Source organism: Aedes aegypti, chromosome 3 (assembly GCF_002204515.2).
Source record: "Aedes aegypti strain LVP_AGWG chromosome 3, AaegL5.0 Primary Assembly, whole genome shotgun sequence".
NCBI classification, from domain to species: Eukaryota; Metazoa; Arthropoda; class Insecta; order Diptera; family Culicidae; genus Aedes; species Aedes aegypti.
In genome coordinates this window covers 77,502,722-77,574,810 of record NC_035109.1, presented here as the reverse complement: position 1 = coordinate 77,574,810, position 72,089 = coordinate 77,502,722, and positions in this window count along the sequence as shown.

The following is a 72,089-nucleotide window of genomic DNA, read 5'->3' as shown; positions in this document are numbered from 1 at the left end:
TTACGCGGTCGATACTGTGATGTTATGTTCAATCACGATTCTCAAAAAGATCCTTCAAACTCAAGTTTTGAGAACCCCCGAAGTTAGTCCCAACTCGGGAGCCTTTCATCCGTAGTCGTCGTCTATCCGCCTCCATTGCCACATTGCCACATCTTTGGAAACGTATAACCATGATGGGTGCGGAACAATTAACACTACACGATACACATATGTGAGCATCTTCTCTAGACTTCGGGGAAGGAATCGTGGCTTCTTGGGGGTGAGAGGGCAAACTAATTCTCATTCATCTTAATGTTCAACTTTTGCGACTAGGACTAGAGCCATAAATGTAAAATTTCTTAATGGGAAATTGTTGGCAAAAGTTTCGGTTTTGCTTCCGACTTGGAAATTTATTTCCCCGGGATGAGGAGCCTCCGCGTGGATGTCAGTGTGTCATAATTTTCCAGTCGGATTGGATATTGGGACTATCCCGGTTTTAAGATCCATGAGGTTTGCTCGGCAAAAAGTTGGTAACCGCAGCCAGGATTGTGAATCTCTACGGATGCAATATGTGGTGTCTGGAGCGAAAAATTAAGTTGCTCGTGACGAGCAGTAACTATGTTTTAGTTTGATTTATGATTGAGGTGGAGATAGTGAAAGTAAGTATTTGAAAATAATTATTTAGAGTACCATAAAACGGGCTAACTTTGATAGTTTTTTCGAAGAAAACTTGAATATTTATGCATGCTGTTTCAAAGAATTAGGGTAGATGTACCAATAGTGGAGGTACTAAGCACAATAGAACTTCATTTAATCGCCTAAATTCAAGAAGTGCAATTAATGTACATGTTAATGTTTTAACGGGAAGTAAAGACCATTGACGCAATGAGAAAAATGATTTCATCGCAGTAATCCGCGGCATGTCAGTGAAAAATAATACCTCCACTATTGGTACACTGTTCCTTTAGTTGCGGTATATTTTTAATTTGTGTTCCTATAGTTGCGGTATCCGTTCATTTCTCATGGGATCCTCTACTATAGGAACACTTTACCGCAACTATTGGTACAAGTACACACAGTTTTTCCAATTTTAGTATTATTTCATCAGTTTTGAAGCCATTTGAACGCTCTTTTCAACTATTCCGCGTATCAACAAGCCAATACGTCGATTGGCAGTGTCGGTTCTGTGGATAATGTAATAAAATCAGTGAAAACGGCACTACCGCAACTATAGGAACACCCACAACTAAGGGAACACTTACCCTATAATTTACATTTTTAAAACAAGTACTGGTATCCTAGCTATCGATTGCAGTTGATAGATTGCCAATAGATTTATTCTGAATGGATATATAATTTTTCATTCAATCGAAAGTCGGTTTACTGTTTTGGGGTAACTTTGATAATGAAGTACAAATCGAACAAAATTGAATAAATTACGGAACATTTATAGGGCGTTGCATACCTCTAGGCGTTTAACGCTATATGGAAATCTCTTACTTAGATTACAAAAATTGAACCAGTTTGTAAAAATAATTTCGCTAAGAGATTTGAGACCGAATTGACATTGGCGTAGCTAGGATTTTTTCCTGGAGGGGGCCTAGGGGGGGCCTAGTAAATACTTGTTTTACAGAAGTAGTGTCGGTCGCAATAGTTACGATTTTTACAAATTTCGTTGTTTTTACAGATTTGTATTGATTCAATTTATTTGTTATTTTGTTTCATGTCGCGGCACATCAGTGATATTTATAAATTTCAAATTTCGCAACGAAAAAGGTTCATTTTTTTTTGCGATCCAGTTAAGGAATGTCCTTTGTGTTTCTTCCTTGTTCTTTTCAGGTGTTCAACTATGCGCTTTGAAGAAATTCCTCTGAGAATTTCTACGGGAATTTGTCCATGAATTATGTTCGTAATTTTTAGTGCTTTCACTAAGAACTTTTTTGACAGTTTTCACTGAGTTCGTCCTAGGATTCCCACGGAAAATCATTCCAATTGACAAAGTATCCTCATGTGTTCATTAACAATTTGTTTAGGACTTTCAGAAATTTTTAAGAATTTCTCCAAAAAAATAGTACAAAATAATGTAAGAGTGTCACCAAAAATATCCTCAAAATCACTAAACAAGGATTCATTTCACGAATTCTTCAGATAATTTGCCAACAGTTTTTCCAACTTTGCTTTTGAAGTTTTTTTTTAAAGTTTGTCTACAGGATTGTTTTAAAGAAACGCAGCAAAAACTGGATAACTTTCTCAAAACATTTAATGAGTCTTCTAGGTATTACTTTAAAGATTCCTAGTAATATTCCACCAGAATTTCATGACCAATTGGTCGGTGTCCAGACAGACTGAACCAAGTGTGTTTTAATTGTTTCAGGAAAACGTACCCCAGCCCCAGGCACTCGAAATATTAACATATTTGCATTATTTGCTGTAATAATGCAACTTATCTATTCGAGGATACATCTGTATCAGAACAGTATCGAAAAATTCTGAATTGTCTTAAGTTCTTAACATATCTTTAGCTCGACAAAATATCATCTAGTCCGGTCTGTCTGAACGCCTACCAATTAAAATGAATTAAATTGGGCAAATGTTATTCATGAATCTCTCTACAAATCTATGTGTATTTTTCACAGATAATTGTTTCTTAGATTTATCTTAAATCAATCAGCAACATCTCGCATTCCTTCAAAACTATCTCGATAACAATTTATTTTTATTTTTTTAAAATGCCTTACTAAGAAATTTTTAAAGAATTCTAACATTCCTATAAATTGCCTAGTGGAATACGTTCACCTGTTTTTTTCAAAAACCCTTCCGCAAAAATACTCAAAGAATTTCCTAGTAATTTTGTCAGGGCTTTCTCAGAGGTATATTATTGTTTCCCTAAGATTCTTCCGAAAATTTTACCAATGATTCATCTGAGCATTTCCCAGAGATTTTTTTTTTTCAAACCGCACTAACGATTCTTTTGGGAAGAAACCTTTCATCAAATTTATGAAGATTATGCAGTTCATTCTTGAACTTCTCAAAAAAAATCTCCAGAGATTTCATTATGTATTATTTCAGGTTTTAGAAAAAACTTCTTTTTTTTTGCGAATTTGGTAATCTCAGAATGTTTTTACTCCAGGCATATCTCAATATATTTTAGGGATTGCTTCACAAATTCCTCTACGAATCACTAAAGAAGAGTTTGAAAGAACTTCATTGGCGATTTTTTGAATAATTGCAGCCTAAATATGATTAGAAAAAAATAACTTAACTCCTGTCGTAAAATTCAAGAATTAAACCCCTAAATTTCTGAAACTTGTTGACAATGTACCTCACAGAAAAGCTTAAGTGGTCCTTGTAGGAGGTTTTTTTTTAAATTATTGTTCTTTTTCTACTTCTTTTATAATAGAAAATGAATGGAATATTTACTGAAAGTATTTGTAACTAAAATCCGAAGTTTCATGATACTATGCTGCACATATTGATGGAGAACCCATTTTTTTCCTACCTCATGAAATTTCAAACAAACTTTTTTGAAGGCTCTATTATCGATTAAGTTGTAGTACTGTAGATGTTTAACGCAAAATTTTAAGATTTAAATAAATTTAAATCCTAATGAAAACTTTTGCATTATTCTCAAAATTTGTTGAGGAATTCCTGCTGGATTTTCAGGAATCATACACTATACATATAAGAAATCTGCATTTTTTCTCGAAATTCTTATAATTTACCTTTCTTAAGATTTTTTAAAATGTTGCTAACAAAAATCTAAAGAAAGGTAAATTAAAAGAGTTTCGAAAAAAATGCAGAGTTCTTATATGGAGTATGGAATGATTTTTGTACGAGTATGGAAAGATTTTTGTACGAAGTGCCTCAAAACGTCATGCGAAGGGAAGATAAACAACAAAATGTTGAAGCTGGTAGAACAAAAGCTGAACAATGGTACAATAAAAGATAATTTATAATCTATTCTTCAGAGGTAAATTACAGAACAGTTAGAACCTCTCTAATTAGTCAACAAATAAAACAAATATCTTCTGAAGATCCATCAGAATCTTCTTTAGAATTTATCCTTGAAATATATCCTTCCTTGACTTCTGGTTTTCTACAATTCTGAATGTCGCTCTCGTAACGCTAAAAAATTCAAACTAAGAATATGGTTAAATTTTCTTAAAAAGTGTTTTAAGGAAGATCAATACAAATTTCTTCATTAATATCTTACTAAATCTTTTCCCCACCTCAGTTATTTTGCTACATGTTTCTCTAGAGATTCCTTTACTGTTATGCTAGTTTCGGAATCAAAACTTTTCCTGGAAGTTTTTCAACAAATTTCCTCTGAAAATTTCAAGGCATTTTAAAAAAAATTTTTCTTTCCAATTCTTGAATAATCCGGGCATTTGAAGCAAAATTTCTAAAAAGAACTGAAGAATTACGCGATTTCTGAAGTATTTGGAAATATTTCTTAAGGACTTTTGCTGAACCTCGAGGAAGAATTTGTAACATTTTTGGGAAAGCTATTTAAAGAAATACACAGAATAATTTCTAATTGAACTTCCAGCGATAATCTCAAAATTAGATTTGACAGAGTCAATGATTATTGAAGGGATTGCGAAGGAAACTGATCTTTTGAAAGATTAAGTAACATTTTTCAGGTAAATCCGGGAATATTTTCTCTCGGAATCAATAGGCTAATAAAAAGTAGACATAGAAGGAATAAATGTCCACCAGGAGGAATTCGCTTTGAAAGTGTGAACTAGTCCCACAATATTGTTCGACTAATTTCGAAAAGTTTTATAAAAGCTCTGAAGCCGCCCTTAAATATTCCTCGATTTTGTTACATTATTCATACCAGGTTATATCTCTGTTACTCATCTGAAAAAAAACTTTGCTATGCAGAAGTTCCTTGAATGTTTTTATTTGAAAGTTTTAATTTTCGACAAAAATTCCCGCTTCGTATTGTCTGAGGAATTCCTTTAGTAATTTTGTCTATTTTTTCAATTATTTTTCTCGGACATTATACAAGTGTCAATGTATGGATTTCTTTAGTAAATTCTCAGAATGGAAATCATCAGCATCATCACACACTTCGAGAAGGGTATCCTCCAAAAACATTAGACATCAGAATGCTGCTTTATGCTAAAACAGCATCATTTGGATCATTCAGAAAAAAAAACGAATTTTTGGAATCAAACTTCCCCTTCTTGTACCACGGTATTTTTCGCAACGGAGTGTCGAAAAATTTCGCTTATCGCATACAACAAGAAACTAGTTCTAACAGTAATCAATGGATCGACAGCCGGACGGTTAAGCTTTCGGTTGTCGCGCGATTCACTGAACTCAGAACCGCCACGCTAATGCTGTATGAAACAAGCGAGGTTTTCTCACTATGGTGTTGTAAAACATAAAATAACGTAACTACTGAAGAATTGTTCGTCTATAACAAGAGTCATGTACATTGATTCAGTAAATTTTGCTTCATATTAAATTGTTTTTTTTTATTATCATCAAAAATTCTGGGGGGGGCCTGGATGATTCTGGAGGGGGCCAGGCCCCCCTGGCCCCCCCTGTTCCTACGCCAATGCGAATTGATGTTCTATAACAACTAAGCTATCAAGAATAAGTGACAAACTCATTATGACTTCATCAAATAATGATCGTAGAACGATTGTTTGTGAGCGTTTCAAAAATGCTAAAATCTTATAAGTTTTTAATATTCGCATATAAATCCTGCGGTACTTCGAACACCGCTAGCGCATGAAGGCTCACCAAAGTAGCATGTCCGGAAGAACTTAAAACTATTGAGATTCAGAGCTATAGGTTCAAAGCTCTTGACAAAGGTGAATGGCTATGACTAGAGGAACATTTCCCGGGAATTGAGATTTTCTGGGATTCCCTTTTCCCGGGAAATGATTTTCTGTTTCCCGGGATTCCCGTATTTCCCTGGATTTTAATATTTCCCGGGAAGCTTTATAAAAAAAAGAAATAACTATCTATTTTCAAACAAAAACCATCGCACCATTTACTTATCATATAATTCTAACCAATGAACTCACTACATCACTAATTATATTTCGATGCTGATTTTTTGTGTTTTGTAATGATATAGTTGTTCATAAAATAGTTATCGTTTTTTACGTAATCTATTTCATAAATTTTGCTATACGAAACAAACGGATTTTCAAGTGTTCTTTTCTATGAATTCAGTAGGTTTATAATGTTTTGTAACAGTCACAATTTTTAATATAAAGACTCTAGTTGGATCAAGAATAAACTCCACGAGGACTTTTGCTTAATGCTATAAACTTTGTTGTTCTGAAGCCTAGCGTTTGGAAGACAAAAGCTATCATCTTTTTAGAGAAACATGAATAAATTACTCACACAGCAGAGAAATAACCAACAAATTTACTGGTATAAAATCTATATAGGGTCGATGAAGCCGCATGACTGAGAACAAATATTCGAAACCAGCGAAAAATAAAGCCAGGCATTGTTTTTACGTCTTAGAGGTCACTGTTCTGTAAAAAAACACAAAATATACGAAAACAAAATTTTTTGTGTTTATTGTCGGTTGTGCTACCCAGTGAACCACGTATCGTATAAGAATGTGCATCCAAAATCACATATTCGTACGTCAGAAATCAGAATCGCACAAGATGCCAAATTAAGCGGTATCAATGTTAACACAAGTTGTATATAAATCCCCAATACGATTCATAAACGACAATCAACAAAACATGTCGTAAATGTGCAACATAGAATCGCGTTATGTTGTATGAACTGACAGATCATATATCAATCCAGAAAGCATCGTATGAAATCGCAAAAACTTAGCAAAAATTGCCACCCAAATTTGGTATCTGCTGACGATGGGCCTCAAAGAACAACATAGCAAGTGTCGCTGTACATGAAGCATGTATTAATATTGGCAAATAATCGCACGGCTGATATGTAGCCCTTGGTGGTACAGTGGTAAGGTATTCAATTCCTAATCCAAAGGTCTTGCGTTCGAGGCTTGCTGGGAACTTTTTTTTATTTTCATCCAAATTTTGTGGCATCGTATATCTGATCGCAGAAAGTCTGACAAAGTCGTACCAAGTACGCATATAGCCTCCACTTTGGTAAGTATATAGGCTTTTCATGCATTCTATACGATTGAATTGATTCATATAGAATGATGTATAACAAAAGTTATACCAACCAACATGTTGACTGGGTACTATAGCCTATAATACAAAGTAAAGTATAACTCAAACCGTGTTTTTACAAAACTTTTAAATTTTTGCTTTAAAAAGTGAATCAAATGCTTTTGATTGATATAAAAAATTTAATTAATTATTTTGTTTTATGAAAAATATTTTTTTCTTAGTAGTGCTACTACAGTACTTAAGTAAATGGTTCCTGAACTTCATGTTAAAAATGTTTTGCAACGATTCGTAGCAAAACGGCCGTAAAAAAGTAACTAGTGCGACTATAGGGGGCTGGCTACTAAGGAAACACCGACCCTACACGAAATACGAATAATTTGAAAAATAAAATTCCACCAAATTTGCTTTATTTTCACGTTTTTCAGAATTTCCCGGGATCCCGGGATTTCCCAGGAAATGGTAATTTTATTTCCCGTTTCCCGGGAAATCAAATCCCGGGAAATTTGAAAACTCTAGCTATGACCAGGGATGCCAAGTTAATTTTTAAAAATCTGGAAGATTTTGAAAATTTGTCTGGAAAAGTCTGGATCGCTCATGCTTATTCTCCATATACGAGAACTTTACAAATTATTTACAAAACCCTAGAAATTCACTTCAAATTCTATCTGGATCTTTCAGATTTTTGTATATTGGGGCCTCAAATATTTGGAATATTCCAGACAAAGCTGGAAGGTTGGCAACGTTGCGTTCAAGTGTAAAATGATATATTTATTTTTTTATTTATTAACATCATCTCCAGTATACATACTGTGCAGACTGTTATTTAATGTCTAAATACCGCTTAATTAAAACAATTCACAACTTCAACAATACACAAACTGATTAAAAAGTCATCGATACAAAACATATAAAAATATAAAATATTAAATAATATATATAAAAATATGCCACAACATAAAAATATGCCTCCTCTCAGGAGGCACCAAGATTGTTCCCGAAGGGAAACCAGGGCTGTGGGCAAGAAGGACACCTTAAGATATATAGGTTCAAATCATGGTTGATTAGCACAATTTTTGAAGATTATTCCAGTGTACGGGCAAGCTCACCTCTTGTTCTAAATTATGTTATCGATAGATTTCAAAAATATAAGATTTACATGATGATTTGAGATTTTTGAAAATGTCCCTTCTTATGAGGTTTTTCAACGAGGCACGGGGCAAGAGTGCCACTCGTATGGGGCAAGAAGACCACCAGAGCAAAATGCCACAAATTTTGTATATTATTATTTCCCCACCTAATGATAAATTCTAGAGTTAGTAAAGATAAAAACTGAGGGATAAAAGTTGACTTATAGTTAAAAAGTAATTTTACGAAATTAATTTAGTTCTCATCTTATTTGACTGTAACAATAATAGTAAAAAATTTCAGAAACCATTTTGAATGTCCAAGATGGTTTATTTTGATTTTATTTAGTAGGAAGCATTGATTTAATGCAAGAAAAATAAAAGTTCATGTGATTTTATATGAGAAAATTGCGGTGTCCCTCTTGCCCCATAAGACATATTGTTTTTATATATGTAAAACTTAGTGTCAAAAGAACTTTTTCGAAAAAAATTCCTCACAGCTATATTAAACAATTGAAAATCATTAATACTATGTGTAAAAACAAATATGTTTTGTATTTATTGGGAGTCAAACCTTATTCTCCAGTCTTACATTCTTATAATATTTCGCATTTTTTGCGTTGGTGAGTTAAATACATTTTTCTAATTTTTTGTACTAAACATTTTTAACTATAATATTTACACAACCCTCAATTAGTACTCAATTTATTCTTATCCTGCGTTAAACATCAAAAAATTGATTTGAACTACGTTAAATTAGAGGTGGCACTTTTGCCCCGGGTGTCCTTCTTGCCCCATGTCCCCCTACTTCTCCTAGATCGTTGCTATCCGCCTTATCCGAAGCAATCACCGTGGATTTTAGAATGTATGAACTATTATTTGTTCTGATTCTGCTTCCAATACATTTCGAATAAACTAAATTAACTTGCAACTAATTTGTTACGCTACACAATAAACAATAAACGGGGGACAATAAACGAAAACTATAGAGCGGTTCCATTTGAATTCGAATGTCGGTTTACTTTTGTATTTTTTGATTTGGCTGAAATTTGGCATATGCTTTCTTTATACCCAAAAATGCCTAGTTGCATCATCGGTTCGCCATTTTTACCCTAGCGTTACTTTTGAGAAGGGCCTAAGAAAAAAAGCCTTAACAATTTTCAAAACATTAAAACTCAGAAACTATTTGTCCGATCAGTTTGGTGTCTTCCGCAATGTTTTAGGTTATTGTTGGGACTATCTGGAAAAAAAATATACATTGTAAAAAAAATGTTGTGATTTTTTATACAGTGGGATTCCGTTTTTGGCAACAAAGTTGAAATTTTCAGTTGCCGAAAACGGAACCGTGCCAAAATCGGAACCCATATTTCAAATTTTATTTTTCAACTATTGGTTTTGAAAACATCATTACAATGTTAATATATCATTTTTATGGAATCATAAGGCGTTGAGACTTCAAAAAGGTTCACGAAGCACTGGTTCGGAAAAAGAAGGGTTATACTGTGCTATGAATCTATAGCCCCGTAATGTTAAATCTGGCAAACGTTTTTCTGGTGACGTTTTTACGCCTCAACGTCTTCAGTTATTTTTTAGAAGCTTTAAGTATAATTTTTGTATAATAGGGCCTTGTAAAACCAATAATCGCGTAAGTGACCTTTATTCAAGAACTGGACATTTTCTTAAAACTACGAGAGAAAATGAATTTTTTTATTGTTTTCTTATAAAGACGTATTTATGAATCAAAAGCGCTGGGTATTGCAAAGCGGTATTAGCTCTTTTCTAATTGTATGATCATTTAAAATAGTTTAACTTTTGGACTTAAGCGTAAATTTGAAAAATTCGGGCGGTTTAGAATTGCTCCTTCAATTTATGCTTCTGATAAAGTAAAGGATTTTATAATGAAAGGTTGACTGCAATCAAAAGGGCATATATAAACATGAGTTGATGCATAAACGTGACTTGTAATTTTGTAGAATTTATTTTTTACTTGAAATAATTTTAAATTGAGCTTGATATATGTTTGACACCTACCTTATGAAATGAACTGAAATTTACAGCATCCTGTTATGAAACCTCAAGAACCTTATAGGAATCTTCAGGTTCTCATAAGGGATCTACAGAAAAAACGCTTGAGCTCTAAAGCATCTTGCCAAGCATCCGTAGGATCTCGCATAGAGTTCTCAGGATCTTGCTAAGGATTTTGCTAGGAGTTAACATCTTGGAATTCAGCTGCGATGTTGCTGAAAATTCTCAAGTCTCCGATGAAAAAAAAACATTTGAAGTTTAGTATAATTAGGCTACCACTAGCGCACCTCAAATTCCTCTGGGAACCTTTTCCACTCCCCAAGATTTTGACATAAATTTTAAAAATACTACTGGAAATTCACATTAGCCTACTTAAAATTTACAGGACGCCCTAGAGTTTATTAAGAATTGCCAGACTTTGTATAAATTCTTGGATCCCTCAAGAAGCCCTCAGTGTCCACTTGGAATCTTCAGATATCCTCATGATTTCGATAAAATTTCTGAAAAGTCCCACAAGAACCAAGAATTCCTTAAGGATTCTCCAGGGTACAGTTAGGAAACTCATAGACTCAGCTCGTAAGGAACATTTCGTATTAACAATCTTGTACAGAATTCTGGATCGTCTCTTAACAAATCTAGCGCCTTACAGAGCCTATAGAAAAGAGGGAACGTAGCTTTGAATAGTTGACGCAGAAAGATCAACATACACACCAATATCAGTAGTTATCGCACGCTTCAATGATATTATTGAGAATAAATTGTAGTTTGGACCGTATTCGCATTTGTCATGTTATTTAATAAAATTTATTCAAAGTTATGATACACGACATTTTGCTGTACATATTTGTATCTATTATTGCGGTGTGTTTTTACATGCGCAATGTATGTAAATGCATAATAATAAAGACAGTGAGCCAAGAAGATGAGACAAAATTTATAATTGTAACTCTGTGTGAGTCATAGATTTTTTGTTGCTCTTATGTCGTTGCTGGTGCATTGTTCGAACAAGCTGTTCCAATTCTGAAGAAAAGTTTTTTTTAATATATCACCTACTGGCAGACTCAAGTGGGCTGGTCACTCGATATGAATGCCTAAGAAAAAATACACTGGTGGAGATTGGTCTTATGAAACGTTGTCAATGTACGACCAATGACCATTCTGAAGTAAATAAGCGCGTACCCGAGTCCTTAGTAGTTGGTGAGATTTGGGAAAATATCGACGAAATGGAGCTCTGGAATGTAATTGGTGTGGAGTTGACATGCTATTCAAATGACTAAAGCAACAGACACGATAATATTTACAAAAAACTACAAATTTTGATGGTATTGAAAAGTGTTGCCAAAAACGGATCCATTTTGTTGCCAAAATCGGGGGGTGCCAAAATCGGAGCATGCCAAAAACGGAGCATGCCAAAAACGGAATCCCACTGTATATCGAAAATAAAGCTTAAAAATCAATTTTCTCAAAAATCGTATTTTTGATTTTTTTAATTTTTTTATATGTTAAAGTAGACAAAAAATGAAGTCTTTTGCACAGTGGGTCAAGATGGAGAAATCATGGACAAAAAAATATGATTTTTTGAAAAAAGGTGAATTTTTGAAAATGGTCATAATAAACTTTTTAAATATTTTTAATTTCGATTTTATGAAAGTACGCAAAATTTACAACAAAAAAGGTATACGGAAAAATCAGGCTAACTATTACCGTTTTATAGATACAGCGATTTTAATACAAAATTATGATATAATTTTCAATTTTCGGTCATTATAATATAACTTAGAAACGGTTTGTCCGATCAGTTTGGTGTCTTCCGCAAAGTTTTAGGTTATTGTTGGGACTATCTGGAAAAAAATGTACACTGTAAAAAAAAAAAATGTAATTTTTTATATATCGAAAATAAAATTAAAAATCAATTTTCTCAAAAATCGTATATATGATTTTTTTTTTTATGTGTTAAAGTAGACAAAAAATGAAGTCTTTTGCACAGTAGGTCAAGATGGAGAAACCATGGACAAAAAAGTTAGGATTTTTTTAAAAAAAGGTGAATTTGTTAAAAATGGTCATAATAAACTTTTCAAATGTTTCGGTAGCAATTAGCGAAATTTTCTCACATACCTTTTTTGTTGAAAATTTTGCGTACTTTCATAAAATCGGGTCGAAAAGCATTCAAAAAGTTTATTTAGACCATATTGAAAAACCAACCTTTTTTTTTTAAAAAAATCATAACTTTTTTGTCCATGATTTCTCCATCTTGACCCATTGTGCAAAAGACTTCATTTTTTGTCTACTTTAACATATAAAAAAAAAAAAATCATATATACGATTTTTGAGAAAATTGATTTTTAAGCATTATTCTCGATGTATAAAAAAATTACAATTTTTTTACAGTGTATATTTTTTTTCCAGATAGTCCCAACAATAACCTAAAACATTGCGGAAGACACCAAACTGATCGGACAAACCGTTTCTAAGTTATAATTTTTTGAAAATTATTAAGGATTTTTTTCTTAGGCTCTTCTCAAAAATAAGGCTAGAGTCAAAATGGCGAGCCGATGATGCAAAAAGGCATTTTTGGGCATAAAGAAAGCATGTGCAAAATTTCATCCAAATCAAAAAATATAAAAATGAAATTTGGGAAAAAAGTCGTCATTTTCTGTGGAACCGCTCTATATTTACTTCCTGAGTTAGACGCAAAGCCCGTGTGGAAACGTCGGGCAAATGAGCACCTCGTTTTATCTTAACAAAGACTGCATTGCCGGAAAATTAAGATTAAACCATACAGTCGATACTTTATTTATTTCTTTATTTGGAGCAGGGAAAAGCCCGTTTGAGTTGAGCACCTCAGCTCTATCTCAAATGGTCACAACACCTCCTCATCTTTCAAAACCAACAGAAAAACATAGTGCCAGAAGGGGCCTAGGAAGGGGGGCCTGTAAATACTTGTTTTACAGAAGTAATGTCGGGCACAACAATCAAGATTTTCAAAAATTCCGTAGTTTTAACAGATTTGTATTGATTTTATTTATTAGTTATTTGAACTCTTTTCGCGGCACATCAGTGTATTTGTAAATTTAAATTTTCGCTACGAAAAAGATTAACTGTTTGTGTAATACAATCGAAAATTCTCCAAGAATTCTAGCAAAAAAAAAAATACAGAGAATTTCTTGTGATTCTTCCACGAACTTTTCGGGTATTCAACTATGTGCTTTGAAGAGATTCCTCTGAGAATTCCTACGGGAATTTCTTCATGAATTATTTTCGTACTTTTCAGTGCTTTCTTCAAGAACCCATTTACCAGATTTTACTGAGTGCATCTTGGGTTTCAGATGAAAATTCATTTCCACACTTTTTGATCACTCCAGAAAATTTCTCGAAGAACATCTATCGAATTGCTTAAAACATCTTTTGAAAAATTCCAGCAGAGAATGCATTAGAGTATTTTTAATCATTTATTCTGGAAGGTCCTCTATGTACTTATTAAATATAAATACCAATTGTAAGTTTAAAGTTGATCATTTACAACATGTTCAGGATTTTCAGAAATTACTGAGGATTTCTTTTAAAAAAATAGTACAGAAAATCTAAGAGTCTCACTAAAAATGTTTTCAAGATTACTAACCAAGGTTTCATTCCACGAATTCTTCAGAGTGTTCGCCAGCACTTCAGAGTGTTCGCCAGCAGCGTCGTGTGATTGTGATATAGTTCTTACGTTGCACAAAACTCAAAATAATGAGTTTGACTTTTTGAGCTTTTGAAGTTCTTCCTAAAGTTTCTCTACAGGATTATTTGAAAAATGGAGCAAAAATTATCTACAAAAAAATGAATGATTCTTCCAAGTGTTACTCTGAAGATTCCTCGCAATATTCCACAAGGATTTCATGAGCAAATAAGAACAATTCAATTGGGAAAATGTAAAGCATGATTTCTCCGTACATCTTTCTGCATATTTCTTATTAGATGATTTTTTTTTATTACTCTAAAATCCAGGAGCAACATCCCGCAATTCTTCAAAACTCTCTTAATTATTTGTTCAGGAATTTCTTGTAGTATTATATTATTGTTTACCTAAGATTCAAAAATAAATATTTTAAAGTATTTTTTTAGAGATTTTTTAAACCGCAATAAAGATTATTTTGGAATTTTTTCGAAAAACATTTGCATCATATTTACTAAGATTTTGCAATCCATTCTTGAACCTCTTAAAAATGTAGTCAGTATTCTTTCTGGTTCTAGAAATAACTAAAATGGCTGGAATTTTTACTGAAAGTATTTGTAACTAAAATCATGGATAATATTTTGTATGAACTCCGAAGTTTCATGATACTGTGAACATATTGATGTGGAACTTTTATTTTTCCTACATTCAGAAATTCCAAACAAACTTTTTTGAAGGTTTTTTTGTCGATTGTTTGTGAGCAATTCTCGCTGAATCCTGGCCGCCATCGGCACTCATCGTTAGAATTCCAATTTTATGTCACTGATCGCTAGTTTTCGATAAAACTTAAGGGTGGTCCTTTCTGTTTTCTCAAATTGGTGGACCCCTCGTACGCCAGCTAGCTGAACAGTTTGCGAAAAAGCCCATTTTTTGATAAATCTTGGGTATTTCTTCACGGGATATGTCTCATATTTCGCATAACAAACTTAGTGGCATCGTATGGGGCGATCCATTAATTACGTAAGACAATTTTCGGGGTTCTTCAACCCCCCCTCCCCCCATGGTAAGATTTTTTGTATGAAAATTAAAAATAAATTGTATGGCGCGTAAGAAATCTCAAACCCCCCCTCCCCCCATAAACCCTTACATAATTAATGGACAGCCCCTATAGAGAAAATATATAGCTTTCATTTAAACTTGAAAAAAATTTGGCGACCATATTGAATTTGGCCGCCATTTTGAATTTTGTTAGAAAAATCGATTTTTCACCATTAGCGCACCGCTAGTTTTGAATTCCGAGATCACCATCAGCAAGCTGAGAAAAAATTGCGTAAGATAGGCTACAAAACTAGGTGAGCAAAGGTATTTACCCTATGATATGAACGATTTTCTAAATCATGTTCTACTATTTTGACGTATTTAGCGAGTGCAATCAATGCAAACATAATTTTTTGTACAACAAAGAAACAAGTTTTCAATCGTAGGTGTATTATTTGAGACAGATGAAGAATAGGAGTATAAATTTGAGTGAAAAAATCTGACGGCCATCTTGGATTTTGACGCCATCTTGGTTTTAAGTAGTAGAATGAGTTTTCACCTTGTTAGCACTCAACATGTTGAATTTCAATGCTACCGTTACACTTATTCTTCTTCTTGTTCTTCTTTTTCCTCACGTTACGTCCCTACTGGAATAGAGCCAGCCCTTCAGCTAAACTAGTTTTAAAAACAAATTATCAAATAGGATTTTTTAACGCTTATTTGCTACCTGAAGGATTCTTCTGCATATCTTCGAGTTGTAAAATAGCATTATTTCATTCATTTATTTGGTCTAAAACCATTGATACAAATGGACAATCAGTTGGACAGCTGAGATAAGATAAGAAAAATAGAATCTGATTGTTTTTTTTTTAACGGAGGCCTTATAATTCAACATGATGAGCACTGAGATGGTAAAATATCATGCAACTGCTAATAACCAAGATGGCATCGGAAGCCAAGATGTCCGCCAGTTTTTCTAACCTCGAAATTATACACCTGCCTTTCGGCATTACGTCCACATTAGAACAAAACCTGCTTCTCATCATTCAATTTCGCTATTTTTCACATGCATGTTGGGCGGTACTAAAAACGATACTTTATGACTTAGAAAATCAAGGATGTTTTTTGGTTCAAAATTTAAGACTTTCATTATAAATTAATGCAATTTTGTCAATGTTTTACGTTAGAACTACAGATATTACCACAAGGCTTCCTAATGTCCCGACACGAAATCTCTATATTTCATACAATGAACAACAATGCATAGGGTAAAACATGTTTGTTTGTTTGTTTGACGGTTTTCATTTATTGAATTTATTTATTCATTATTACTGAATTCAAAGATATGTCGAAGATTTATTCTGTTGTCAGAAATCGGAAAAAAAAGAAAATTCCTGTTTAATAACCTGGATTTATAACTAATAAAGCTGAGTATCAGACTCGGTTCCAGTAGGGACGTAACGTCAGTAAAATGAAGAGTAATAATAAGAAGAGTATATGTAACCTTTTTTTATTGGTAGCCTCTAAATTCGACATGCTGACTGCTATCAAGGTGAAAAATTAATTCTACTACCTAAAATCAAGATGGCGTCAAAATCCAAGATGGCCGCCAGATTTTATCATCAAAAATAATATTCTTATTCTTTACTTGACTCAAATAAAACACCAAAGGTTGAAAACTTGTTTCTTTGTTGTACAAAAAATAATGTTTGCATTGATTGCACTCGCCATATACGTCCAAATCGTAGAACATGATTTAGAAAATCGTTCATTTGATAGGGTTAATACCATTGCTCACCTAGTTTCTGTAGCCTATCTTACGCAATTTTTCCTCAGCTTTCTGATGGTGATCTCAGAATTCAAAACTAGCGGTGCGCTAATAGTGAAAAATCGATTTTTCTAACAAAATTCAAAATGGCGGCCAAATTCAATATGGTCGCCAAAATTTTTTCAAGTTTAAATGAAAGCTATATATTTTCTCTATACGATGCCACTAAGTTTGCTATGTGTTCCAAGCGGAATATGAGACATATCCCGTGAAGAAATACCCAAGATTTATCAAAAAATGGGCTTTTTCGCAAACTGTTCAGCTAGCTGGCGTACGAGGGGTCCACCAATTTGAGAAAACAGAAAGGACCACCCTTAAGTTTTATCGAAAACTAGCGATCAGTGACATAAAATTGGAATTCTAACGACGGGTGCCGATGGCGGCCTGGTTTCAGCGAGAATTGCTCTGTAGTACTGTAGAAGTTTAACGCGAAAATATTGCCGATATTTTTAAGAACATTACCGAAGTTGTAATGTGAACTTAGATCTTAGGGGAAACTTTTGCATTACTTTGAAAACATGTTGAAGAAGTCCTGATGGACTTTCGGAAATCGTATGGTTATAAGAATTCTGCAATTTTTCAAAACTCTCACTCCTCATTAACATATTTTTTAGATTCCTCAAAATGTTGCTTCTTGAAGTATGGAAAGTTTTTTTACGAGGTGCCTCATGCACTTTGAGGAAGGAGAAACCATGAAAAGTTGTAGCAGAGAATACAATGAATGATAAGGGTAATTGCAGGAGAGTGAAAACCTCTCCAATGAATTTACAAATAAAACAAATTTCTCAAGAAGTTCCATCACAATCTATTTAAGAAATAGTCGATAGATAGATTTCGTTCCTTGTCTTCTGGTTTTTATAGAATTCTGCCAGAAAGCCTCTAGAAATTACGATCTCGTATCGCACAAAAATTCAAACCAAGAATGTAGATTCTGCCAATAGTTAGTAAAATTATTTCTAAAAAAGTGTTTTAAGGTGAAGATGAATCGAAGCCAAACCTAAAATTTTCAAGAGCACGGATCTGGAGAACCAAACATCCGATTAAGCTGAAAACTTAATCGATTGGTCACTCGCTGGTGGTGACCAATCGATTAAGTTTTCAGTTCACACGGGTGTTCGGTTCTCCAGATCCGTGCTCTTGAAAATTTGAGGTTTGGCTTCGATTCATCTTCACCTTAAAGAAGCTGAACATCATAAATTATTTCACCCTTCCATATATTTTGCTACATGTTTCTCTACAAATTCCTTTTCCGTTATGTTGATTTTGGAAGCAAAAGTTTCTGGGTTTTTTCAACAAATTTCTTCTGTAGAAAGCTAGAGACATTTCAAAAACAAGTTTCTTTACAATTTTTGAATAATCCGGAGATTTGAAGCAGTTTCTAGAAAAAAAAAGAAGAATTTTTGACGCAATTTGTGATGTATTTTGGAAATATGGAAGAATTCATAATTTTTTTTGGGAAAAATATTTAAATAAAATTACGGAAGAATTTCTAGTAGAATTTGCAGCGAAATATCTCAGTATTAGGTTAGACAGAATGAATGATTTTTTAGAGGAATTGCGAGAGAAAACTGAACTCTTGAAAGATTAAGTAATATTTTTTAGGCAAATCCGGGAACATATTCCGGAATCAATAAGCTAATAAAGAAACTTAGCAGGAATGGATGTCCACCAGGAGGAATTCGCTTTGAAAGTATGAACAAGTCCAAAAGTATTATTTGACTAATTTCCATGAGATTGCCGAAATCTGAAGCCACTCTTGAATATTTTTTGAGTAATTTTATTATACTGATATTCTTTAAAGAATACCTAGAAAAAATTTTAAAAATATGCCAAATCTGTTGAATATTAATCAAATAGTTTATCAAATAATAAGTTATATTCTTCAAGAAGTTTAAGCAATAATTTTATTCATGTTAAAATACTCAAACAATTGATTCAAAATCAAAGAGAGAATTTATTGCTGAAATAAAATACTATGGTCGTTACATTTCTCCAAATTTCTGCCAAACATAAAAAAACGAATTTACAGGATATTGACAATTTTTTGTACCACGTGATTTTTTGCAACAAGGATGTTGAAAAATTGCGCTTATCGCATACAACAAGAAGCTAGTTCTAATAGTAACCAATCGATCGTTAGCCACACGATATCTTTTGTTTGTCGCGCGATTCACCGAAATCAAAACCGTGGCAGCTGATGCAGTGTAAGACAAGCGAAGTTTTCTCATTATAGTAGTACTACAACATTAGGGGGGATGATTCTGGAGGGGGCCAGCGGGCCTACGCCAATGAGAACTGGGCCGCTGGACAATGGACCAGATGTTTACCTTGCGAATGGTTTTAGATAAATCGCGGGAGTATAACTTGCAGACTGTCCATTGATTTCAAGGCCTATCGCATCAGATAAGATTATGAAAAAAATAGTCTTAATATTGACGATGGCACAAATACCTCAATTTGTAAGCATCATGCCGGCCTTTTGAGATCTGATGCGTGATTTACAGTCATATTTGTTGTAGAACTGCCAAATTTAAGCTTCAAAATCACGGCCAAAGCACTTTCAATTAGTCTGTCTGCAGAATCACATACCTCAAAACCGATTGAACAAAAGCGACAGCGAATGTGCCTGATTCCATGGCTCATAACATGACAGCGTAAAGCATCAGCTTTATCCCAGATTCCCTGCTGCAGTAATATTATAGTACGAACCCCCCAAAAAAGGGAATGATGTCTGCTGTTGGGTAACGTCAGTTTCTGTCGCACAACAAAAGTTAATTAAAAAATTGAATTACTGCGCCAGGCTGAATCAATGGATGACAGTCGACGGCGGCACGGCGAAACACTTCGGCAGTAGGTAGACGATTGCTGCATTGCGGGCTCTGTAAAGCTGGGGCTCTTTAAAAGCTTAACAGCCCGAAAACGACTGCCATTGACTACAACGATAACAACGCCAAACGAAGATCAAACCAAGGGACGGAATGAGGATGCTCCCACATGAAATCCTTTCAGTTACTAAATAAAATCTGCCTTCTTCCGGGTGGAAAAGGGACGGCAGTCAATGCATATGTAAGACAATATCTGTATCAATGATTATGGTCGTTTAACGTCGTGCCGGAAAGTAACAGGCGAAGCTTCTGTAAAATTAAATTATCACACATGCCAACATCCGTTCCCTACCGCTAAGGCTGCATCATAGGCGTACTCAGGATGTTTATCAAGGGGGCGATTGACCCCAATGGCATTATTCACCAATTTATCACAAAACGACAATTTTCAATGCTTTCTGCATCCTTTTTGTGTGATTATTTAAAGCCTTTGTATGAAACGTCACACTATGAAGAACGTAAGCCCTTTCCCATTCTATGTTGGATGAAAAAATGTCGATAGACAAAACGTCAATTTGCAAAATTTAGAATGCCAGAACGTCAAAATGACAAAACGTCGAAGGGACAACATTTAGTAAGAGGAGAATATGAAGAAAATGGAAACTTTCAGGAAAGATTCAAAAATTCATTATTTTACGTTCACCTGGGTGGGGCAATTCCCCCTATCTCCCTCAGACTACACCCATTTGCCAAGGATCAACAGATGATCTCACTCGGCAGTAAAAGAGGGCGCAAACAACAAGAACCCACAGTATACAGGTCGGTACTGTGGCACGAAAGCTACCAGCCCGAGTAACAGTCGTAAATTGTGTAATGGATTTCACTTTTTACACACATCTGCAGTCATTTCTCGAGCGGGTAAGATTTGAATGGGGATTTTCTGCCGTTGTTGCCGCGTGCTGTTGCCATTGGCAATAAAACCGTCTTCGCTTTAGTCACATTTAGTCGAATGAAGGCAGATTCGGAGGATTTGTGAACTGTGCGAGCCCAGGTAATGGTATCATTTGTCATGCCAAAGAGATAAAAGAATCATGTTGCATGAATCATGCATGTTTTCGTATGTTCCGAGTGCTGTAGGATTGGGTGAATCAATTGAGATATAAAACTGGCAATCAGCGCTGATTTGCTACGTATCTACATAATATATGCTAAATATCAAGCAAGAGTACTGTATTCTTCATTTTTTTGTGTTTCCGACCCAATAAAAGCTGATTCATCAGCTAGAATTCAATTGCATTGAGAGTTAATATATGTTAATATACAGTTAACTCTCCCTTACTCGATATTCCGTATCTCGATATCGAGTTAGAGAACCATAGTAAAAATTGTTTTCATGGCTAACTCGATGGTCCCTTGGAATGCAGTTGCACTGCTTTTGTGTTCTGTAACTCGATACCTCCCTAACTCGATGGTCCCTTCAATATCGAGTAAGGGAGAGATGACTGTATAAATTTGGTCGACTCTGCTGAGCTGCACTTTACGCAACAATTAATCTTTCTACTAGCAGCATCATTTTTACCTGAAAATTTTATTGAAGTCGCCATATTTTTTAATTTTTTAAGAATCTGTATCAATATTGATCATTGGGCAGCAGGGTCCGGAGATATTCCGAAATTCTTTGGAATACCGACGTGTAGCCATAACAGACTTAAATATCGTAGGATAAAGATTTTTCCCAGGTTCGATTACCTGCTTTTCGAAGGAGTACCTACCATAATGAGGACCAGTTGTGAAAAAAAGCAATTCGTTGCAACCGATTTTGTGTTATGAACATTTATGGTTCAACGATGCAGGCTTGATAACTTACCATGAATTAATTAACTACAGATGGCAGATGATAGCAGATCCCTTCATGTCACCCCTTCGTTAGCTGTTCTAATTTCCAGATTGTGCCTCCGGCTGCAAACATATGACCAACCTCGTTAGGCCCTTCTTGATGAGCTGTAGAATTGCATCCTTAAACCTTCTAAAGGTGGGAGAAGGTTGGTTTTCATTGTCCTCAATGTAATGTAGATACAGTCAAACCTCCATGAGTCGATAGTTTCCATTACTCGATTATCTCTTCAGTCCCTTTGATTTTACATGCACTTTCTCCCCCAGTAGTCGATATTTCCTTTACTCAATGCCTCCTTTGCTCGATAGTTCCACCAGATTACCATGACTGTGTTTGTTTTCTATGACTCGATGTTATTCAATATTCGATTCCTGCATCGTGAAGGTCGTGACCATAGAAATATAAGTAGTAGAACGCTAGTGGCGCTGTTATCACAAAATAGAATTATTTTATTATTACTTACTGTTGAGGTTTTCGATTGTTTGTTTGGTGCCATGTTGTAGAGAATGTTTTATTTTGGTCGAAAAAATTGAGTTGACACTTATAGATCCGGTACTCAAGCTGTCAGAGCGTGGCAAACTAGATGTTGGTCACACGAACAGTCGCGACAATAGCCTCCTACGGCTAATGCTTCTACTGTCGTGACACATTCGCTCCGAAAATGGAAAAAAAAACGTTGAGAAACGGAAAAACAAGGTGCTAACCGTTGCAGAACGGAACACTATCATTGACGAGTACGAGGCAAGTGGTGCAAAGGTAGGGGAACTGGGGGTAGGGGGCCAAATGCGCCACCCTCGATTTGGACGAACGGTGTGGAGTAGAATACATTTTTTCACCCTATGTTATAGAAAATGGATGAAAATGCTTCTCTTAATATATTTTTATGTGTTTTTTCTCAAGTAAATCGTAGAAAACGTATAAAAACGTTTTTCGCTATTTTTGTTGCAATTTTATGCGATCTTCAAAGTCATATTTTAGGTCGATAAATAACTAAATTTCTGAAACTATCACTTGTGCACTGCCATAGTTTATATAACATGCAAAATATATGTTGAATTTGTCCTTAAAAAGCTTATTGAAGGACCTAAACTTTAATCAAATCGTATGGCAAAACGCCCACCCCTATTTCATTAACACCTAAACAGCCGTTTGAAATCAAATTCTACCTAACGTAATGCCATATTGAAGTTACGAGCAATTTGGAACCTTACAAATGTACATTTTTCGTATCAGCATGTATACTATTATTGAACAACAGCATCTGAACAAACGCCCACATGTATGCAACCTATAAACATGCATGATTATGTGCGTACGTTTACAGCATGGCTAACGCCGAACTGAAGCGGGGCGTTTTACCCCGCAAAACAATACATATGCAGTTGAGCAAGCATTTTTACAAAAAGAATTTATAAAACCCAGAAAGGCTAAAATGGATAGCTGTTTCTACTATTTGATAGAAAACATGTTTGTTTATCCAACCATAATCAAAAAAAGAGTATAAACTAATGTTTTCACCTCTAAAATCGCTGTTTTCCTTAACGTGGGCAAACTATCCCCAGTCCCCCTAACAGAAATTGCGAAGAGATTCCAAGTGCCTTAAAGTACCGTTTCAACGATTCTGAAGAACAGGGAGAAATGGCGATTGAGGAAGTTTCAAAATTAAAAACTGCAGGTCAGAAGAGCGAAGGCACCGGTTGACGGGCGACTGGAACGGGCACTTCAAGTCTTTATAAGTCAAGCCAGGGAAAACATTATTCCGTTGTCGGGATTGATTATTCGTGAGAAGGCATGCCAGCTAGCGAAAAAGCTTGGAGTCCCTGAATTCCAGGGTAGCAGCGGCTGGCTCTCCAAAATTATTAAACGACATAACATATCGTATAAAAAAGTTTGTGGAGAAAGCGCTGCGGTTGACTCTACAACTGGATGACCAACGTTTTGCCAGGTTTCATTTAAGAGCAGCGTTGCCAACCTTCCAGATTTATCTGGAATATTCCAGATTTTTTAGGCCCCATTTTACAAAAATCTGGAAGATTCAGATAAAATGTGTAAGGGATTTGTAACGTTTTGTAAATAATTTGTAAGGTTCTCCATGTACGATATAGGAGATCCAGACATTTCCAGACAAATTTTTAAAATCTTCCAGATTATGGAAAAATTGACTTGGCATCCCTGTTTAAGAGTATGAGCCGAAGGACATTTATAATGCGGATGAGACCAGCTTATTCTACAAATGCCTACTGGATAGAACATACCCATTCAAGTCGGAATCGTGCCCTGGCGGAAAGTTTTCGAAGCAAAGACTCACTATTCTTTGTGCTGCTAACATGGACGGAAGTGACAAGCTTCCTCTGCTAGTTATTGGGAAAAGTCGGAAACCAAGATGCTTCAAGAATGTAAAGTCCCTACCTGTTGAATATGAAGCAAACTCAAAAGCCTGTATGACGTTATTGCTATTCAAAACATTAATGTTTAAGTTGGGTCAGCGAATGAGCGATGAGAACCGAAAAATTTTGATGTCTATGGACAACTGTACGGCGCATCCAAAGATCAGGAAAAATTGAAGTCGATCAAACTTGTATTTTTCTCTCCAAACGCAAACCTCTGGATTTGGGAATTATCAAATCATTAAAGCATTATTACAGATATGAGCTGGTTAAAGAACGAATCCATTCAATGGAAACAGATCAGGTATCAGGCTACTACATTAATTGTCAGTCAGTAATTCAAGCTGACTAACATCTTCTTCTTAGGGGACCAGATAGCCGTAGCGGTAAACGCGCAGCTATTCAGCAAGACCAAGCTGAGGGTCGTGGGTTCGAATCCCACCGGTCGAGGATCTTTTCGGGTTGGAAATTTTCTTGACTTCCCAGGGCATAGAGTATCTTCGTACCTGCCACACGATATGCGCATGCAAAAATGGTCATTGGCATAGTAAGCTCTCAGTTAATAACTGTGGAAGTGCTCATAAGAACACTAAGCTGAGAAGCAGGCTCTGTCCCAGTAGGGACGTAACGCCAGAAAGAAGAAGAACATCTTCTTCTTCTTGGTATTAACGTCCTCACTGGGGCAATAGCTGCTTCTCAGCTTAGTGTTCTTATGAGCACTTCCATAGTTGAGAGCTTTCTTTGCCAAAGTTGCCATTTTCGCATTCGTTTATCGTGTGGCAGGTACGATTCTACTCTATGCCCAGGGAAGTCAAGAAAATTTCCATTACGGAAAGATCCTGGACCGACCGGGAATCGAACCCAGACACCTTCAGCATGGCTTTGCTTTGTAGCCGTGACTCTAACCACTCGGCTAAGGAAGGCTGACTAACATAAGAAGATAATAACTCAACTGATAGTTTTGTTAAACATTGAAAATCTTTAAGCTTTGGGGATTCGTTAGCAAAATTAATATCAAATCAACTCTGAATTACTCAACGAACAATTTCCCACATGTTCTCTTGTTGTAATTTATTAGTAGTAACGTTTGAATGTGCTACGCTGGCTTCTCCACGCTCTGCGGTATTGTTCTGTCCAGGGACGAAAATACTCAATCTACCCTCGCCTGTATTGACACTTGCTGGGTAGAATCTCCGTTGATTTTTATTTGTTTTTATCCTCACCTTGACAACACAACAAAGATTGGCAAAGCGCTTGTGCAAGATTTTCAGTTTACTTTTAGCCTGCTGATACTCAACCGCTTTGTGATTATCGGAAACAAACAATGATATTCATTCTAACCAGCTTGACTTTTTTACATTCCGCTTCGGGAAGTTGTAATTTTTGCACGAAGGACACTAAAGACGCGTCAATATAATCGATTCCGTGCATCGGATCGTTCATTACCCGTATAGCAGAATATTGTTTAATTAATATGATCCTCATTGATAATCGATTTTCTAAAACTGACACTCTTCTGCTTCTGATAATCAAAAACACCAAAGACATACGGGCATCGTTGTTTGTTTTCTTCATCTACTTTTGTGCCATCTTCATTGGTACACTCATATTGGTGGTAGTGCGGTTACTTTGATGTAGGCATACATGTCAGCGAATTGAGTATAGTGAGCATGATTTTTTTCGTCCCTGGTTCTGTCCACTTTTTTTTCAGAAGTGCGATAATGACATTGACACCAAATTGAAAAATAATTGATTGAAATATCTGCATAACAAATAAATTCCCTATTTTAAATGAAAACTATGGGGCCTATCGAGCCGATTTATATGACTCGTCTGCAGTCACTGTCGAACACAGTAGGCATGCATATTTTAGAACTCACCCTTCGACTGCTTTAGTTATCCTGTCACATAGAGTGACAACTGTTGAATAATTCGAGTGACAAAGTTGGGTCGAGCAAAATGTTTGGTCGACAATGACTCCAGTCGAGTCGTTTTTGGTCGACTTGACTTATAAAATAGATCCCTATTTTTGAGCTGCAGATCTGTTCACTATGTTCGAAAACAATAATTTTATCATTTCCACATATTCTCACATTTGCTTATTTTTGATTGTTTTTACGAGCAGTTAGAGGACTAAATACAAAAGGTTTGCCTTTTCCATAGTAATTTCGTAAAAATAATCTATGAAAAAGTTAATATACTTTTCTCGTGTGAATACTTCCCATCTACAACTTTGATCTACATTTGATTGGACGTAAGGATAATTTGTTATCTTTGATAACAAAGTCTAAATCATGCTGAGATGATCATTCAATTACTTTCAGAGCAACACTGCTTTTTTGCTGTAGAACATAGTAGCCTGGATTACTTTGATCTATTCTATCCGCCAGGAGCAAACTCGGTTTTCGCGGCGCACCAGCCGTTTGTCAAATCGCTTTTTCTTTCATCTTCAAGCGAGCTCGCAACAAGCCGGTGCGCCGCGAAAAGCGAGTTTGGGAAGCGCGGCCATATAAACTTCAAATGGCGTGTGCACAACCAAATTTCTTCCAAATCACTTCAAATTTTGGGAGAATGATTTTTATCATAAAAGACAACGTTTAAGCATAAGGAAGCAGAAAATTCAAAATTTGCATCAGTCCAATATGGAATCCCAGCCACAAATAGCCTATACGATATAAGAATTAGGCATTTCACGACGAAATTCTTTCTCTTTGGCTCTTCAACAAAACTTGAAAGCAACGGAACTGGCACCATTGTTTTCAAATTTGTCATAGAAGAGAAAGAGAGCGATTTCATGATGACGTCAGCGTGCAATGGGCAATTAGGCATTTCGCGGCGAAATTCTCTCTCTTTCGCTCTTCAACAAAACTTGAAAACAATGGTGCCAGTACCTGTCAACTTTGACATGTACTGGCACCGTTGTTTTCAGATTTCCTGAATGAGGGAAAGAAAGCGTCACCGTGCAATGGGCAATAGCAAAATTAAGAAAATTGAGAATAAACGCTCTGAAGAGAATCGTCCATTTTACGAGCCGTTTTGGATCAGCTGATCGTTTATTTTATGAATGAAAATGAGCAATTCCACCGAACATGACGAATTTTTTTTTTAATTTTAAAATCGATTTTTTCCAGAAACGCAGTTTCGATTTTTTTAATTTTTGGATATGTTTTAGGGGACAACTTATGTGATTTATTGCACAATGTTTCAAAATGGAAGAATTATGGACAAAAAAGTTATGATTTTTAAAAAAAATACAGTTTTTGATAAAAAATCGAAATAGAGGAAAACAATATTTTTTTATGTTATTATTTGAAAGTACAGAAAAACTGCAATCGAAAAGTACTTAAGTAATTTTTTTCTAGGTTGCATCAATTTCTAGATATACTCATATTTATATAAAATTTTCAAATAAAAAAGTAAAATAGGCCCTTTTTAAACATATTTCGTGTTTCTCCATTCCAGAAATATTTTATTTTGATTGAGTGAATCGTAGCTGAATTTTTTATTGTTGAACAAAACCTATATACTGAAGAATTTAAAAAAGTATGCACGGTAAAAAAAAAACGAAATTTTCAAATGAAAATTTGAAATTCATAGTTCTTAAAAACCGCAAAATTGATGTTTTTAATTTTTGGATATGTTTTGCAGCATATTGTTTGTAATTTCTTGCACAATGCCTCAAAATGGAAAATTTTTGGATAAAAAATAAATTATTTAAAAAAATAAATAAAACGAATTTATGTAAAATGTATGAGTATGGGAAAAACGTGTTTGTTCATCATACCTACTAACACAGGCAAAAGTGATGAAAACCCTTGTGGAGCCTGTTAAGTAGATTGCCTGTAAATATACAAAAAGATGAGTAGTACCTACTGTTCCTTTTAATTCTACTATTGTATCCTTCGACAGATACGCGTATTTCAACCTCAACTGTAAAGCCGTCTTCAGTATTGTGTACTTGACTTGACTTGAAAAGGGCCTATTTTTCTTTTTTTATTTGAAATTTTTATAGAAGTATGAGTATATCTCGCAGCAGTATGCACCGCCGCCATCTTGACGAATCCAACATGTTCTTAGAAACCATTGGATACTCAAATGCATTTCAATGCGGATACTCTTTTGATCTTGGATACTGTCAAACCCATTAGGTGGGATTGGGGTTGCCATATACGTGATATCTCGAAATTGATGCAACCTAGAAAAAAATGACTTAAGTACTCTTCCAATGCATTTTCTGTACTATCAAATAAACACATAAAAAAATATTGTTTTCCTTTATTTCGATTTTTTTCAAAATTTGTAATATTTTATAACATTATAACTTTTCTGTCCATAATTCTTCCACTATTAAACATTGTGCAATAAATCACATCAGTTGTCCCCTAAAACATGTCCAAAAATAATAAAAATCACAGATGCATTTTCATAGAAAATCGATTTTATTTTTTTTTATTAAAAAAAATCTGTCATTATTTTTTACTGTGCATATTTTTTCCAATACTTAAGCATAAATGTTTTGATCAAACGATAAACGATTTAGCTACGATTCGCTCAATCAAAATAATTTTTTTCTGGAATGGAGAAACACGAAATATGCTTGAAAAGGGCCTATTTTTAATTTTTTTATTTGAAAATTTTATATAAATATGAGTATATCTCGAAATTGATGAAACCTAGAAAAAGTTTACTTAAGTACTTAAGCAATTTTTCTGTACTTTCAATTAATCACATAAAAAAATATTGTTTTCCTCTATTTCGATTTTTTATCAAAAACTGTAATTTTTTAAAAAATCATAACTTTTTTGTCCATAATTCTTCCATTTTTTAACATTGTGCAATAAATCACATAAGTTGTTCCCTAAAACATATCCAAAAATTAAAAAAATCGTAACTGCGTTTCTGGAGAAAATCGATTTTAAAATTTTGTTTTTGAAATAAAAAAATAATCTGTAACTTTTTTTTACCGTGCATATTTTTCTCCATATAGTCCTAAGCAATACCTACAACTTTGTAGAAGATCTCAAATCGATCGGACAAACCGTTTTCGAGTTACAGTTTTTTAAAGATTTGCCATGCATTTTCCGATACGTCCTTCTCAAAAATAAGGCGAGGTTCAAAATGGCGGTCTGAAAGTGCATAATGGCATTTTTGGTCATAAAGAATCTGTATGCAAATTTTCAGGCGATTCAAAAAATACAAAAATAATCGGGTTTGCGAAACGGCGTGGAACCGCTCAAATTTGACACGAGGCGGTTGCGTATCGTGTGAAAGTAACAACAATATCATCAGTATTGTCGTTTCGTAAAATGGACTATCGCATTGGCTCGTTATTGCGTCCCGGCGTTATACATCCCACCCAATTCAAAGTACATACCGTAAAACGGGGTAACTTTGATAATGCGGGTAACTTTGATAGTGCGAGACCCCCAACATATTAAACGAAATAACGAAGTTTCTACCAATCAGTTAAGAAAAACGAATGCAAATGTAAAGAGTATTAGAATTACACTTCATGCGGAAGCTATTTTTGTTGGAATCAAGTGCATTTGAGGATTATTATGCAAATATTAAAAAATTACAAGATTTTAGCATTTTTGAAACGCTTACAAACAATCTGTTCTACGGCCACTATTTGATAAAGTCATAATGAGTTCGTCACTTACCTATGACAGCCTACCCTAGTAGCACACATGTTATAATTGAGGCAGAATAACTCTTATATGACCAGATCTGGTCATATAAGAGTTATTCTGCCTCTATTATAACATGTGTGCTACTCGGGTAGTTATAGTAGATCATGAATTTGGTCTCAAATCTCTTAGCGAAAACCATTTTTACAAACTGGGACCATTTTTGTAATCTAAGTCAGGAATTTCCATATAGCTTTAAACGCCTAGAGGTATGCAACGCCCTATAAATGTTCCGTAATTCATTCAATCTTGTTCGATTTATACTCCATTATCAAAGTTACCCCAAAACAGAAAACCGAATTTCGATTATATGAAAAAAAAATATATAGCCATTCAGAATAAATCTTTTGGCAATGTATCAAGTGCAATCGATAGCTAGGATGTCAGTACCGTAAAATGGGGTGAAGTTGATCACTTTTGAGCGATTCTGATCTATAATTCCTTGTAGGATGTATGTATTCTCATCCAAATATTTTTAAAACATGTACTGGTTGGATGTAAATCGAATTATAGAAACAGAATTTTTACGAATTGTTATCATAATAACAAAAACAATTTTTGGAAATCAAAAAGTGGAATTTTCGATTCCGGGGTAAAGTTGATCAATTACTGTGACATGTTTCCTAAAATAGAGAGACATGCTAATTACTAAATTTGGGATCACTGATCCCGAATCAAGTCTCAAAAATCTTACAACTTGTTGATAAATCGGTCAATTTTAGAATTGAATGTTGTGAAATCCAGAATACACCAAATAAAACGCCTAAAGGTATGCAATTTTCTTTGAAATTGGCAACTCGCTCACAAAAAGAACATTTTTATCTCTGAAAATGATTTTTTATACTCAATGCAATTATAAAACTGGGTTCACCGAACATATATGGAATGTACAAAACAGTTTATTTAAATGTTATTTTTATATAGCCTTGGCAATAGTCGAATGTTTAGGGTAGAACCCTTTAACAGTTCATCGAACATTTCCTTAAAAATCCGTTTTTCCATGGTATAACTATATTGAACGACGAACCGAATTTAGAAACATCAAGAGCAGCTATCAGGTAATACGATATGACATAACTTATGATAATTGAAAACGGTTAATAGCTCTCTTGGCAGTTCATACATGTGGGTACGGGAATGATCAACTTCTCCCCACTGATCAACTACACCCCAAATTACGGTACTTGTTTTGAAAATATAAATTGTAATTCTTTGAAACAGCATGCTTAAATATAGAAGTTTTCTTCGATAAAAAAAACTATCAAAGTTACCCCGTTTTACGGTATATAACAAAACAAATGACATATACTCGCCAAACTAAACATCTCTAGAAATAAATAAAACTTGCACATCGCAAATATAAACAAACATTGATGGATTGAGCTGGACTTAAGAATGATAACAATGACTATGACCACAATCTTCTTCCATATCTTGCAATAATGGATTTATTGTCAAATTTCATAACACCGAAAATTGTAATTTATAACCAACCAATTAACTCATCCCCTCGTAACACTTCTTGTATGATTTTTTTACAATTATTTATGAGCTGTTAGGACACCCATCCACCCCCATAAACGTAATGATATTTTTAATGAACCCGAACAATTTTCGATATGAGAAGAGATTTGAATAACACACACGCAAGTTATTTTATGCCAAACGTCCATTATGCCTAACATCCATTATGCCTAATGTCTTTATGCCTGATGTCCATTATGCCTAACGTACTTATGCCTAATGGGGTATACTCCGTAAAAGCCTTCATTGTACAGCTTCTGCGACCATGTTCACTCTTTTGGTACATGTAAGTGAATAAAGCTGAAATCATGGTAATACACTAAACTCAATACATGGAGGAGAGGGGTTAAACCTCGTCAGAAGAAATGCTTTGCATGTAGAACACGAATACAAATCGAATTGCATGAATTTATGACTAACTAGTGATCCCGGCAAACTTCGTCTGTAGGCTGTTGAAAATGCTATGAAACCTATCATACAAAAAGACTTATTAGTTCTATCCCGTTTTACCAAATTTTCCGAAAACTTTCCTATTTTCTTCTGCACACGACCACGTCGGAACCCTTGAAGAAGAAAATAACGAAAGAATTGTGCAAAACGGTTGTCTCGTTCTCAATCCATTTCGTGACATACAAACACCATTCCATTTTTGTTTATATAGGTTTACCGTCTTTCATATTAATGACCGCCCTACTATGTAGTAGAGATGGTCGGGTTTGACATTTTTCAAACCCGAACCCGACCCGTGCCCGACTTATTTAATTTTTTCAAACCCGGACCCGACCCGAACCCGAAAAAAATATAGTTTCAGGAATTTGATTGCTTATCGATCTAAAAAATGACCTTGAAAATCGCACAAAATTGCAACGAAAACATCTGAAAACGTTTTTAACGATTTCCTTGAGGATAACGAATAAAAATATATTGGGAGAAGCATTTTCTATAATCTAGGGTAAAAAAAACATTCTAAAACAACATCGTTCGTTGAAAACGAGGGTGGCGTGTTTTGCCCCCTATGTGCAAATTACCCCCAGTTCTCCCAAAAACTATCACCACTGGGAGATAGAGAACGATATCTTCACCGTAGCATTTCTAAACAGCGTGTGAATCCATTCGTTTGCTCAGTAACAACAAGCTACAGACTCGGTTACCAAAGGCTTTTAGGGCGAGATCATTTGTTATGCGACAATTCAACCATAACCGTAAGCAAAATTCCTTACCTGTTTTATGTGATCCATACGTATTCAAAATACTCATTGGAGTACCATTTGAGTCGACTGCTGTGATACGTTTCTCTGGAGAAGATTCTTCTCCTTCGTCTGGTTCTTTGTTCACTTGATGAGAGTCACACTGTCTTATTGCCACGGTATGTGCCAATAGATCAGTCTCTGGAATCATGAACGAGTACCTCTCAGCGTCTTAAAACACAAAAAAAACATTAATTCAATGAATTGAACACAAATTTATGCTTTTATGCCTTGTATTAACGGTAGATTTTTATACGGAACAATATTTATATCCTAGGTGTGCCGAACATTATATTTGGCAGATTTTACTGGGATTATCTGGTGATCAGAATACTAGAATTGCCATATAAAAAATGATTTGTCATGTTTACCTAGGCTGGTTTATTTTCACATTTATTTATAAATATTTTACTTACATCAAAATGAAGTTCGCAAACAAATAAACATTCCGTTTTTCCGAGAACAGTCTTAGTGATCCACACGCTGAATCCACTGCTGCTTCAAGTCTTCCTCCTTGGGGAACTCGAAAAGGTTAAAGGTTGATGAATTTTCTGCACTCACGAGTCATAAATCATCTGGATACATCACAGCTCATATTTTCAGTTAATGTTTCCGGTAGGACAAGCCTCGATTTTACGCATATCGGTAAGGTTTGTAAACAGTCAAAACAAACAGGAAAAAGAAGATGACCGTTATTTGTTTATAGAAAATCCAACTATAGTTTTTGTACCGTGTGGGTTGTCGTATTGTTGTCGTATAATGGATTCAAATGATTTTTCGTCAGTATAGGGAGAAATTCTCTATGGCCGGACAGCCTCTATGTCCGGACAGTTTGAATTTTCCAAAAATGATTGATGATATTAAGATTTCATTATTCCAGGTTTATACCAAAAGACATTTTTCCAGTGTATACAAACTATGACGTTTTCATGTCCAAACGTAAACAAACAGTAGTTGGTAAAAGTTCCACTCTGATACAATTTACCAAAAAATGTGAAACGATAAAATTTCATACAAGTGTAGCCACAAATGTTTCTTATAATTTAAGCTGAATTGTCTCCGTACGTTGACTTCAGTAAGTTTTGCATCAATCACAATGCAAAATTTATTAGATAATGTAAAGTTTTAAAGAAAAGCAACCTCTTTTTTAAACCTTTGCAAGTCCTCTATGGCCGGACACCTCTTGTCCTCTATGACCGGACAGTGAATATGTTAACCTAATAACTGGGATCTTATTTATAATTCGCTTTTTCATAAATGTTGTGTACAAAGAACAAACAGCAACAAAAATAAAGCATAAAAAACAAAACTTTCGACTTGGAGGCCTTATAAACTGCTGTAAACATGATGCTTTTAAGGCAAATGAGCGCACGAGAAGCAGCCACAAGATATGATGTACAGTCATCTCTCCATAACTCGATAGTGAAGAGACCATCGATTTAGGGAGATATCGTGTTTCAGAATACTAAACCAGTGCCATAATGCGATTCAAGAGATCATCGAGGTAGCCATGAAAACTAAATTTTACTATGGTTCTCTAACTAGATGTTGAGATACGGAAGTCGAGTAAGGGAGAGTTGACTGTACCTAAGAGCACACTTCAACCTTCAAACTGACAAAGAAATTGTGGAGAACTATAAACGCGTTGAATTCCCGAAGACATTTTTATCTGAATACGAGCAACCGCTTACACAGCGTAACAAAAATGACATGTTTGCGTGTCTCAAGAACCAAATTATGTGTCTCTAGTAGATTTGGGGCTGCTGAATCTGATGCCGTTCTCAGAAATGTTCCAGCACGTCACAATTTTTAGCTACAGGTCGCCAAAGTTGTACAAAACACTGCTTTTATTAATGTTTACATGAAATTTAAAGTACAATTTATCATACTTTTTTGTAATCTAATCCACCAAACATGCAAAATAGAACTTGAACTTTCATTTCAGACATAATTTGATTGAAACTGCGCGATTAAATTTCGATTAAACCGATTTTTTCAACATGCTTGCAGTCTCCATATAAAATTCTTCGTTTCTTCTATATGGCAAAATACAACAATTCTCTAAACCATCAAAAAATAACTCATCCGTATCGAAAATAATACAAACTTTGATGATAAGTATTGTTATACACATAAAGTTTGAATTCAGTGGCAAATTAAACCAATATATGTATTACCTTACAAGCTGGGAAACTTGCATGCAAGTTGGCTGAAATAGTCATTTTTTGCATTTTCAACAGTCAATATCTCAAAAACTGGACGTGCTATGATATTTCTGAAAACGGCAATGGATTCAGCAACCCTTAATTAAGTGAATAGCGGCATTTTGGTGCTGGAGACAAAAACGTGTTCCGCAGTGTTATGTAACATAGACGGCGACATATGGCGCTGATCAAGAAGGGCTTTATGGAACTGACCTATGATCTCGCTAATATGCGTCATACGCTGTACATCATGCAAAGGTTGAACCCACAAAGCAGGGTGCACGACGTTAGGCATAAATACGTTAGGCATAATGGACGTTTGGCATAATGGATGTTTGGCATAATGGACATTAGGCATAATGGACGATAGGCATAATTCCCAGAAGAAAAAAAAAATGAAAAAAATGTGTGAAAAGTGAGCTGACTTTTTTGGTAATTGTGAAAGGCTTCAAAAATCAAAAGTGTGTCCTTGAATAACGATTGCCTTGCAGTCGTCCCATAGTTGTGAATCCTTTGAGGTCAATTTCTAGGACAAAACTTGATTAAATGATTAGCATGAAAATGCTGTAAATTGCCTTAATTAGATTTGTGGTAAGTTTTGTGACCATAGGTTAAAGCCATGCTGAAGGTATTTTAGTTCCGTTCCAAGTCGATCCAGGATCCTTGGTCATGAAGTATAAACTTGCTCATGTATCGTGCACAAATAAGAATGCAAAATGGCCACTTTGGTAAAACAAACATTTGGTTTATAATTATGAAAGTGCTTCTAGAACACTAAGCGATGAACTTGAGTTGGGGCGTAATGCCAAGAATATGAACGACGCTGTAACTACTGTTCATTTTTGAGGTTAATTGTACACATATTATTGACAAATGTTTCATCAGAGATTATTCCTTCTTTATATTGAAGCCTGTTCTTTATAGTTATACTGTCGACAAATTGTTGGAGTTGCTGCTTAAGCTTTAATCAGAAAATTTTTCCTCTTTTATAATTAAACTGTTCTTTCGAGACATGGTCATTCAAAAATTAATGTCACTATTGCTCCTAATACTTCCATAATACATTTCCTTTCTTTGAATCATAGGCTATTCTTTATACTTATACGGTCAATTTAAAGACTGTTAGAAAGGGACCGTCTTCCAATAATATGCTGTTTTCTGGATTCTTGATGTCCTATTAGTTATTGGAATTGGAGATTTGCTTTCAATGCTCGACAATGCTTTCATATGTGACTGATCAAAATTGTTTGAAAATCATCGAAAATTGTTGGTTGCTTTCACCACATTAAATTGATGAGCATGCTTAGAGTGGGAATGTAACGCTTTTCTTGGCGTCACACTATCAGAATATTATTGTTGAAGATGAAGTCACCTATTAGAACATACATTTTTTAATTGACTTAAGATTTTTGTCTTCAAGGTAATCATTTGCATTATAAGTACTCATTATTATATGGAAGTTTTCCCTTCTTTTGAATGAACGCAATTATGAAAGAAAAATATAACAACAAAATGTAATATACTCATCAAACAAAACACCTCTAGAAATAAATAACACTTGCACATCGCAAATATAAATGGGTTTTTACAAAAATGGATCGAACTGGCCTTCAGTATGATAATAATGATCATGATAACAATCTTCTTCCATATCTTGCGATAATGGATTCATTGTCAAATTTCTTAACACCGGTAATAGTAATTAATAACCAAATTAACCCACCCCCTCTTAATGCTTTTTGTTTGAATTTTCCACAATTTTTATGAGCTGTTACATCTTAAGGACACCCACTCACCCCCATAAACGTAATGGAATTTGTAAATGGACTCGAACGATTTTCGATATGAGAAGAGTTTTGAATGGCACACTCGCAAGTTATTTTATGCCAAACGTACATTTTATGCCTTACGTATTTTATGCCTAACATCCATTATGCCTAACGTTCATTATGCCTAACATATTTATGCCTAACGTCCTTATGCCTAACGTTTTTATGCCTAATGGGGTGTACTCCACAAAGGATGTGCTTACATACGAAGTACCCCTTGGCCTTTCTGTGGGTTTGGTGTAAACTTCGGAGATGACAAACATATGCCGTTTTCGTTTTTAGGAACTGAGTCGGTGATCAACACATAAACAAACAAACGTCAAGCAAATTGTAGTTCGGTCGAACCTGAATCGGGTTGGGGTTGAAACTGTGATTCAGAACGGGTTGCGCCAGTTCCAACCTAGGTTTAAAAACGAATTCGACAATAGTGTCCGAGGACATATTTCAGTGCACGTCATTTTTGGTACATAATGTAATCCATCATAAAAATAAATTGTAAAGGTTTATTTTTGTTCTCATGTGAGTTTTTACTTAAAATAATATGATATTTTTATACTGTACAAAAATAAACGGTAAAACTAATGTAGATTTTAAAATATTACCAAAAAACAAAAAGTGTCCGGGCATAGAGGACTTCCCCCTACTGGCACACATATCTAGTTTTTGGAAGTGGACAGAGGAACGCGGAAATATTCCTGTGGCCGGAGTTATTCCGGTGGGTCACTGAGTCAGGTCGGGTGGAATGGTCACTGTGCGTTCGTGCCCCTGGAGGTAGGCAAATCTCAAGTCACAGATAATTTCAGGAATAGGCTATAATGTGGCCATTATATGACGGAGTTTTAAGGAACATTGTATCAGTGTAAACCCTTTGAGAAACGATTGAATTGGATAACTATTAAATTTGCATTTGGTTGATCCTACAAATAACCATTTTCGGGTTCCGGGACGCCTCAAACGTACGATAAAGTGGTCAATTTGTATCTGAACATCTGTGCCAAGCTTATGGGAACGCATTTTAGTGCATAATTATGTTTGATTTCTACTTTTCGAGAATTACATCCGAATTGCCACATCCGGTATATTTTAAACGATACAAATCTCTTCATTTATAATGTTGAATATCAGATCCTAATGATTTATGCAAACTAAAATGATTGTCATTGCAAATAAATAAAGGTAACTTGGCATGTCCCAAAAAATAGCTCTTTTTTACCGGACTTGACCCAGTGACCCACCGGAATAACTCCGGTCACAAGAATATCTCTGAGTTCCTCTGGCCACTTCTAGAAACTAGATATGTGGGCCAGAAACTGACAAAAAAATCTTTTGAATCCGTTAAGAATACGCTGACCGGTGAGGGTTTTAGTATTTTTGCTTTCACTCAGACCTTACGGGTTAACATAGTCGATGGCATGAAGTCTTTAATGTGGCCCTGACAATAAAAACAGTAATAATAACAGAAATAAAATTGACGTATAATTTAGGCATAAATCTGCCGGATTGATGCTATGAAAACGGCCCAGTCATGTGAAATTTCGATATACAGGGTGTTTGGTTCCGGAGTTTAAGAATTTTGAGGGTAGATAGATCTCCACGAGTTATGAAAAAGTGCCTAAGGAACATAGGGTCGCAAGTCACTGCTAAGTGAATTAATCACAATTTAAAGTTTTTCAATTTTCTCATCTTTGACGCTCCATATCTAAATAACTATTAGTCGTACATTCAATCTCTGCGCACGAATCGAAAGCTTATGACCTCATCTTTCTTAGCTTCTTTGACATGAATTTTGTAGAAAATGGTTAACATGCATAAATAATGAAAAGTTTGCAAAAAGTGACGAAAAAATCAGCATTTTTTCAGGTATTTTCATGAAATTTAATATGATAATGAAACTTCATTTAAAAAAGTTCTTCTACAAAATATGCATTATCTTGTTAGCTGCCAAAGTTTCTTTGGGAGCAACATTGTATGTTTTGTAGATTCGTCACAATATCACTTTTAATGTTGTGCACCAAACAGTAATAAATCAATCAAATAATTGCCGGTTTACCCTATTCGTTCGTATGTTCGTTGATTGCTGCCTTCGCGTGGGAATGAAGTGGACGGTGACGACGGATGTTGGTCGTGCCGAAGCGGAAGGAAAATTAATTCGCTTTGCAATTTGCGCCATGTCATCTTCGCTGCGGCGTTTGGTTTGTAAACAGTTGCGCATACAGATTCAATGCGTGCGCCGCATGACTGTCGTAGTAGCGAATGTGTGTTTATAACACCCGACCCCTTTAAATTCTTCGCACTAGTAGCTGAGCTACGGTGCAGAGCGGATGGGGGGTGTGCGTGCGCGTGCAGCGAGAACTCAATTTGTGCATTTCTCGTGTATGACGTTGCACTTTTAATGCATTATTATGCTATTATAAGTCATTTATACTTGAATTACATGTGGGATATAGGGATTAATAATCTTGACCCATATTGTAAGCGATACATAAAGATGGGCGAGGGAGTCATACAGGGGAAGAGGTCGGTTTTTAAGGAACCATATAGGGGGAAGGGAGGTGTGGCCAATGAACACGGTACAAACAAATTCTATTTTATGTTTTTGTATAAATCACGTGATTCATGGACAACCTCTTTTCACGCACCACGCGCGTCGTTGTAATGTTGTACTTGTAATGTAACCTCGTAAACCTCGCTCGTATTACACAGCACAAGCGAGGTCGTAGGTCAATTTCTCAATGCGGTGGAAATTAGAGAAAATGTATAACCCTAAACGACCTTCAATTGGCGGGATTCAAACCCACGATCAACAGCATGGTTCGCGGAATTACCGCTACGGCATATGATATGATATGTAGGAATATTATAATCGCGTAGAACATAGTTTTGCATAATGTGCCTTGCTAGAAAAGTCTATGAAACGAATTTTTTTTCCTCTAGATAAATCTCATATTTTTTGAGAGATTTTTTTTTCTAGTGTTACGTTTCAACAGGAACCTGATCCTCAGTTAAATGCTAGTGCTTCCACTGTTATTAACCGAGTGGTTTTCTTTCCAATTGATCATTATGTGCATTTCTAAGTCGTAAAGGTTCCTTTCAAAATCACAAGCAGCATATCCAGAACTTTCAATAAAGATGGCTAACGCAATTTTCTGCTCTTTTTCACGAAGAAAATTACAAGGAATTAAACTGGAGATAACTCAAAACAACAACATAGTAATTCGTTTGTGGATTGCTTCAGGAATGATTTCAAGAATTATTCAAGGAACTGCAACGAAGGGTTTTTCAAAAATTAATCTGAGAGTTTCTTGATCTTCCAATTTTTATTTCTGGAATGCTAGAGATAGTCGGGTCTCGGGTTTCCAACCCGACGGGGTCGCTTTTTATAAAAATGAGTTCAGGTTTGGGTCGAGTATAAGAGATTTAGGTCGGGGTTCGGCTTGGAAAATGTTAGGTTTCGGTCGGGTTTGAGTCGTCTTTGGTGATCATTATGAACAGAGCAACAATCGCCAACGAACATTTCTGCTAAATAAGAATTGAAAAGAACTCTCTCAAGCGTACTCCAACGTATGTCAGAAAAGTTTAATTTACTAGTAATTTCAAACAGGGCTTTTAGAAGGATTTTCTCAAAAATTGCTTCCAGAAAATATAGGGTTTGAGATTGGACACAAATTATTATTTCGGGTTTGGGTCGGGCCCGGGTTTTAAAAAAATAAAATATGTCTGGTGGGTTTGGGTTTATAAAATGTGAATTCCGACCAAACCTACTTTCTGGAGTTTCTCCAAAAGTTACATTTGAAATACCTCCAGAAAATTTGTCTGGAAATCTTCAACAAAAAAAAATATTTCTGTAGAACACACTTTTGCATTTTCCAAGAACTTGTTTAGGTATTTCCACATTAAATGGTTCTGAAATTATTGCAAAAGTTCTATTGAGAACTTTTCAAGTTGTTCCTTTTAGAATTCATGAAGAAGTTCATGATTTCTTCAGGCATAATTTTTGGAAATTCTAGATGAGTTCTATCTGGAATGTATTCCTCCAAAAGTGTACCTTCAGGAAGTTTTGAAGAACCTCCTGATCATAGTAATCCTGGAACTCTGCATGAAAACCTTCGGATATTCCAAGTGATACTTCTGGGGTTTTATGCAATATTCTTCTTGAAATTCCTTCATGGTAATTTGATTATGAATTGATACAGAAATGCGTATAGAGATGCTCTCAGGAAACAATCCAGTAATTACTTCCAGGATTGCTTTAGAGACACCTCCTGGTGTTCCAGAAAGGATTCCTTAAAACTGTTTCTCCAGGATTTTCTAAGAAACACCCATCTTTGATTTTTCATCTGTTCTCTCAAGAACATTAAACTTATTTTCATTATTTTTTTTTACGGTTCATACACAATAATAGAGGGTACTTCAAACATTTGCAAAATGACTTGAATAACTATTTTAAAATTTTCAGTGGTTTTCAGGTATTTCCTCCAAAATTTTGCAAGTACCCTTCTGGATTAAATTTCTAATGCCTCATTGATTCAAAATATTGGTCAATTCAATGCTGAGAAAATATGACTTGTTTTTTTTTCAGTTTAGTTTTTGGCATGTATCACAAAATCAAGTATAAATTTGGTAAACAATATTCAAACAATTCCTACAAAGTAAGTTTTATTCATTCGACACGTCAACTGACCAAAAACTTATGTATGTTTTTTTCAGGTGGTGACCCTAAACTTTTGAACGCGAGTTTATATGAACTTAAACAAACTTAAACTTAAACCACAAACGTAATCATAACGAACCAAACTATGTGTCTTTAAACTATAAATTTCATCATGGAATTGATTACCACCACAATTTTGCGGGATTAATATAGTTACTACTTTGTGGTACGAAATTCCTATAGTGGTTTTCCCAGGAATGTATCACAGGCTTTTTTAGGTATTTTACTAGGAATTTATTCTAATTTTTGTTCATGAAATTTTCAAAATAATTATCCAAGAATTCTTCAAGCAATTTCCTGAAGTACCAGGACTCCTTTTGCTTTGAATCAGAACATTTTTAAACTTGCACCCCGCTAATCTGCACATTTTTCAAATTTAAAATGATTCAGACGTTATTCAACTCATTAAATGGAATAAAGCGAATGAAAAATCATGAAACAATATACAGAATCAAAACAAATAGCCAACCAGAAACAGGTGACCAGAAATTCAAATTTAAAATGAACCCTGATGGTTGGTATTAGCTTTCATTTAAATAACTGGAGGTACACAATACATCTTCATGAATTTTGTGGTGGAATTCCTGCTAAAATCCTTCAAGAATTTTTATGTGGAACCCTAAAAGGGAACCTTGGAGGTAGAGCAGGGACACTTGGAGGCATTCTAGGAGAAATCTTTCGAGTCTCCATGAGTCGATATGAGGATGAAACCATCCATTCATGGAAATATCGAATCATGGAACATAAATGCTTAGGAAGCTGATTGAGGGGACCATCATAGTAACCATTTTTGTTTTTAGTATGGTTCCATGATTCGATATCGAGTACTGGAACATCGACTCATGGAGGATTCACCGTACTGATATAGAAATTTTTGCAAGTATTTCTGACGGAGTTCATGAAGGTATTCTTGAAAAATCTCTGGAGGTATTATTCAAAGAATCCTTTGAAATATTACTGGAAAAACCCCTAATGTATTCCTGTAGAATATCTTGAAGGTATCCTTAGTGAAATGCCTAGAGATATTCCTGTGGAATACTACCAGGTTCTTATTGCTAGAGTAATCTATGGAAGAACTTCTGCAGGAATCCTAAAAGAGAAATTCCTGGAGAATGTCCCTACAAATCTCTGAATAAATGCCTTAAACAAATCTTGAAAGTTATCCAGGAGGAATTCTAAGAGAGATTGCTGTAGGAAAATTAAACGTTATTTTTGGGAAATCTAGCAGGTATTCCTGGAGGAATGCTTGAAGGTTTTCCTTGAAGAATCTTTGTAGTAAAATTTTGGAGAAATCTCATGTTCCTAGAAGAATTCCTAGAGTTGTGTTTGGTTTAATCCCTGGAAGTATTCCTGTATGAAACTTTGAAGGTACTCCTAGAGGAATCGTTAGAGGCATTTTTGTGGTATACGTGCTAATATTCTTTGATGGTATTCCTCGATAATTTCCTGATGGCATTCTTGGAGATATTTCTGAACATATTATCTGAGGTGGGAAGGGATTCTAGCAGTATTATTTAAGGCAGTGGTCACCAAACTGCGGCCCGCGGGCCGTATGCGGCTCTCAGTTTCTTCAAGACTACAAAGTTGCGACGTTCCGGTAGCTTTTGTTTTCAAAAAAGAAAGTGTTTTTTCCTAATATTTCTACTTTAGTTCCAAAATTACGCTAAAGTTTTAGTTTCACTGTGGCTAAGGATTTTTTTAGTAGTAACTGTTGAACGCAATAGGCATGCTTATTTCAGAAGTCACCTGTCGACCCCGATAGAAACCCAGTCAAATTGTGTGACAACTATCGAAAAACTCGACTGACAGAGTCGTGCAGAGCGAAATTTTTGGACGACAGAAACTCTAGTCGAGTCGTTTAGTTCGGATTTAAAAAAATAGGAGTAAAGGTATGGCCCGCTTAACCAGTTATGCTGAAGACCACTGTTCTAAATCGTCCGTGCGTGATAAAAATTCAATCAAATTTCTATTTTCTTAGTAAAAGGCACAATGTTCATCTTGCCATCCCTGTTCATTTTGCCAACACTTCCCCTATATCTCTCTACTGACTTATTGTTCTTGATTCTTGAACAACTAATGGAAATGTCCTATTTAATTATTATAATAATACATTTTTGCATTAGGCTTGAAATAACTAGAGTTTTCAAATTTCCCGGGATTTGATTTCCCGGGAAACGGGAAATAAAATAACCATTTCCCGTGGAATCCCGGGACCCCGGGAAATTCTGGAAAACGTGAAAATAAAGCAGATTTAGTGGAATTTTACTTTTCAAATTATTCGTAATTCGTGTAGGGTCGGTGTTCCCTTAGTAGACAGTCACTAGTAGTTTTTAACGGCCGTTTTGGTACAAATCGTTGCAAAATATTTTTAACATGAAGCTCAGGAACCATTTACCTAAGTACCATTCATACACAACTCGATTTTGTTAAAAAAAAATGATCGAAATTATAGTTAAGCTCCCTCGCATCTATAGGAAACCTATTGTTCCTATAGTAGCATTACTAAGAAAAACTATTTTTCATAAAACAAAATAATTAATTAAATTAGAACTTTTTTGTATCAATCAAAAGCTTTTGATCCACTTTTTAAAGCAAAAATGTAAAAGTTATGGAAAAACACGATTTTGATTTGTACTTTGCTTTGTATCATAGGCTGCTACACAAGCGACAATAAATACAAAAAAAAAAAATGTTTTCGTATTTTTTATGTTTTTTTCACAAAACCGTGATAAAAAGCTTTCAGACGTAAAAACAATGCACATTGGTCCACGGAACGAAATTAAGTGGAATAAATTAATAACTTGAAAAATATAGGAGATAGGGTTTTGGAGTCTTTTGAACATTTGTTTGTCTGGTCAAGGCGCGTTATATGCAAAAGTGTCCTAAGCGCCAAATTTCATAGCTTTCGAAATTCACTCTTAAACTTTTTTATTTTAAAAGATAGCGCTACAAAATGTTCTACAATATTGAAGATTATTGAAAATATGAAAACTTTGTAGAACATTATTTTTTTCTATATCTGATAGTTTTAGAGATATAGGTCACTTTAGAACTTTATGGTTTATGGAATCGGTTTTTCCTCAATACTAACGAAAATGTCTATTTTTCAGGCCTACTATGTTCTGAAGAGTTTTAGATATTAGCAAAATACACATTTTCTCTGAAGACGTCATACCTCTAAAATTTTCGTATGAAAAGATATAAACGTTTTTGTAGTTTTTTCACCCACTTTTCCAAGCGTAACATTTCAAAATGGCGCGAGTGAAATCAAAAACTTTTCCCGTTACTTGAATAAGCATATCTTAAAGTGCATTTTAAGAAAATTTGGTGATAGTGATTTTTGATTTTTTCTAATAAATGTGTTCTGAATTATCCCTTAATTTTACTTAGAAAACAGATTTTCTTTACTTCTTGAGATTCTTATTCAATTACAGTCGAACATTTTGTAATACATTCAAAAATAATGAATCATTCTTAGCATGAAAAGAAGTTTTTAGATATTTATCATGCCTATTTTTATTCATATCGTTAATAATTACAGAGATTTTCGTTCTTTGCCATACAATACCGTCAATGGAAGGAAAACTCGACGAATTTAAATGAAGTCCTGCCAATATAAGCTGAAGCTTTCACTAGATTGGACAATGCCAATGCAGTTGCATTCCCTTTTTTAAGTTTGTATAAGTGGTTTTTGAACTAGACAATACTTAACTATGTCAATTATATGCACTCGGCCTCCGTATGAATGAGCAATTCTCGCTGAAACCAGGCCGCCATCGGCACCCATCGTTAGAATTCCAATTTTATGTCACTGATCGCTAGTTTTTGATAAAACTTAAGGGTGGTCCTTTCTGTTTTCTCAAATTGGTGGACCCCTCGTACACCAGCTAGCTGAACAGTTTGCGAAAAAGCCCAATTTTTGATAAATCTTGGGTATTTCTTCACGGGATATGTCTCATATTTCGCTTGGAACACATAGCAAACTTAGTGGCATCGTATAGAGAAAGGATATAGCTTTAATTTAAACTTGAAAAAAAAAATGGCGGCCATTGTGAATGTGGCCGCCATCTTGAATTTTGCTAGAAAAATCGATTTTTCACCATTAGCGCACCGCTAGTTTTGAATTCTGAGATCACCTACAGAAAGCTGAGGAAAAATTGCGTAAGATAGGCTACAAAAACTAGGTGACCAAAGGTATTTACCCTATGATATGAACGATTTTCTAAATCATGTTCTACTATTTTGACGTATATGGCGAGTGCAATCAATGTAAACATAATTTTTTGTACAACAAAGAAACAAGTTTTCAATCGTGGGTGTATTATTTGAGACAGATGAAGAATAGGAATACTAATTTGAGTGAAAAAATCTGGCGGCCATCTTGGATTTTGACGCCATTTTGGTTTTAAGTAGTAGAATGAGTTTTCACCTTGTTAGCACTCAACATGTTGAATTTCAATGCTACCGTTGCACTTATTCTTCTTCTTGCGCTTTTTTTCTCTCACGTTACGTCCCTACTGGAACAGAGCCAGCCCTTCAGCTTAACTAGTTTTAAAAACAAATTATCAAATAGGATTTTTTAACGCTTATTTGCAACCTGAATGATTCTTCTGCATATCTTTGAGTTGTTAAATAGCATTATTTCTTTCATTTATTTGATCTAAAACCATTGATACAAATGAACAATCAGTTGAACAGCTGAGGTAAGATAAGAAAGATAGAATCTGATTGTTTTTTTTTTAACGGAGGCCTTATAATTCAACATGATGAGCACTGAGATGGTAAAAAATCATGCAACTATAATATTATTATAATATTCCTACATATCATATCATATGCCGTAGCGGTAATTCCGCGAACCATGCTGTTGATCGTGGGTTTGAATCCCGCCAATTGAAGGTCGTTTAGGGTTATACATTTTCTCTAATTTCCACCGCATTGAGAAATTGACCTAAGACCTCGCTTGTGCTGTGTAATACGAGCGAGGTTTACGAGGTTACATTACAAGTACAACATTACAACGACGCGCGTGGTGCGTGAAAAGAGGTTGTCCATGAATCACGTGATTTATACAAAAACATAAAATAGAATTTGTTTGTACCGTGTTCATTGGCCACACCTCCCTTCCCCCTATATGGTTCCTTAAAAACCGACCTCTTCCCCTGTATGACTCCCTCGCCCATCTTTATGTATCGCTTACAATATGGGTCAAGATTATTAATCCCTATATCCCACATGTAATTCAAGTATAAATGACTTATAATAGCATAATAATGCATTAAAAGTGCAACGTCATACACGAGAAATGCACAAATTGAGTTCTCGCTGCACGCGCACGCACACCCCCCATCCGCTCTGCACCGTAGCTCAGCTACTAGTGCGAAGAATTTAAAGGGGTCGGGCGTTATAAACACACATTCGCTACTACGACAGTCATGCGGCGCACGCATTGAATCTGTATGCGCAACTGTTTACAAACCAAACGCCGCAGCGAAGATGACATGGCGCAAATTGCAAAGCGAATTAATTTTCCTTCCGCTTCGGCACGACCAACATCCGTCGTCACCGTCCACTTCATTCCCACGCGAAGGCAGCAATCAACGAACATACGAACGAATAGGGTAAACCGGCAATTATTTGATTGATTTATTACTGTTTGGTGCACAACATTAAAAGTGATATTGTGACGAATCTACAAAACATACAATGTTGCTCCCAAAGAAACTTTGGCAGCTAACAAGATAATGCATATTTTGTAGAAGAACTTTTTTAAATGAAGTTTCATTATCATATTAAATTTCATGAAAATACCTGAAAAAATGCTGATTTTTTCGTCACTTTTTGCAAACTTTTCATTATTTATGCATGTTAACCATTTTCTACAAAATTCATGTCAAAGAAGCTAAGAAAGATGAGGTCATAAGCTTTCGATTCGTGCGCAGAGATTGAATGTACGACTAATAGTTATTTAGATATGGAGCGTCAAAGATGAGAAAATTGAAAAACTTTAAATTGTGATTAATTCACTTAGCAGTGACTTGCGACCCTATGTTCCTTAGGCACTTTTTCATAACTCGAGGAGATCTATCTACCCTCAAAATTCTTAAACTCCGGAACCAAACACCCTGTATAGAGTAAGGTGGGGCAAAAGTTCGACCTTAGTGGTATAATCAAAGTTTCCAGAAAAACAATAGCAGTTAAAACAAAGCAAATACCATACAGTGAACCTTCCACATATTGGCTATAATTTTGCTGAACAAACTTGTGTCAAAATATGTATCCATTTTTAGTTATAACAGTTTCAAAATTGATTGTCTTAAACGATCTTTTGCCCCACCGGTGGGGCAAGAGTTCGAATCTAGTGTGGAGCAAAAGTTCGCTGGCTAAAACACAAAACATCAATCCTTTTATGGCATGCAAACTTTACACCAGCCGTAAACTTGAGTTTGCCGAAAAATACATACTAAATTTTCATCAAAAAATTGCCCAAAACCGGGTTAATTGTAATATACTCAAAAATAGCAGTTTTTCGCAAAACTAAGTGGAAATGTTAAATGCTGGTGATAGTTTTCACACGATCAAACCAATTTAACTAAATTTTAAGAAAATATGTGGATTTTAGGCAATTAGAAAATTTTTCCGTGATTTTATACATGGGTCGAACTTTTGCCCCTCTAATTCGAACTTTTGCCACACTATGTGCCAAAAATTGTTTTCAACCATTTATGCAAAATCTAATACACCTCAAAGCAACCTTATGATAGGCCTAAAAACGCCCTTACATAAAAATTTGAAAAAGATTTTATGTTCAATTGGTTTCATGCAACGAAATTTTGTCCAAAAATTACAATATTTACGTTGAAAAACAACAAATAGCCATAACTTTTCCAAATCTCAATCGATTTTTATGAAGTTTGGAGTGAAAGTCTCTTACTTGAATAGCGTTCCAACCACCATGACATTTATAAGATTTGTTTTGAATTGAGATAGAAATCTTAAAAAGAAACTCTTACCCCACTCGAACCTTTGCCTCACTTTACTCTATGGTCGATCTTCGTTTCGCTTTTTCTATGACCGCATGCACAGTGTAGACCTCCATGTGCGAGTGGCTTTCTTCATAAATTTGTGGTGAATAATGGCCAGTTTTTGTCCAAGGGCGGCTTTTAGTTCCATTGAGAGCGCTACAAAGGTTTTGTTTAAGATTTGACCGAAACAACGATCACTGCAATAGATCACGCGCTCTACGGTCGATCCAGTAGTAAGCATGAATCCACCTCCTGCGGTCTTCTTCGCACCTTACTCTCATCCCACAGATAACAGGAAGCCGAGTTTGACCCAGGTAGGTACTAAAAACGGTTAGTTTGTAAGAATAGAGTTGTCTTGCGTAAAAAGCTTGATCACAAGTTAAATTTAACGTAGGAAACTGCTTCTGAAGATCGAAGCTTCCTGTTCGTACCGTCGAGTCTTCTTTTGCAAGTGCTTTGTCATTCTTCTTCTTTTAGTAGACAGCATTGGCTTCTTTCTGGTGATGTTCATTCTGCTTTTGCAATTCTACATTCCCATAATCTTTCTTGGCCAGTTTGATGCTGCCGTGAAATCTGTCGCACTCGCCTATGTGTCTAGCTTTGGCTTCCGGAATGTGAAGGTCATTGATTTAAAAATCAATCTGTAAGTATTGTAGTGTACTGGAATCCATGCGTTTTCATTGCTGCATAGGTCTCGATACAGCTCGTACATACGGGTCCATTCAAATCGAAAGTTCTCGAGTGTAGTGGCTGTAACATGCAGGAAAGCTGCGAATATGTATCTTGATATTTTTCCTATGATCTAGGTTGTCTACGTGTATTCAAGAGGGAGATGAAACGAAGCCAAAAAAAAATTTTCAAGAGCACGGATCTGGAGAACCAAGCGTCCGTTTAAGCTAAGAAAACTTAATCGATTGGTCACCAGCTGGTGGTGACCAATCGATTAGGATTCCAGCTCAAACGGATGTTTGGTTCTTGAAAATTTGAACTTTGGCTTCGATTCATCTTCACCTTAAACTTCGACGGTGATCTTCAGCAATGCCAGCACCAAGAAGACTTTTTGCCGCGAGTGATCGTAGTTTATGTCAAAAGCCGCAATGAACATTAGCTTGCAGACTTTCATCGAGCCATTTGCACCCGATAACCATTAGCGACGGGAATAATATCTTCGATAATTAACAACCTAGAAATTATTATTATTATTTATTTGCGACACTTTACCATTATTGTGGCATTCGTGTCGAAATCTACCATTCCCGTCGAAATAAAACTATTTCATTAGTATTTCAAAGTATGAAAAATCTTTTCAATAGGGTAAATGATGGCTTCGGCACCCTGAGGGTATTTTCGGCAACACTAACTTATCGTCCTTGTTAAAATTTATCTACGGAACAAGGGTTACCTTCAATGTACTCAACATGTTCCTTGAACTATAATCTTCCATATAAATCACATTCTTGACGAAAATATTATATAACATGGGTTTTATTATTAAATGAAATAAATGCTTACGAAATCATCGTCATTCGTGAGCTGCCGAACAGAACAACACAAGAACAGCTTAGGAAAAACTCACCACTTCGAAAGGTCCAATTCTCCGCTCCAATGCCAATTTTTTCACAAAATCTACGCACCGATCACTTATGCACAATTAAACTTTTGATTGGTCTATGAAGCACTCGAAAATACTTAATTTTTATGCTTCAAATCACAAGTAAAAATTAATGAACTTTGTTTTCCTCGGCAATCACTTTTTATTACTGCACCAGGTTGCCAGAAAACCATATTCAATTGCGGTGTAATTATTATTCACGATTTAAATTCACAGAAAAGATCGAACACAACTAATTAATTTATTGGAATTATGCAACAAAGCATGCATGGGTAATAATTGAGTCTTTCAATGCCTTCCTTATTTGAAGATTGTAGCGCCTAAACTTCAAAATACTGAGAAACATATAAAATATACGTCTTTTAATAGGTTAACTATTTTGGCAACACTCCTGTTGTTCTACAGGCAATCAGTGGATGATGTAATTGTGTCAAATCAAAAGTGAGTAGATTTGAAAAGGGTCTATTCTGATTTTCTCATACACTGAGAAGAATATGAACCTTAAAAATTACTGGCAAGGTTTGGATTTTGATCCGAATTAGCTGATTGAACCATATTCGGAAAGTGATATTCAAAAACAAAACAAAAATAAATCCTGGGACATCGCAATCGGATTTTTTTTAATACACCCCAACATTTTTTTACGGCCGTTATCGGGGGGTCGTAAAAAAAAATCTGGGTAATAATTATGTTTTTGAAAAATGCAACGTCTATATGCGGAAATACTGATTCGGGATATTCGGCAATGTTGAAGCCTGGGTTGAGAACTTTCCAAAATGGCCGTTCAAGTTTTCATATTTTGGTAATAGATGGCAACACTGCTCGATTGTTATCAAAAGAGCTAATTTTATGGGGGTGTGATATGCAAATACCAAAAAATTTCAAAGATGACGGTACCGAATGTTGACCAAAGTTGAAGGAAGTGTTGCGTGCTATACATTCGGCCGAATCACAAATGTTCATGTGGCTGGTAGCACTGTTCAAGAAGAATAAAGAAAAGATCAAAACCATAAAACTTGAGCGGAACAGAAAAATAGAATGCTTAGCAACATAGCAATACTCTTCAACTGTAATCCAGTTTTTCATGAAGGGTTCAAAATTTTGTCGTAGCTGGCAACACTGCTTAAGTGAAATTGCGTCACCGGCAGTACAAGTGTGCATGCAACTTTTGTTTTGCGGATATCTCAGGATCCTGACCACTTAGAAAGATGGCGTCTTTGGCAAAGTTGTTCATTAGCTCAAGGACCATCATTATTAAAGCTATGAGATTCAAAATTTTGCCACCAGGCGGCGCTAGTGAGCGTAGAATTTTTGTTTTGCGGATATTTCAGGATCCTGACCACTTAGAAAGATGGCGTCTTCGGCAAAGTTATTCAGTAGCTCAAGGACTATCATTATTCTGGCCAAGAGATTCGAGATTTGGCCACCAGGCGGCGCTAGTGAGCGTAGAATTTTTGTTTTGCGGATATTTCAGGATCCTGACCACTTAGAAAAATAACGCCCTCGGCGAAGTTGTTCAGAAGCTCAAGCGCTATCATTATAAAAGCTATGCGATTCAAAATTTTGCCAAGGGCTATCATTATTTTTGTCAAAAGATATAAGGTTTTCCCACCAGGCAGCGCTAGTAAGCACGATATTTTTTGTTTTGCGGATGTCTCAGGATCCTGGCCACTTAGAAAGATGGCGCCTTCGGCAAAGTTATTCAGAAGCTCAAGCGCTATCATTATAAAAGCTATGCGATTCAAAATTTTGCCTCCTGGCGGCGCTAGTGAGCATGAAACTTTTGTTTTGCGGGATCCTGACTACATAGACATGGCGTCTTGGGCAAAGTTGAGCTTCTCAGCAAGTTTATCGAAGCGCCATCTTTCTAGGTAGTCAGGATCCTGATATATCCGCAAAACAAAAGTTTCATGCTAACTTGTGCCACCTGGTGGCAAAATTTTGAATCTCATAGCTTTTATAATGATAGTCCTTGAGCTACTGAACAACTTTGCAGAAGGCGCCATATTTCTAAGTGGCCAGGATCCTAAGATAACCGCAAAACAAATGTTTCATGCTCGCTAGCATCACCTAGTGGTAGAATTCCGCAATACAGTGATGGTGGTGCTAGCCCTTGAACTACTGAACAATTTTGCTGAACATCATGATCCTCTATTTTGAATACTTTTTAAGATATTGGTCATTTATAAAAACGGTTGTTAATCTGAATTTCGGTCATTAAAAAGTGGTCGTAAAACGAATCGTCGGTAAAAAAAACGGTCGTAAAAAGAGGTTGGACTGTAAAACCATTCATTCTCTCGGTAATAACTTGGTGATAGAGCGTTCAAGAGCAGCAACCTTTACAGACCAAATCCATATCGAGCCATTCAGCTTGTCAGTGAATAGTTCAATTCACGGTGAAATTCTTGACATTAAAAAAATGAAAACAACTATGCAAGTACCATCGTTTAGGGTGAGATTTGGCCAAAAATGCGTAAGTTCTCATTTATTTTTAAATAACTTTCGCAATTTGACTTGATATGTTCGGTTAATATGAGAATACGTTGCAAATGCTGAACAAATAATTGAAATCTGATAATTTTCCTTTAAATAGGAATCATTTGAAAATTGGTCCAAACTCACCCCTTCGAGAAGGTGAAATTGGGCCAAACAAACTACACTCAGGAAAACGAACTATCGATAAACATTGGAACCCCATATGAAAATTCGCCACAAGAAATTGGATTGGAATTCATAAATTTACGTCATGGAACCGAAATTTGAAAACAAAAATAGTTTTCGCGGCAACCTGGAATCGAACCAAGGACCTTGCTTAGTTTTGTAACAAAAACTACCCAAAAACATGATTTTTTAAAGAAAAAATCGAATTTCTTTGGATTATTTAAGTTTTTTTTGCCGAATATCACATGTTTCATATAAAACTTATGTTTCTGAAGCATTTTGTTTGAATTACAAGTTGAATAGTGTATTTTTTTAACATGTGCAAATATATCATTGTTTCAAATTTATTTAAAAAATGTTGCCAAATAAGGAAAACCAGTTTCAGTTGTAAGAATAATGTTTAACTGATAATAATTAAAATGTTGAATAACTTGGTCAAAACAGTAGAATCCGGTGTATGCAAAGTTTGAACACAATTAAATAAGCTTCAAAACCATGCAAAAAGATTTGGAATCGGTTGAGTATGCATGAAGTTATGGTCAGACAAAGATATTTTTTCAGTAAAATAAAAAAAAATTGGAGTAAACTACTTTTTATTGAAACTAGTGTTGATTTTACACAAATTTGATGTTCTACAAAGTTTTCGAAAAAAAAACATTTTTAAGGTAATGGTGCTGAAATTACCGAAGTTATGGTGAATTCACTGAAGGCCATATTTTATAACTTGAAAATTCACCTCCAAGACGCTTGCACCTCTAAATTTTAATATTTTTGGCTCAAACTTCGAGGTTTCTCTAATATGATTCGAATTCAGAAGAGTACACGAATTTTTGGTTTTGAGAACTTTTGAAAAATAAGCCGCACCCTAAATAGACTGTAGCTCATGTGCGAGTAGCAAATAGGAGCATGCATGTAACTCATTCAAACGCAACTCTGAAATTCAAGTAATCCGATAATCGCGTTCCGTGGATTTTTCTTGCAGAGCACAATATTATGAATCAATTAACCATGACGTCACGCTGCAACTTTTAGGTTGGATTCGCACCTGCTGCAAGTTTATTACCATGACATGGCAATTTTTAAAGCCGAAATGCTGCCATAGTGAGATTGAATACAAAATTTATTCGATAAAATAAATGAAAATGAAGTTAGGCAGTGTCCATTTATGACATAACGTTAAAATGTAGAATTTTCGACCATTCCCCTCCGCAACGGTCTTTGAATGAAAAAAAAATGTGTTTGAGCCGCAACGTTTGAGCCTACTCCACCTCCCCTTATAGCGTTACGTAATATGTGGACGGCGCCTTAGTCTGCATAAATTTAGTGGCGTTGTGTATTCAATTTGAATCTCCGCTATTTTATTTCTAACTGCAATTCTTTTCTCAGTGTAGTCTGTATTTTTCTGCATTGGCCCTTTCAACGAGTAGAACATAATGAGTGACGTTTAATTTCAGGAATTGTCAACAAATACGAAATGTTACCAATACATAAACTAGTTTTTGCGCAGTTTTGGATTGCCGAAGTGAACATTTTTGTTGCCGACAATAGTAATTGCATTGCCGATAAAAGAACAAGTGCCTCGTGACTTTGGTGAGGAAAAATATAAGATTAAGAGAACAAAATAGTGTTTTATGTATAACAATCAATAAACGAAGAGTGCTCATGTGTAGTTCAGGTGTCTCCTGCTACTTGTTGTGCTCCATTGTTGCGTAAAATTGCCTTCTTAAAAGTTCAGCTGCTTAGGCTGCCGACAATACGTAAGTTCCCCTACTTGTTGTCGTGGTGTATACACAATCGTGAGAAGCAGGAACTGATTCCGGCCGAAAAAAAATCAAAAAAGTTTCAATATGTAAATTATGCGGTTGTAAAGCAATGCAAGAAAAATTTCGATTGATATATTTTTGCGATACACATCGATTTGAAAAAATATGCTTGATTTGACAGAAAACATATGCTTATATCCGGTCATAATTAAACAAGAGCAAAAATGTCTTCACATCTAAATTACTAGTTTTATTAACATGGGCAAATAATCCTCAATCTCTCTACGAAATTACACATTTACAAAATACATTCGAAATACATACGTTGATTCATAGTTTTGGGGCATTGAAAACCATACCACAGTTATGAATCAAAGATAAGAGTATTCCGAAACATACGCCAAAACGTATGCTCTCACTAGCACACCATTCGATTACCTCGCAAATAAATTGCTGTTATAGTGTCTTGATCCATAATATGAGTCCAGGCACCAGGCTATCGACATGATGGAGACACCATCTTCTAAGGTGACAGGGGGCTCGATTAGCTTGTCAGATAGATCGGGCCCAGGACATCCTGTCTACTGCAAATCGCTGCAGTTGATAAAGGACATGCCCATTGCCTGTATGAGTCAATTTGATTCATAATAGGGATCCACATCTGTGGGGACATCGCTTGAAATTTCTGTCGGAATCGACACTTTTTCGTAAATTACCGCGAATTTAGAGGTGCATTCTCAAAAACAACTATATCCTGCAGTACCAGGGAGGTATTTTTGTTTCATGCAGCGTCGCCATGTTTTTTTTTTATTTTTTTTTTGTTCTGAAAAATGACCCTTAGTTGATCCATAACTGTGGGGTGACTGTAATTGCGTTTGTAGATGCAACATTCCCCGACACAGAACTGTTAATATTTTGAGAATTGGTCAGTTGAATCAAAAAATATGTGCAAAATAGAACAACAAATTCTTCTACGTATAGCCGCTGACAGATTGCTTCGAAATTACTTATTCGTAATGAGTTTTTTAATACATTGGTTATTTGAAGATTCGACACTTTATACTCAAAGTAGCAAATTTTATACTCAAAAAAGTTACTGTCAACTGTGATTTACATCCTCACGAGGGGTCCACTGATGAAGCCTCCAACCGTGTAACCTTCCGCAACGGGCTAACTTCAACCCACTGACAACTGCCGCGAACCATGTGATTGTGACATTTACTGACGGTGCCGTCCCGCCAGGATACGCGCTTGCATACCATGCCGAAAAATGTAGTGCAAGGTTATCGGTTGACTGTAGCCCATCGAGATTCGAACCGTTTTCCCATCCAGGGTGTGCGCATGCCTTCACTCTCAGGACCTGTTCGGGTTTCGGTTCCGACCGTCCAAGTTAGCCCACAGATTCTCCCATTCAGTAATTCTGCTCTTCTGAGACTGAGGACCAGAGAGGCACACCCGTCGGTCTGCGTATGTGAGAACATCCTCAGGCCTTTGGCAAGTCGCGAGAAACCACTGTCCTGTCGATAGGAAAATGATTGTTTTGATGATTGACGCTCACTGACCAGCTCACGCTTTCATGAGGATGTTGGTCAAAAAGCGGCGTATTGAATGTCAGTATGGGGAAAGCCAATGTTGATAGAATCATTCGGTGAAAGAAACATGATTCCTGCTTCGGTTCGGTTCTGCGCTGCGACTTGAACACTGTTCCGGACTTTATGCGTGGGAAGGGAATAGAAATGTAAACAAGTCACAGAAAACAAAACGCCTCATTTCGCAAGGGCCGTATGTCTGCTGGTGCAAAACGCCGTCCGTAGGGAAAATTGCATTTTATGTGAGTGTGATCCAAATAGAGCTATAAATAATTTATGTGTTGGAAGATTTAAGGTTTATCGCTACATTGCCCGGTTGGCTTGACCGTTGAAAGTGTCCTAAAAGGAGCGACGTTATGGTCATAGAATCGCTTTATTAGAAAACAATTTGTTTGGGGATTGAGTCTTGCTCCGTCATTTGGCGTAGGATGAGGGCATTATCAAGATTTATTTTCATCTTACCTGATGTAGGAATTTTTCCACATGAGCTGTGGAAATTTTTGAAAAATTTTGCTTTCCACTGGTCATTTCTAATCAGTTATCTGTAAAAGGGCTTCCTTTGTTATCATCACATGAATTTCGTATTATACAGGTGTAGGCGTATCTGCAGTGATAGATTTCTCTTCGTTGATTTTTTCTTTGACTTACTGCTATCATGCTTCTCTTTGACTTACTGCGGGATGCTATCAAGGTATCACATGATTTAATTCATTCGTAAACGACTAAGTAACTTACCTTACCTTAGCTTAGAGGTAACATACACGACTACAAACCCAAGATATGCTAAAGATATCTGGGTTCGATTCCCGGTTGGCCAAGATTTTTTCCGCGTTGGAAATTTTCTGAATTTCCCTGGGCTGTAGAGTATTATTGTGTCTGCCACACGAAATAGGAGAGGAGAGGACAAGATCCAGCGATACGTCGAGAAAGAGTTCTGTTGGGCTGGATGCATCAATAGCGAGTGAGAGTCGTGATTCAACTGCATCCACTGCACCAGGACCGACAGCAGATGATATACAATGACAGCACGAACTAGCGCTCCAAATGAGCACAGCAATTACGCAGCTTCGTGGGACAGACCCCATGTCCCGGCATCAGATACCAAAGCTACGGTATTCCTACCGACTGATGAAGGCAGTAAGCTTCGTAAATCAGGATATTCTGCCACAGTACTTGGAAGCCGTGGAGAACCTTGAGGATCTGTGCAGTTTATCGTGTATTCAGCTGCAGTAGCTATAGTTACGATTGGGGCCTCCCTTAGCCGAGTGGTTAGAGCCACGGGCTACAAAACAAAGCCATGCTGAAGATGTCTGGGTTCGATTCCCGGGTGGTCCAGGATCTTTTCGTAATGGAAATTTCCTTGACTTCCCTGGGCATAAAGTATCATCGTACTTGCCACACGATATACGAATGCGAAAATGGCAACTTCGGCAAAGAAAGCTCTCAGTTAATAACTGTGGAAGCGCTCATAAGAACACTAAGCTGAGTAGCCGGCTCTGTCCCAGTGGGGACGTTAATGCCAAGAAGGAGAAGAAGATCTGTATTTGTGATTGTTGGTAGAAGATTCTAGACGAATATCTCTCAAGGTTTTCTGAATTTATAAGTAACGGTCGATAATTCGCTTCTGAGAAGACCATAAGCATATGTTTTTTGTTTTTCAATATAAATAGCGGCTTCCAGTGGTGATTTGTTATAGAAACCTTAATATATTTGAAAGAAAAAAGTTGTATTTTCCTTGATTTTTTGGTGAAATTTTAGGGGATACCCGTTGGAACCCTTGAAATAATACCCTTGAAAATCTTTTAGGATAATTCAAACAAAACTTTAACGAACTCTAAGATTCAACAGAGCTTTAAGATTTGTTGTTGGATTTCGGCCATACTTATTATTAGTGAACACTTCCAGAGGATCATGAAGAATTCTTGCATTATCTGAGGGGCAAGACGTATGTCATTTTTAGTGCACCTGTCAAGTATACCTGTTGATTCATTCTGAGTTCTCTGGCAGATTTTACTAATCGTGTGAAAAAAATTGTTACTAGATGTTTTAGGGTGTCCGGTGAGATCTCAGGCAGATGTCTATCATTTGTAGTTATTTCATCAAATTGAATTTAACTGACTCAATGTTTATGATATGGACAAATCCTGGGAAGAAGGAAGAATGAGGAATAAGGGATGAGGAGTGAGGAATGAGGAGTGGGAAATAAGAAATGAGGAATGATAAATGAGGAATTAGGAATGAGGAAAGCGGAGTGAAGAATAAGGAATGAGGAGTAAGATATGAGGAATGAGAGATTGGGAATAAAAAGTGAGAAATGAGGAATGAGGAGTAAGGAATGAGGAATGAGTTGTGAGGATTGAAGAGTGAGAAGGGAGGAATGAGGAATGATGAGTAAGGAATGAGGAATGAGAAATGGGAAGTGAGTAGTGAGGAATGAAGAGTGAGAATTGCGGAAAGGAATGAATGAGAAATGAAGAATGAAACATTTTTCGTTCTCTCATTACTTACTAGTAATGAGGAATGAGGAGTAAAGTATGAAGATTGAGGAATGATGAGTAAGTAACAAGGAATGAGGAATAAGGAGTGAAGAGTGAATAACGAGGAGTGAAGAACGAAGAGTAAGGAGTAAGTAATAAGGAATGAGGAGTGAAGAACGAGGAGTGAAGAATGAAAGACGAGGGATGAGAAGTGAGGAATGAAGAGTGAATAATGAGGAATGAGGAGTAAGAAATGAGGAATGAAATACGAGGGATGAGAAGTGAGGAATGAGGAGTGAGGAGTGAAAATGAGGAATAAAGAGTGAGGAATGACAAACGAGGAATAAAGAATTAAGAGTGAGGAGCGAGTAATGAGGAATGATGATGTGAAAACAAAATGTTCTAACATTTTTGGAAAATATGTATGTTATTTTTAGTATAGGAGAACTCAAGGAAAGCAAGAGATGAATGAGAGATAATATGAATTTATTTTTCCATTGAAAAATAATAGTAGAAACGATCTTATAATTATAAGAGTAGATCAAGTTCGTAATGATTTTATGAATTGTGTTCCAGAGCGTAAATGATTAATCATAGATTTAATCATGATTAAAGATTAATGATAATGATTAATAAAAAATGTGAATCATTAATCACAAAAATCAAGAGTTAATCATCAATCACTAATCATAATGCACTATTATGTTTAAATCATTAATCATTAATTAAAATCATAAAGATCGCCAACTTTATTCAGTAATCATAATCTTAACCATAAATCAAACATTTAATCAATCATCAATCAATCATTGAACAAAATTCGACAATTTTTACAATATTTCCTTCCAATGCACAGTGGTCCAGGAATCAGTTTTACGAGGAAAGACGCATTTTGAGCTTTAGAATGAAACATTAGACGAAAACGGTCTTCTACAAAGTTGTTTGTATTAGTAAGGTCGTTTGTTTGGTGTTATTGAAAATTAGGGTGGACCACTTTTTCATAGAAATTGTGTGACTAACTTTCTTATTTGTAGAAATTATATTATACATGCTTCAGCAAAGTTGTAGACCATTCAATTTCAAGCAACTTTGCTAAAAAAGTTTTTTTGTATCTCTTAAATTGATCGATTTAGAGCTATTTTCCTACGGTGACATAGGGTGGTCCGAACAAAACTGGTTTTCTGGCTCTAGAGTTTTCAATTCAAATTTCTCATCAAAGTAGTCTATGAAACACTTTTAGAGCTCTAAAAAATGCGTAATTTGGTGAGTGAAGAAACTCGCTATCTTCTTCCGTTTGGGAGTTATTGTTGTTTTTCTCTCAAAAACATGCCTGCTTTGATTGTGAATATCTCTGATTGGGGCAAACATAAAAAATATCTTTTGACGGCATTAAAAAGGCAAAATGAAATTGTATATTATATCAAAAAATTACAGATGTGTTATTTTTGTAACTCTAATAAAATGCCCTGAAAAACGAAGAATTTTAAGCAGAAAAACTTCAATAACTTTTGAACTAAAATAGATATCATCAATATTTTTGCATGAAAATTTGCGTTTTGTTAAGTTCTTAAAGTCGTTCATAGGCCGCTTTGACGAGAAATCTGAAATAAGAAAGATAGGGCTCTAAAACTATTTTGAAGATTTGCATGGTATGTATTTCTTCATAATTTTGCATTTTGAGCATGTGTTGGTGCGGGGTCCAAAAGAAAGACCTTAACGAGGCGGATGCTTAACCTGAGGCGAACGGGAAACTTTCCGAGAACGATTAGAATAAAACGCGCTTGTTGCTAATTCAATTGATACTGATTATTCTTAGTTCTTTGTATAGGCTTTTATAAGGTTGGACATGTATTCAAATAAAATAGAGAATCAGGGAGAGAGAGAGATTCTGCCGTTTTTGGGATCAGAGCTCACCTTCATATCGGCGACTACGTTTAGATCACTTTGGATCGAAGCTGATAGGGTGGTTCCCTATTCTCGCTCGAACATAATCCGCCCACCAAATTACGGGCAGTAATTTCAGTCCCATTCCTGCCTGCAACGTACTCATCGCTGTCCAAGGGAAATCGACGAAGTTTCCTGATGTCCCGGCGAAATATTCCCTTCGATGTTTTAACCGAAACCACTCTTACTAGTCCATCCGATCCAGGGAACAGTTCCAATATACGTCCGATTGGCCATTGGTGGCATTTCTGGCTGTCATCTACAAGAAGCACGAAGTCGCCTTGTTTGAGATTCGGAGATACACTATTCCATTTCAAGGACCTTTGAAGTCCTCCCACATATTCGGTCTGCCATCTCGATCTGAAGTCCTGTGAAACACGTTGCACGTAAGCCCACCTGGACAGTGAGCCAACATTCAGATCAAGATGGTTGATTTCTGGTAAAGCATCAAGAGGACGTCCAATTAAAAAATGGGCAGGAGTCAAGGGTTGCGGATCCGTTGGGTCAGTAGAGATTGCTGAAATCGGACGTGTGTTCATGCACGCAGCAACTTGCGATAAAATCGTACTTAGCTCCTCGAAAGTGTACTTGTAATTATCTCCAATCCGACTTAACAATCTTTTAGCAACCTTAATAGCTGCCTCCCACAATCCTCCTTGATGCGGTGATCGAGCCGGAATAAACAACCACTCCACTCCTTTATCGGCCAAATAATCGCTTACTTCATTACTGTGCTCGGTGGTGCTAATTTGCTGATAAAGTTCGCGTAAGATCTTTGCTGACGCTCGAAAATTTGAAGCATTGTCGGAGTACATTTTGCTAGGTACCCCATATCTACAGCAAAATCGTGTAAACGCAGCAAGAAAGGCTGACGCACTCAGATCAGACACCGCTTCAATATGCACCGCTCGAGTTCCTAGGCACACAAACAGAGCGATATAACCCTTCGATGGAACCGCAGCCCGACATTTTCGACCAATGATGCTCACTGGACCGGCATAATCTACGCCAGTAATCGTAAATGGTGGAAGAGGCTTCAAACGATCAGCTGGTAGTTGACCTATCTGTTGGGTTAGTGGCACTGGTTTGATTCTGCTGCACGTAACACAATCACGATACACCTTACGTGCCGCACTGCAACCGCGTATAATCCAATACTGCTTTCTTGAAGCCGCAAGCAACAACTGAGGTCCACAATGTAGCTTTTCGTGATGCTCATCCAACAGAACAAAGGACGTGAAAATTGAGTGTGTGGGTAACAAAATCGGATGCTTGTTATCATAACTCAAATCTGACTGCTGTAGTCGACCGCCCACCCTGACGAGACCGTATTCATCCAAAAATGGATGGAGCTGGTGAAGTGAACTGCTTCGTTCGACAGGGAGACCACGCTGTAGACGGCTGATATCTTTGCAGAAATGTTGTTGTTGTGTATGTCGCACGAAGATTCGCTGAGCGTAGTTGATTTCATCTGGAGAGAGGCGGTGAGTGCTACGAAACTCAGGATGACCAACACGAAGCAATCGTGCTGTGATCCGCAATAGTAGTTTGAGTTTGGGATAGTATCGCGACATCAGACCATCCAAGAAGCGATTTTCATGCACAACTGCCAAAGCTACGGCCGTCGTACGGTGCTCTCTTTCAATTTGCCGTTGTTCATTGGTGTTGAAAGCGCATACTAAAGCAGATGTTTCGCTTGTGCTCGGATCCCATTCTGGTCCAAACCACCAAAAAACATTTGTTTTTATATGTTCTGGAAATGCTCCTCGCGAGATCAAATCGGCCGGGTTATCCTGAGTGGGAACGTGAAACCAGTTTATGGCGGGCAAGTGTGAACATATCTCGGCAATGCGATTTGCGACAAATGTTTTCCACCTTGAAGCACCAGCAGCAAGCCAAGCCAGAACAACTTTGGAGTCAGAGAAAGCCCGCACCTCGTAGAAACTTGTCGTGGAGAGAGCCGACCGAACATTTGTTATCAATCGTGCCAGAATGACCGCAGCGCATAATTCCAATCGGGGTATAGTTGTTTTACCGTTGCCAATGGGGGCCAATTTCGATTTGGCACACAGCAGGTGTGATGAGGTATCGCCTTTGTCGTTGACGGCGCGAATGTACACACACGCGCCCATCGCCACATCGGAAGCATCGCAGTAGCCGTGCAGGTAGAGACGAGACCAGTTCTTCACGTTGATCACATGGCGAGGGATCTGGAAAGAATTCAAAAGCGAGAAACTTTGCACCAAATTCAACCACTCATTGGTTAACTCACCAGGAGGATTTGCATCCCAGGCCACCTTCAGCTCCCACATGCGCTGCATCACTAACTTTGCCTTCACGATGACCGGAGCGAGCAAGCCTAGTGGATCAAAAAGGCTGGCAATTTGTGACAGGATCATGCGCTTTGTGGGCTGAAGGATCTGGTTTGGCTGGTACGAAAAGTGGAACTCGTCACTGCACGGCTGCCATTGCATTCCGAGAGCCTTCACCACGTTGCTTTCACTTTCTTCAATATTAATTTTCACTTCCAAATCTGCCTCAGGAACTCCTTCCAAAACCGCTGGGCAGTTGGAAGCCCACTTCCTCAAATGAAATCCGCCGTCCTTGAACATCTCTGTCAACTGTTCCCTCAAAGTCCTTGCTTCCTCTTCAGTCTCAGCACCGGTCAAAACATCGTCCACGTAGATTCCTTTTTCCACCTTTTCGACGGCCACTGGATATTGCACTCTGTGAGACTCCATCAATTGCTGCACACACCTGGTAGCCAAAAAGGATGCGCATTTCGTGCCGAATGTGACGGTGTTCAATCGGTATTCCTTTATAGCCTCCTCCTTATTCCATCGCCATAAAATCTTCAGGCAGTCACGATCATCTTCGTGAACCCAAATCATACGATACATCTGTTTGACGTCGCCTACAAGGACGATCGGTGGCATGCGGAATCGTATTAAAATGTTGATCAACGAATCCTGAATAGTTGGTCCACACATGAGAACGTCATTCAATGATAGCCCGCTAGTTGTTTTCGCCGAAGCATCGAAGACAACACGGCACTTAGTGGTGGAGCTTGTTTCTTTAACCACGCAGTGGTGCGGTAGATATACCGAAAGGCCGTGTGTTGTGACATTGTCTACGGCAGACATGTGTCCGAGATCGAGGTATTCACGCATGAACGCGTGGTACTCAGCTTTCAACCGTGGATGTCGTTCGAGTTTTCGCTCAATGTGGTACAATCGGTTCTCGGTCTTGCAGGTTGAGATGATTGAAGCGCGAAGCTTCTCGATTCGATAAATTTGAGGAAACATTGCAAGGTGATGTCAGAATCCTCCATTTCTGCAATCTTCTGGCACCATAATTGTTTGGTATCAGGATCCACCTTTTCTGAGAGGATGAATAGTAGCCACGTATCACGATCCTCTCGATTCATGGCTTGGAGCGCTCGGATAACTTCATCCGATACGTCGTGTAACGATCGTAGACCATTTGCTGATGCTGACGTCAACGTTTGCTGAGTTAAAAATCGCTGAATGTGTTTGTTAGCGATTTCTCTCGGCTTGTCGTATCTTGATTTGAGTTTGTCCAAAGCGGTTTGATAATTAGCGTCCTCGATTTTGAGATGGGAGATTAACGACGCAGCTTCACCATCGAGATTTGTCTTCAAAAAATAGAGTTTTTGACTGTCCTTCAACGAAGGATTTGCATCCACCAAACTCTCAAACAAGTCGAAGAAAGACTGCCACTCGAGGTAGTTACCACTAAAGATTGGCAAATTCATTCGAGGTAGCTTCAGGTCCGATAGCGGAGATGCGGTAGCGCTATTGTTTGCTGACGAGGTCGAAGCAATGGCCATGTTTGCAGACATTATTCGTAAAAATTCTGCCTGTTGATCAGCGAGTTGCTTGATGACGTCATGAGACGCCTGCTGAACAACCGTACTGTCTTCCCGCCCTTTGATGGCTTTCAAAGTTTTCAAAAGCCGATTTTTCGCGGTACTGTAGTGCTCTTCGAATTTTGCTTGATGGCTAACGGCCTCATCGTACTCAACATCATTTTCACATGCACTGATAATCCGTTTGTACAACGTTCCATAAGAAGCCCAAACTTCACACAATGCATCCAACTCAATTTGGACATCCACTTCTTCAGCTTCTAAAGGCTTGATTTTGACCGCAGTCTCGGCGATTCGTTTCAAACGCGGCTCTAGTGACTTTCGTTCGCGGATAAGTTTATCCATTGTTATGGATTTCGCGCACTTATTGTTCGAAGTCTTTTCTCTGGATCACACACTTCTTATAAATATCACCTTCGCCGATTGACAGGAGCACGACTGCGACGGTGTCAATTCGTGGGCACTGATGATAAATATTAGATATTTCGGCTCGCGACGATATTTTCGCGATCCGGTTCGAAGGACCATATTTTGGTGCGAGGTCCAAAAGAAAGACCTTAACGAGGCGGATGCTTAACCGGAGGCGAACGGGAAACTTTCCGAGAACGATTAGAATAAAACGCGCTTGTTGCTAATTCAATTGATACTGATTATTCTTAGTTCTTTGTATAGGCTTTTATAAGGTTGGACATGTATTCAAATAAAATAGAGAATCAGGGAGAGAGAGAGAGATTCTGCCGTTTTTGGGATCAGAGCTCACCTTCATATCGGCGACTACGTTTAGATCACTTTGGATCGAAGCTGATAGGGTGGTTCCCTATTCTCGCTCGAACAGCATGAAAATAAAATTTTAGACAAAAATGATCTTCTACAAAACTGTTTTTAAAAATGTTAGCTTTCATACTGTGTCATTTAAAACTAGGGTGGCCCACAATATCACACAAATCATATATTCAACTTTTTTATTTGCAAAAATACTGGTATATACTCTTAGGCAAAGCGGAAGAACTTGAAATTTTGACCAACTTTGCCAAAAAAAGTTTTTCTGTAGCTCGAAATTTGTCCAATCTAGAGCATTTTTTCCTAATCATCGCAGGGTGGTCCAACAAAAATAAGTTTTTCAACTCTAGTTTTTTTAATATTAGTTTCTCGTCAATTAGAATTTAACAAAACGCAAATTTTCATGCAAAAAGATTGATGATATCTATTTTAGTTCAAAAGTTATTAAAGTTTTTGTAATAAAAAATATTTGTTTTTAAAGACATTTTATAAGAGTTACAAAAATAACAAATCTGTAATTTTTTGATATAATATACAATTTCATCTTGCCTTTTTAATGCCGTCAAAAGATATTTTTTATATTTGCCCCAATCAGAGATATTGACAATCAAAATAGGCGTGTTTTTGAGAGAAAAACAACAATAACTCCCAAACGGAAAGAGATAGCGAGTTCCTTCACTCACCAAATTACGCATTTTTTAGAGCTCTAAAAGTGTTTCATAGACTACTTTGATGAGAAATTTGAATTGAAAACTCTAGAGCCAGAAAACCAGTTTTGTTCGGACCACCCTATGTCACCGTAGGAAAATAGCTCTAAATCAGTCAATTTAAGAGGTACAAAAAAACTTTTTTTGGCAAAGTTGCTTGAAATTGAATGGTCTAAAACTCTGCTAAAGCATGTATAATATAATTTCTACAAATAAGAAAGTTAGTTACACAATTTCTATGAAAAAGTGGTCCACCCTAATTTTCAATAACACCGAACAAAGGACCTTACTAATACAAACAACTTTGTAGAAGACCGTTTTTGTCTAATGTTTCATTCTAAAGCTCAAAATGCATCTTTCCGTGTAAAACTGATTCCTGGACCATAGTGCAATGTATAAATAAATTTTGCATTTCTTGTATCGTGTGACAAGAACAATGATAGCTTATGCCCAAAGAAGTTCCAAATTCAACCAAGTACAGCATGACTTTGCTTTATATCCGCGGACGTTACCATAAGACTGGAAAAGACCCTTAAATATTTTCTTCATGTAAGACGGTCCATTTTCTCAGTTGTATTTGATCAGAATCCGAAGACCCGGTTGGACGCTTGTGAGTGGAACCATTCTACATGAAGGATGGCTGCTTATAGGCGCAGATCACTAAGCACTAGTTTTCTAGCCGTTTAAAAGATGCTTGTATACTCTGTATTAAAATCCGAAAATTTGCACAAGATTTTCGAGATCGAAAATCAGTCCTTTTCTCCTAGTAGGTGGTATTTCTGCCAATAGCTGTTTTTGTTCACGTTTGATGTTTGTAATCCTACATCGCCTGAAGATATCCAATGAATGTAGCAGAGCTTGTTTAAGTTAATGTTGATTATACATTTGATGATTATATACGATGAACCAAGCTTAAGGCTCAAGTAAAAATGGCACAAAATTCAAAACTGAAAAAGCAGTTTCTTCCTTTGAAAAAATGAAATCACACAGCCTTTTTATTTAGCAAATAAAAGAAAAAACAACTTTTTCAGTTTTGATTTTTGCACCATTTTTACTTGTGCCTTACAGCTTTTCAGTTTGAATTTTCCTCCCCAATAATGAGTTAAGTCATTCAGGCGCGTGTTTTCGTCGCCGGAGATTTCTTTTTCCTGTTTCGGAGCGTCTTGCTGGGTAGTGCTTCGTGAAGCCCAAGCAGGACAGTTCGGTTTTGCGTCGTCCGATAGAATTTGCTCAAGGTTTCGCGCGTGGTTTCGTCGCCGAAGAATTTTTTTCTGTTTTGGAGCGTCTTGCTGGGTAGGTATTTGGGAAGGCCAAGCAAGACGGTTTGTTTTCGGGACGCCAAGAAGTTTTGCTGTCAGTGTCAGTTTTGTGTTCAGTCGAGGATGGATTACCAACTGGTGAGTTCGTTTCATGCTTGTGCTAACACATTTTTTCTTGAAAGCGTAACTTATAAGTAACATTAAAACAAACTCCGTATGGTTCGTCACTATAAGTGTCGGCATTAGGTTTTTTTTTCTTATACAATTTCAATATACATATATTTTTCTCTTTTTGACATTATTAAAAATTATCTTTTGAATTGTTCGACATTGTGAATGTTGACGTATTTTTTTAAAACTTCTACCATATACTTTAAAAATTGATAAAAACCTGATCTCAAAAAAATTATGAATCTTTTTTTTTCTCTCCTTCAAAATTTTCGGATTTTGAATACCTTCCCCGGGAATTCCATAATTCATGAATGTGTCGCAAGCTACGCTTCAAAAGGCAATATATTAGCCACTTCATCCAGGATACTGGCTCTTGAACCAAAGCAATTAATTACGACTTGTGATTAGAAACTGTGATTAATTTCAAAAAATTATTTCAAAAGATTTGTATATAGGATTGTTTGTCAAGTAATATCATCATCATTATCTAATTTCAGTGTATAACCCATTGGTTGCACATTTTAAGTTGTTTAGTGCATCTTTTCGAGCATTTTATAATTAGTTAATGGATGATTAATGATTAATCAAATAAAAATCATAAAAACAAAAAATAATTAACATGAGATGCCCTAAACACCTTTAAGTGTGCAACGAATGCATCACACTCTTGAAAATTTATTGGTACCGTTTTGATTCATATTACGGACAGCTTCAAACTCCGGACACTCTCGTTTGTATGGGAAACATTTCACACGAAATGTTTCAATTTTCGACATTCAAAAGTTCTCATTTTCGAGGCTCGTTTTATTAGGTTTTTTCCATAAATATCATTGCAAATTTATAATGCCCAACTACCTTAGACGTCTCTTAAGTGGTTGAACGATTTCAATTGATGATTTGACTGTTCCATTAATGATTATCATGAGCTGTCCGTAATTCGAATCAAAGCGTCCGGAATATGAGGCAAAAGTGAGGGAGCGTCCGGAATAAGAATCATGAAAAGGCCACACGTTTTTATTTATTTAAAATTATTCAAGTTGCGGACGCGTATTATTTACCCACCATCCGAAAGTTAAGGGCTTCCGACGCTCGATAACGCTAAAAAATCATACAGAATGATTTATTTTGTATGGTCCAAGCTGGGTTATACTTCACTGAGGCCTTAAGTGTCCGTAATATGAATCAAAACGGTACACTTATGATTGAGAAAAATCTGAATCAAATAGTTCTCAGCTTGATTTTTCGTTCAATCATCAACTTTCAAATCATGATACTCTTAACGCTTTGCTATTGAACCATCCTTCTTTACACTCGGTCTGCAAAACAATGAAGCTTGATTAATTGTTAATAACTTTTGGGACTCGATACAAAACTGACTACTGAATCTTAGGGGGGCTACTCCAGTATTCTACGCAAAAGAAGGTGCGAGTATTGCCGCAACTGTGTGAGAGACAAAAAATAGCTCCAGCTCTACTCTTTAAAACTCTTGGAGTAAAGCACAATGTGCTTCGTTTGGTGCTTTTCATTGGAAACATAATCGAGAACGAATGTGACTGAAAGCGGTGTCGAATCATTTTTTGCTTGCTCTACACTTCAAAATCATTTTAGTGTTTATTCACAAATTTCATAACGCCTAAAATGGTCATTTTTGCCACCCCCCCCTTTCAGCGTTATGAAATTCGTTGATGGGCCCTTACGAAGAAAGTACGTGAATTTGAAACTAGGACGTAAGACATTTCTTACAATGTTCGAAAATTATTTTGTAATTAGAGGCCGTTTGATAATTAAGTAAGGAGTTATGTGTAGGGTGAGTCATGTGGAGGGGCAGGAAGTTGTTTGTTACGTGTCAGACAAATTATTTTTAATTTCATACAACAAATCTTCTCTTGTCAAAAAATCGACAAAACTCTTGACACTCCCGTGGAAAAACAATTCTCGACTTCGCTTTACTTGTAAAAAATCTTACCGCCTTTGGTCTTCCCGCATTTGACATTTGGGTTTCAAACGCACACAGCAATTACATATGTCGAATTTGTTTTTGAACCTAGGTTGAAACTGGCGCAACCCGTTCTGAATCACAGTTTCAACCCCAACCCGATTCAGGTTCGACCGAAATACAATTTATTTGACATTGGCTTGTTTATGTGTTGATCATCGATCCAGTTCCTAAAAACAAAAACGACAATAAACACAACGATCACACAAAAATATTATCAGATATATCGAATCTAATCAAAGCAATCGTTTGTTCAGGAAATTGTCAAAACTCCTGGTCAAGACGAAAAGTATGGGGCTCTGCACAAAATCATTCCCTCTCGTTCACTCTTTCATAAAATTATAAACAACAAGGCCAGTAAACGTCAAAATCCGATGCAAAATGAAAACAGTGCAGAGCCCCATACCGAAGTCGTCGAAATTAAAGAAGAAGGATAAGTAATCCATTAGTTGTGGGTGTTCCTATAGTTGTGGTAACGCCATTTTAACTGATTTTATTGCATTAACCACAGAATTGACACTGCCAATGTATTGGCTTGTTGATACACTAAGGGGCCTATTTTAAAAATCAAGCAGATTCATGTGACTCGTCTATATTCATTGTCGATCAAAGCAAGCATGCATATTTCAGATGTCACCCGTCGACTGCCATAGTAATCCAGTCACATAGAGTGACAACTGTCGAAAAACTCGAGTGACAGAGCTGAGTCGAGCGATTTTTTCGGTCGACAGTGACTCCAGTCGAGTCATTTTGATCGACTCAACTTATAAAATAGACCCCTAAATAGTTGAAAACAGCGTGCAAATTACTTGAAAGTTGATGATATATTACTAAAATTGCTGAAACTTTTCTTACTTGTACCAATAGTTGCGGTAAAGTGTTCCTATGGACGTATGCACGGGTTCACCATTTGACGTTTCAGCGGTGCCGTGTTATTTATGTGACCATGGGAACCAGTGAATTCTGCACCGCTCAAACGTCAAATTAGTGAACCCATGCACTGCTCCATAGTTGAGGATCCCATAAGAAAACAACGAATACCGCAACTATAGCAACACAAATTAAAAATATACCGCAACTGAAGGAACACTGTAGGTACTATTTTTCACTCTCATGCCGTTGGCTACTGCGATGAACGCATTTTTCTCATTAAGTCAATGGTCGTTTCTTCCCATTACAACATTAATATGTTCAGTAATTGTGCTTCTTGAATTTAAGCGGCTAAATGAAGATCAATCGTGCTTAGTACCTCCACTATTGGTACATCTACCCTGTGTGTGACGCGAAATCATGTATGATTATGAAGTAAACAAATGTTTGTGTGGTTAGTTTGAGAGTGGCGTCCATCCTTAGGGTAACCAATATATTTTGGACCTCCTGGGCCATTTTCCTGCAAATTTTCCAGTTTAAATCGAAAGACCAACTCAATTCACATGCTATTTGGAAAGAAATGACTATTCCGCACTTGCATCAACTGTGTGTACATAGAAAATGTGTTTATTTTATCAGAAACTAATTTAATTTAATTTGTTCATGCAACCGTTACAACAAGTTACACACAGAAATTGAAGCCGTCAGTAATTTTTCTAATGTAAACAAAAACTTTCCTCAAATTCCTGAAATAAGAGCGTAGAATTTCTTCGATTTTCCATTGTCAATCGATTGATTACACTATGGGCAAGCATAATCTACAACCAGTGTCGTGGACTTTGTCGCCATACAATAAAAACTGCCGGGGGTCCAAAATATATACTCTGAGGGTCCAAAAAGTATTGGTGTGTCCAATATAATGAGAAACAGTGCCTTAGGATTCGAATATTTTCGACGTATTTTGGATTCTACATGATCCTATGGGCATTTTTATCTCGTAGAGGAAGTTTTTCTCTACATTTTGGCAAGTTCTTTGACTTGGTTATGCTGTGCAATTAATTAATTGGGACAAAAAACTAAAATCACTTCCTTAGGGGGTCCAAAATACGACCGTTACCCTACTCCGTCATCAAAGCAAAGTGATGTTAACGGCACATGGGAGTTTTAGCGTTTTAGCACACAAAAAAGACTGGGTGCAACACAATTCATATTGCACTAGCACGTCTCTTTCAAATTGTACGTGCTGTCTCCCGGCAGCGCGTGCTGCACCGAAAGAGTTTTGAGTCGCACCCTATCCCTGCTCCCTGTTCACTAGATAGGGCGCTTACCCCTACACCACGAAAGGACTCATGTACACAATGGTTTCTACTGTTGAATGCAGAGGGATGGCGTCCTATTTTTTCACTATGGATTTTGACAGATTGAGCTGTGCCTCCTTATCCGGAGCATAATTTATACTCCAGAGTCAAATTCCACTCACACACCTATATTTTTCGGATGTTTACATTTTCCTACGAGGGAAAACAGTACAAAACGCATGAAGCGCAACGAAATCTGCAAAAGCTGATGAGTGTAATGAGCTGCAGAAAAGCAAATGTTTCTTCGGATAATCAAACCATAGATAGCAGACAAAAAAAAAAGAAGTGTGAAATAATTTCTTCAGAATGAAACGCATAATGCGATGAATTTGTGAGCCGTGGTTCATTTCCCCACATTCGCACCAGCTAGTTTGTTGATGCGCTCATTCGTATGGGTGAGCTCCACTATAGTTTTATAAGAGGCAACAGAAAAGGATCCTCTTAGCAATCCCTTGGTTGAATGCATAAGCCGAGAGTGCATTAGGAATAGAAAGACCACATACTACTCTCCAACGACGTGCTAGACGAGATTTGTATAGTGCAGGCCGATTTGTATAGTGGGTTGCGACGTTCTCAATATAAACACGATAAATGATAATTTAAAGAAGTATTATATTGAAATTGAAAATTAATCATAATCATTAATCATAATCACTAATCATACTGAGTTCAATCATTAATCATATTCATTAATCATCTAAAATTGAAATTTAATCATTAAGCATACTTTGGCTTAATCATCAATCACAATCATTAATCATGACTTCAAAAAAAATAATCAATAATGATGATAAACTTGATTTTAATCACTAATCTAGACTGGCCCTTAAACAAAAAAGTTGCAAAACTCAACGGGGCACCCCCTAGATATGAGCCTTAGGGTAAGAAAAAA